The sequence below is a fragment of the Equus caballus genome, chromosome 6 (assembly GCF_041296265.1).
Source record: "Equus caballus isolate H_3958 breed thoroughbred chromosome 6, TB-T2T, whole genome shotgun sequence".
Taxonomy (NCBI): Eukaryota; Metazoa; Chordata; class Mammalia; order Perissodactyla; family Equidae; genus Equus; species Equus caballus.
This window is the reverse complement of record NC_091689.1, coordinates 70767201-70839289: the sequence shown is the minus strand read 5'-3', so window position 1 is coordinate 70839289 and position 72089 is coordinate 70767201. Positions and strand designations below refer to the sequence as shown.

The 72089-nt window shown below is 36.6% G+C and overlaps 1 long non-coding RNA gene across 1 annotated transcript; it reads right to left on the bottom strand.

Annotated features, from left to right (window-relative positions):
- Positions 1-43108: 43108 nt before the first annotated feature.
- Positions 43109-63092, bottom strand: LOC138924674 (uncharacterized). The gene is made up of 2 exons (XR_011439731.1): positions 62630-63092; positions 43109-45951 (listed from the first exon to the last, which is right to left on the bottom strand). It is a non-coding gene; the product is annotated as an uncharacterized lncRNA (long non-coding RNA).
- Between the last annotated feature and the right edge of the window lie 8997 nt (positions 63093-72089).

Here is a 72089-nt window from a genome sequence, read left to right as displayed (position 1 = left end):
TGAGCCAGAGACATCAAACATTTTTCAAAGCTCCCCAGGTACTGTAAAAGACACATTGAACTGGGCCAGTTAAACAGACAAGGAAGACTCACTCAAGACATTTGCAATAGGGAAGAGAGATGTTCACAGTCACGGAGAGAGACTGAACCCAACTCTGCTGAAGCAAAAAGCTGGAGAGTTTTTAAGCACTGGAGTAAGCTAGAAGAAAACCATTAGAGGAGTCAATTAGACTAGGCCATCTATGTTTGCTAATCGTGACTTATTGAAGTTAGGTTCCTACTTTCCCACAGACACTGGGGGATGGGAGCTGTCTTTCTCGATGATGGCATTTCAAAGAGATGGATCCCAGGTCCCTGAGAAGGTTATTACTAAACTGTAGAAGATTGACATCTCAAAGGGACAGAGAAAGAACTTACAGTTGCAAGTTTTTAAAAGTAAATGCTCTAAGAAAAGGGAGGTCAGGGCCTATTGTTGGGAAGAAATCTGTCTAAAGTTTAGTTAAGCTGAAAGGAACATTAAGGTCATCTGGTAAATTCCAGTGTGCAACTATTTCAGAAACACTGCTCTACTCCTTTCCCTTCCTCAATAACCACATGCATTCAGTTGTTGAACCCTCTTAATTTTATCCTCTGTAGGTAAAATTACGTATCTCTGGCCTGATTCCTTCTTGGCTCATGCTGTGCCTGGGCTCCTAAAAGAGACCCCAAACCAATCTTCCTAGCTTGGTTATTTTCTCACTATGATAAAACTATAACTTACCGCAAAAATTGTCTTACTAAAATACAAATCTCTTTATGCCATTTTCCTGTATAAAATCCTTCAGTGCTCTCCATTTTCCTCAAGATAGCATCAGATCCTCCCAACATGGTTCATGAAGATCCTATGAATCAAGCTATGTCTTCCATTTTATTGTTTTTTTCCCCAAATTATTGAAGAGTCAACATTCCCTTGAGGTTTATATCCAATTCCAGCTTCTTTAGGAAGTCTTTCCAAATCCTTTCCAGACTCTCATGACATGTGTCATTATTACAACAATGATCATTATCTGCCTTGTATCATGTTTTCTGTGTAATTGTTTGATTTTTTCCTACATTGTGAGCACCTGTAAGGTCGTCCCCTCACTCCCCACCTTGATCTCCACACTCCCTGCCTCCAAGGCTAATACATGTTTGTTAAAATGAACTAGTAAGTGGTAGAACTGGGATTTGAACCCAAGAAGAAATCCTCCAGAAAATGTATTTGTAATCAAAATCTGTATGCTTTAGGTGTAAAGAAGATTTGGAACAAAGCCTAGGCTGACATATAATGTGAATGGATAATCAACTGGTTTATTTGTTACTAAAGCATAACTTAGACTAAACTCATTGGTACAACTCCCTTTAGTCTTTAGCTTTTGGGTTTTTATTTATTTTTTAGTTTCATGGCTGTTTTGTCTTTTGTATAAGTGATAAATTTGTAGTGCATTGTTATAAAATTGAACTTAACAATTCATTCCATTAATGTATTTATTTTGTAAATAATAAAAAGAGATGTTCTTATAAACTAGCTTTTATTTCTTTTATTCAGAATTAAAAATAAAAGAAAGCAACAAATCGTGGCATGGTTCTGACTATCTTTGTCTGGTTAAAAGTGTCTTTCCACTCCTGAGAAATTTCCAGGGCAGCCTTCTCAGCAAAGTGCCTTCAGCGTTTCATGACCAGCTAGTGGACTCATAGCTATAAATGGTTGACTTGGGGGAAAGCCGTTTTATATCTGTGAGAATTTTAAAGTTATGTCTGAAAGTTCACACCTTTAGTCTTGGATTGGCATTGAACTTAAAATTTTGCCTCCTCCAAACTCAAAGAAAAGCTGACCTGAGTCAGAATGGTAATTGCCATAGAATGTGCTCAAAGAGAATAGCCACTTCAGCTTTTATCTGTGAGTTCACTGGTGCTGACTAATTCTATTCTGCTAATTGCTGTCAAAAAGAAATGCCCGTGTTCTTCTGTAAACCTGGGCAAGACTGACATATTTCTTGGCTCAGGCTCACAAGAGCCTTTGTAACAAAACTTATTGATCCCTCTGGAAATGAATCTGACATAGAAATATGCAATTTGCTGTTAGATGCTTAACACTCATAGACACGGATAGTTCTCAAATTCCATTAACTGCACTGTAGCTAGTCTGTAGCAAAAGTTCTTTTAACATTTGTTGACATGTGAGAGTACCTATGGTATTCTGTTTACTTACTTTGTTGGCTTCTTTCTCTCATTTTGACAATAAATGTTTACTTGGCTGAATTCTTCCTTTCATGAACATCTGGCACTCTCTACTTATTTCTAAATGCTCTTTATTTCTAGCAGACCAGTGCTTTGAAATCAAAACTTTTAACCACTGTCCATGCTCCATAAAATGTTTTTTGGAAGATTATTTTGCTTGGTATTAGTCTGAGTTGGACGTCTCTGCCCTAGCATAATTCAGCAGCTAGAAGGATGGAATAGCCTTTGGGTGCTCACTTCTCCCCAAAGTTTTCATTGTGATATTTTACTCTTTGATTTTATTGGACTTAAAAATGATATGTTTTCACTCAAGATCAAGGATAAAAATACATCTGAAGTCAAATATAAACTGATATTTGGAGTGGCCATCATTGTGTGTTATGAGTATGTCAGCTCCTTATTTGTGGAAGTGATCAAGAAGTAACTATACGGAATATTCTCCCCAGAATTCCCAGCATCAGTCAGTAAATAGGAGCTATACTAGAGAACAACTGCTTTGTATGGGATTGGCATAGGTATATGGGAAGTGGCCACAGTATTATCATCAAAAAGAAGATGCTGCCAGAGAAAATCTTCTATGCAGGAGATTTTGCTTTTTGTTGCTGTTACCAGAAGGAATACCTGGATTATTGAGTAAGTCTTTAAAAGTCATAGAATCAAGTCAAGTTCTCCACTATGCACTCTAGTTGTTTAACCTCAGAACACAAATCTTTCAAAAATTATGTCAAAGCCCTGCCTAACACTCCCAGGTTACTTTAGGAGGAACTTTCCTAGGTCCCACGGCCTCTTTTGCTTAGAACCTTATTGATCCGATGTTAATCATCCATTTGTTAGGCTCTATTAAATTCTATGCTCCTTCAGGGGACTTACCTTATAAACTCTGTCTGTTTATGTTTATGTCTGTTATGTCCAGTGACTAGCTTAGCAAGAGACCAATAGATGCACATGAATCAATTAATAAAAAGACAATTTTAGCTAGGGCCTCAGGACTGCTTGGAAACTTCATTCTCAGTCAATTCCTTCATCAATTCTATCATCTATATACGATAAAAAACAATTCATTGTGCTCATTTCTCCTTTCATGGGGTGTTTTCACAGTCAATATTTATTTAGAGTAACCTTTACTAAGTTCTTGACTCATCATTGCCTCTTGCTGTCCACTGTCTCCTCCTAGATTGACATTTTCTTCTTGTTAGAAGCCATCCACTGAGAGGTGATCTATAGCAGCCACAATTTATGAGTGCTTGTATGTCTGAATATGTCATTAATTATCCCCACGTGTTTGAAGGACAGTTTAACTGAATATAGAATTCTAGACTCCCAATTCATCGAAGATACTGCTCCATAATATTTTTGCCTACCATGTGGCAGATGAAAATCTGATAATAATCCGATTCTTGCTTCTTCACTAGTAGCCTACTCCCACATTTGGTGTGTTTATATATGTATATTTTTATCATCGATATTTTTAAATTTTACTATGCTGTATCTAGAACCTAGATTTGTTTTTATGTTGTTTTGTTTTTGTTTGCTTTTTAATTTATATCCTTAACACTTAATAGGTCTTTCAAATGTAAGTACTCTTATCTTTCTTCACTGTAGGGAAATTATTTGCCATCTTCTTTAAGTATTGATTCTTTTTATTGTCTCCATCTGGAACACCTATTGGATGAAGTCTATAATTTCCATATCTGTCTACAATGTATCTTTTCTTTTTTTTTTTACGTATTTCTTTTATTTCAGCTCAATACTATACTATTCAGCTATGCCAATTTTTCTATTCAACCACGAAAATTTATACATTTAAGTCCCAATATCTAAGGAGTTCATTTTATACGTAATAGTGTTTTTGTCACAAATGGCATATTCTTCCTAATTTTTTCCTAAAAATTATACTGGTTATAAATCCTCTATTTATTGTTTAATTAACTCTCTACCCTCAGGTATAAGTTCTTATACTAGTTGAGTTTAAGTCACTTTTATTCAATATATCAGTACTTTTCATATAGTTGGTGATGTGCTCATCATTTTAGTTGATGTTGTATGTCAGGCTGTCTGTTGCTGTGTTTATGCAGCTTCCTTTGCAAAGAGCAGGAACTCCTGCCTAGCTTGTACTCCACACTATTTCAGGGGTAGTGACCAATCGGCATGAAATGCTGCTGGGTGATTTACTTCTGTGGCTCATCTTCTGATTGTTGGTTCTTTATGTTCTTCCTAGAAATCATCAGCCATCTGGTTCCCTGCCCTTTCATTCATCCCTCAACTACCACATGTATTACTCTTGTGTGTAGACAGCTAACCTATTATTGCCTGGTCCTTTTGGAGTTAGGGATGGAGCATGTGTCAAAGAGAGATGCACAGCATTTGAAAGCCTTCTGTGTTTTCATAACAGAACACCAATGAATCAGCTTTGATTTCCCCAAGGCTTTCTCCTGCTCCTTGTATCCATCACTTCTGTGGAGATATATATATATATATATATATTTTTTTTTTTTTTTTGAGGAAGATTAGCCCTGAGCTAGCATCTGCTGCCAATCCTCTTCTTTTTTGCTGAAGAAGACTGGCCCTGAGCTAACATCCGTGTCCATCTTCCTCTACTTTATAGGTGGGATGGCTGCCACAGCATGGCTTGACAAGCGGTATGTAAGTTCACACCTGGGATCTGAACCGGCGAACCCCAGGCTGCCAAAGCAGAACGCACAAACCTAACTGCTGTGCCAGCGGGCCGGCCCCTGTGGCAAGATATTTTTTTCCTGCACATTCTGGCATTTTTCTCTTTAATCTAAAAACCTCTGCTTTCAGTATTTCAGGAATTCTGTAGGTTCAAGTTCCACCAAATCCCCCTCTCTCTTGTTTTTGAGCTGTGCTGACCTTTTATGTAGAAGGGGAGAGATTACATCATGTGCTCATTTTGCCATCCTACTTTTTTCAGATTTTCATCAAAACGAAACAGAAAATTTCTCATATACAGCTGAGGTCATGTCCTCAGATATACATTTTTTAAAACACTGTCCTTCACCACATAATCTCTGAGTTGAAATAACACATTGCTGCTTCCTTGCCATTGGATTCATTTTGGTACTGTTTTGACAAACAACTCAGAGCAACCTGGAAAGTACTCTTCTTGCTCTTGAGAAATCCGCCTTGTCTGCACACCAGCTTCTGAATCAAAGCAGGTGTGAAAAGCACAAAGCAGGCCAATTTGCCCAGATGGTATGGAGGTCAAGTAAAAACATGTTACATTCCCCTGAGTTGACAGTTGTGGGTAGTGTGAAAACATCAGTTATAAGACCTTGCTAATAATCAGTTCTGTATCATTTATGTGTACTCAGTAGCTCTCTGGTAACACTGTCCTTTAGAAATCTGATAACTGGAAAAGATGCATTACCCAGTATTGGAATTTCTTGTAATGACACAGGGAACACAGCCAGGGACAGATATCTAAAGAGACTATTTAAAAGGGTCAAAATATTAGACCCAGTTCAGTGAGTTCTGGGAAAGCACACTGTACATTTTTCATTACCAAATAGCATTACATCAATTATTATGCCAAGATTTTTAAGGCAGCTGCCAAATTGATGTATTGAGTTGCCAATACAAAAATGAGCCATTTATAATTAATTGTCCCTAAAGCACTCTTTTTAAAAAGCAACACATTTTCTTAGATTTATTAGCTGAGTTTATATAAAGCCTATCAATATTTTCATTTGGTAATAAGCTATGAGAACTGGACACAAAATATATTTTGCTAGAAATGTGACTCAAAAATAACATAGTACCAAAGGATTGAAATTCTAAAAATTTAATTCTCATTCAAGAAATTCCATCAGAGCCTTCCAGCATCATCTACAATTTACATCCTCGTGTTAGACTCTTCCTTCTTTGCTTTATGCGTTTTCGGGTCTCCTGCTCTGAGTAGCACTGCCCTTTTGGTTCAAGATCACATGGGTGCAGTGAAGCATCACAGGATCTCTTCAGTTTCAGGGCTATATTAAGCTCTAAAACCTACTTTTGGAAGCCATCTATGTATATTCTTGTTAGAACAAGCATTTGCCTTCACCATGAATTATTCACCATGGCGGATGGAGGGAAATATATCTCATCAAATTTAAGTGGGACATAAATTAGGATAAAACCATTTGGGGTATGAAAATAATCTTGGATTTCTATATGATATGATAAAGGACAATCACATCATGCAAGTCAAGAACTAGAATTCCCGGAGGAAGCTTGAAGTACAAAATAGTTTTACCATCAAGTATGGAGATACCTGCCAGTTGAAACTGATACTTTTACTGGCTAGTTCATTCATCCATCCATCCTCTTAAAGAAAATCTGTCACTACCACATCATAATCGCTATTCATCCAAATGCATTCAGACCTAGAAATTTTTCAGCATGTTTACAAATCTTAATAAAAAATAAAATACATTAGACATTAAAGTCTTACACAGTGGCATTCCTGGTGTCTGTTACTGCTTACTTAGCCTTTCCCATGGAGGTCTGGAAAGGTTCAAGATGATAATGAAAGGCAAGTACTTTGTCTTTCGTTGAGATGCTCACCAAGTTGTCTATCTGCTCAATTTTAAGCTAGTCTTTATTTCAGTGAGCATATAATCTGTTTATTCAAAAGTGCTTTAATACCAGTTTCCTGAGAGACAGGCATTGCTAACTTCCATAGGATATTTCTTCTTCTTAAGAAGACTGGGGAAAATTTCATGAGCCTACATAGTGTCAGATCCAAAATAATACTCTTAAAGTCAGGATGAACAGCAAACTTCTCAAATTGTTCCAATCACCTGTTATTCTTCTGCATTTAGACAGCCTCTGAGAGCGCAGAAGAGTGGAATTAAAATGAATATTGTGACTAGACAGATTTAAGTTTTCACCTTACCCCACATTTTATAGATGTGTCATTTTCATAAACTGCTTGGTCTCTCTGGGTCAGTTTCTTATTCTGAAAAAATTAAGTCAATACATACTTTTCAGGTTCGCATGTAGGTATGTGTGTGTGGATATAGCAATAGCTGCAAGAATTGTGAGTATTTTACACAAAATCTTGTTTAATATTCATAATAGTCCTGGAGGTAGCTATTATATCCCATTTTACAAAGAAGGAAACCAAATTCGAAGGATAAAGAATTTGTCATAAATCATTGAGCAAGTAATCATTGAAGTTGGGATTTGTATAAGGTTTCCTCACAATTTACCACCATTTTATGGTGTATATTTGGACTGTGTAACTCTTAGTGCAAAGAAATTTAAATGATCTCTGCTTTGAACCAAATAAGGAGATTAGGACTGTTGGATCTAAGTTCTAAGGGCCATAATACATCAAAACTGACAGTCCTTGGAGCCAAGTAACAGGACTATATTTTCCACCAAATGAAACTTTGTAGCAACCTTGGAGGAGCTATGGGACTGAGAATTTCTTATGTCAGGGTATGTCAATTATGTAAGATTGCAATTTCAAAACAAAGGAAAAAGAGACTGAGCGAGGTTCCATAGACCGATGCAGCGATTGCTAATAAAGAACTTGTGCTATCATTGTCTCTTGACCTTTCTCATTCAGGTCTTTCCACAAAGTCTTATTTTATCTTAAAACAACATTAAGATTTAAATAAAATTATTCCATTTCAGATATAAGAAGATCAAGACTTAAAAGTTACCTTTGCTAAGATCAGAGAGTTTTCAGTAATGGAAACAGCTCTTTGTGTTAAGCCCTCAGGTACCAGCTAAGAACTGTGGTTTATTCCAGCCCGCTACTAGATACAGTCTTTTGCAGTAGTACCAGGGGCCAGCTTTTGGAAGAGCCTGACAACTTTCTTGCATTTTCTGAAGCCGTTTTCATTATGTAGCAAGGAAATCTCTACTCACTTTGAACTCATCTTCAATCATCTTTATGGTTCTGGCTATGGGTTTGTCTAACAATTCTTGAACCTAGTTTTACTTACATATTTTCTGAATGGTAGTACATTTCAGAATTTTTATTGCCACTATGAAAAGAAGTGTTTTTATCTTTGATTCTAAAAATTATTTCAAGGTGCTAGTATGGAGGGAGGAATGATAACTAAGACAAGAAGAAAATAACGAAATTCAGGAGATCTGGGTGCTCTCTCCAAGATTTAGTCCTATTATGTATATAAGAAAGTAAAATTCTATTAGACCATTTGTAAATTGGAGTCCATGGAGATCTATTTGTCTATAGAAGGGCTCTCTAAAGTTTGCAAACCTCCTGATATTGTAGGAAAAATTGTTTTCCTATATCTGTATTTACATATCTGTAGTTTTTTTAGGGCGAGAAACCAAACTTATTAAGATTCTCAAAAGGACACAGTCTTTCATTCACTGAATCAACACATTTTTATTAGATGCCTAATATGGGCCAATCACTTTGCTAGTTCTAGCTTTATAGAGGTGACGTTTAAGAACTACAAAGAGTCTCAGATTTTACTCTACTTGCAAGCTCACAAGTTAGCCTGCTACAGATTCATGGATGCTGACAGAAGACATGAAATACTTGGGTCAGAGAAAAGGGGTAGTTTATTACTCACAGCAATAACATTAGCCAACATATGAGCATTTTTATCTGTTCCCCAAGCCCTATTCCCCCTGGGTGCTGTAAAGAGAGCCAGATGGCACCTGCAGACACAGTGGAGTGTGTTACAGGAGAGAAATCCTGGGAATAGGGAACTTAAGATCTTTCATAATAGTCAACAAGCACTCCTGACCTTTGTCTTGATGAAGACTATCTATATCTTCCCGGACAGTAAGAATGCCTACTTTGGAGACACTACCTCTATCTTCCAGGGCTATTTGCTATAAAAACATCCTTGAAAAGATAGTCAAGAACGAAGGCAGTCAGTGTTTCTGCCATCAAGATGTTCAGAAACTTGAGAGACGCATGCAAACTTGTCTCCCGAGAATAACCAAAAAAGACGTGCTCTCTGTCTTCACGGACTTTTTCTGCCTGGTTTTGTAAACAAATCCAAAACCAAATATATAATTACAAGATGTGATAAAAATCGAGAAAGAAAAGGAACAATGTGCTATTATAAATAGAAGATATGAGTTAGATAGAGGAGACTCAGAAAAGACATCTGAGACAGGAACTTTTAACCTGAGATATGAAGCTGAAGTTAGGCGAGTAGAGTTGAGGAGAGAGCATTTTAGAGCAGCATGTTTGAAGGTTTCGACTTCAGAGAATTTGGAGATTATTAAAACAGCCAGGATGGTCAGAATGTGTGAGAGAGGAGATAAAGGTGGGAGATGTGGTTGATGGGTAGATTACTATATTCAAAGAGCAACAAGAAAGCCACTGAAGGGTTTAATTAAGGAATCTTGCCATCTTATTTACATTTTAAATGATAGTTATGCTATATGTGGGACACATAGGAGGAAACAATGATAGAAGAAAAAACAGACAGGAAGCTGCTAGATGATAGTTGTTTGGAAAGGATGATGGCAGTAGAGATGGAGATAAGTTGTGCTCAGGACTGTTCTCTTGCTTTAACCACCTATTTCCAATTTTAAAAAAGAATTGAGTCTATTTTCACTTTTCCATTTTCTTCCAAATTTTGTAGTTTACTGCTGAATAGAAATAGTAAACCATGAGGGAGGCTAAGTCACCCTAACAGGTGGGATCTGCAACGGCACAATTGTTAGAATGTTGTTGTAAACCCCATTGGTGACAAATCTCCCCAAGTTAAATCCAATTTGAATAGATTTTTGGCTTCCTGGTGGCCAACACTAAGTATTTTACATCTTTATAGCCCATTAATTAAATTAATTAATATATGAATAAAGGAAGGATCTATGGCCAGCAAGTTTTACTTTTCTTGTGAACACTCCAGAGTAACAAGATGGAGCCCTCACCCCTAAATTTGGTTCAGTTATTAAGACTGATGATGTTACACTCACATCATGGGGGTTTGAAAAGACATTATTCACATAACGTGGCTTTCTGGGCAGAGCAGGGCTGGCCTCCCAAGCTGGTCCAAAAATGCACTGAGACAACAGGGAGGAGAGACTGGCTTGAGGCTTTTATATGGTTGGGGGTTGGGACTGGACTGAAGCTTCCTGAGCATGGTTGAACTGCCTGCTGGCAACAAAAGAAGAAACACTGGGACTTTATTATCAACTTGCCATCAGTGGAGCAGAAAATGAAGAGGGAAGGGTAAGACTTAAAAGCTATCAGCAGCCAAACATCAAAAAATGGAGTCACACTCTTAATTATGTTTGTTTACTACAACGAAACTTAAAAGAAAGCAGGAAAGTGATATGTGTGTCTTGGTCTCCCTAAACATAAATATCATGTAGTCTTTTTTGTTATTAAACTTCTCATTAACAAAGCTTACATTGAGATCAGATATCTCTTAGTGCCTTCACGATAAATAACCATCCTGCATAGCAGAGTTCATCCTGCTGGCTAGAAATTAATTTATTAATTACAAAATTATGGTCATTAATTTCTAGGACAAAATTATATTTGTGTTCAGTAGGGGGCCCTTATTACACGGTATTATCTTATTGCAGGTACTAAGGAAGATTGGCAGGACTCTCGACATAAACATCAGCACATTGTACTCAGGAAATTTGGATAAAGGTGAAAAAAGCAGCTCTGCTGACACCTCTGCCCCAAAGCTTAATAATCAAAGCAGGTACTTTTAAATTATTCACCTTTTTCTGGGCAGTAAACAGGCTTGGCAGGACTGGAACAAATTGGATGGGCCCATGATAATCAATTTAATAAAAGAAAAGAAATGAGGAAAAATGCTCAGAAAGAAGACAATGTATAAAATCTTGGAGGAAACATAAAAATTTTTTAGAAATGGAACATATGCTCAGTTACAGCCTGAAAATGAACACAAAATAATTGGATGGAGCATTTCCTTCAGCACATTTACATATTTGAAAAACAAGACCTCCATTTCTTTCCAGTGTGGGGATGTAATGGTCATTTATATTCTTATAGCAATGGAACCATTACAACCTGTGATTATTCAGGAATTGATTTTCTAGTTTGGGGGCTATTCATTCCCATTGCTTCTCTCTCTCCTCCTTTTTGCTTCCTGCCTTTTGGCTGCTTCCCTGCTCATTAGTGTTTATTCAGTAGCAAATGTCTGGAAACTGAATAATAAAGGAAATGAAATTCAAATGAGTCTGTTGGTTACCTACTAGCATATCAGCTAATAGGATTAATTAGGATAGAGGTGATTATACCTATCTGCTAAAATGATTTCACTTCTCTACACTATTGTCTCTTAATCACCATGGATAATCAAGAGCTGGTTACATCTAACTGAACAAAGACTGTTGTCTCTGTGTGGCTGTCAGACATTCTATGGAGTCATAGATACTGGTTTCAGTGATTGTGTGATTTTGGATGAAAAGAAAAACATAAGTACATAATTATAAAACCAATAGGTATTAGATAAAGATACGTGTCAAATAGATAGAGTTATCATAGTAAATTATAATCTTTTAATTAGCCTGAGCAGTAAAGAGTACCTGTAAATATTTGTATGAAAAATACTTTTGCAAAGAGAAATAGTATTTCCTCGTTAGTATTTTATGCAAGACAACCAACAGTTGAAAGATAAAATTAAGTACCTGTCACTTATTTCTTAAATATTTAACTTAATAGAATTTACCACCATTGAGTTGCACTGAGAAGTGAAATTGTAAAGGAAGACTAGAAGAAAATCCTAAAAAGGATGGATTCCACAAGATCCAGCCAACATGCTCCTTGGTACTTACCCAAAGGAGTTGAAAATCTACGTCCACATGAAAACCTGCACACAGATGTTTATAGCAACTTTATTCACAATTGCCAACACTTGGAAGCAACTAAGATGTTCCTTAGTGAGTGAATGGATAAATAAAATGTGTTATATCCAGATAACTGAATATTATTTACCACTAAAAAGAAGTTAGCTATCAATCTATAAAAAGACATGGATTAGTCTTAAATATGTATTACTAACAAAAGAAACCAATCTGAAACACCTGCATACTGTTATGATTTCTAGGATACGACAATCCAGAAAAGATGAAACTATGGAGATAGAAAAAAAGATCAGTGGTTACCAGGAGTTGGGGAAAAGTGTAGGGATGAATAGGCAAATCACGGAGGATTTGCAGGGGAGTGAAAATACTCTGTATGATACTGTAATGATGGATACATCTTATATTCATTTGTTCAGATCCATAGAATGTACAACACCAAGAGTGAACCCTAAGGAAACTATGGGTTTCGGGTGATTATGATGTGTTAATGTAGGTTCATCAGTTGTAACAAATGTACTACTCTGGTGGGGGTTGTTGATAACGGGGGAGGCTATGTATGCGTGGGGTCAGGGAATATATGAGAAATCTCTGTACCTTCGTCTCAAATTTGTTGTCACCCTAATATTGCTCTAAAAAAAAAAGGAATTTTAAAGAAGAAAGAAAAAAGATTAATGTTGCCACTTGTTAAAATTTTGTATTTTAAATTGAACAGTTTAATATTTTGACTTTAAAAAAAGATGTATAAAAGAGTAATAGAAATTAAAGACATGTCTTAAAAATTCTTTTTATTTGTCTCCGTCCTCTTCAACTTCATCTACGTATTTGGACGATGACATTCTTCCATCTTTTCCTAAGCCTTGAGCATATGTCTCAGTTCTTTATATATTTCTATGAACAAATAAAATCTTACCTCTTTTCACTCCTCCAATACTTCCTCCAGTGGCAAATCACTTTACTAAAGGTTTTAGACATATCCTTCTTGAATTTAGTTTGTATAGATTTTGAAATTAGTTTACATATAATGTCCAGATTGTTAATCTTATTTTATTTTTAACTCTTTTGGGGTTTAACTAACATCCTTTTGCTTTCATTAGCATACCTAATTGATTTGGATGCTGTAGCTTGTCATCAAGGCTATAAACCAGCAGCACGAAAATAACCCAGGAGTTTATTAGAAATGAAGAGCTTCAGGTACTACACGGATGTAATGAATCAGAATCTGCATTTTTACAAGATCACCAGGGGATTTATTTGCATATTGAATTAATTTATGCTGTACTTCTACCATGCTCCTGAGAACTATAGTATAGTGATAACAAACACAAGATTTGAATCCAAATCAACAATCCCAATCTGGCTTCACCACGTATTTACTCCATGACCCTGGGAAAGTAATTTAATCATTCTATGTGACTCACTGTATTCATCTGTAAAATGGATTAATACTTATGGTTGGTGTAAAGATTGAACAAAATAAAGCATATAGTATACTAAACAGTGCCTGGCACATAGTAAATACATAATAAATAATAACTATTATTATAATGCTTATATTCTTATGAATAATATAACCCTCTATTCCCCCAAACAGCATAAGTCCCTTTTAACCAAAAATAACTTTAAGCAATGGATAGATCACCTAGACAGAAACACAATAGGGAAACATTGGACTTAAACTATACATTAGACCAGATGGACTAAAGAGACATTTACTGAACATTCCATCCAACTGCAGCATTCTTCTCAAGTGCACATGGAACATTCTCCAGGATAAATCATATATTAGGCCACAAAAATGTCTTAATAAATTTGAGAAGTTTGAAATCATATCAAGAATATTTTCTGACCACAATGGAATGAAAAATGAAATCAATTACAAGAAGAAAACTGAAATATTCACATACAGGTAGAAATTAAACAGCATTCCCCTGAACAACCCATGAGTCAAAAAAAGTTGAGAAGAAATTAAAAAAATCTTGACACAAATGAAAATGGAAATACAACATACCATAACTAATGGGATGCAACAAAAGCAGTTCTAAGAGAGAAGTTCATAGCAATAAATATGTACATTAAGAAAAAAGAAAGATTTCAAATAATAAACAATCTAACTTTACAGCTCAAGAAATTAGGACAAAAAGAACATATTAAACTCAAATTTAGTAGGAGGAATGAAATAAAGATCAGAGTGGAAATAAGTGAAATGAAGATAAAAAGGATAATAGAAAAGATCAATGAAACTTAGAGCTGGCTTTTTGAAAAGATAAACAAAATTGACAAACTTTTATCTAGACTTGCCAAGAATAAAACAGATAGGACTCAAGTAAATAAAATTATAAATGAAAGAGGAGACATTACAACTGACAGAACAGAAATATAAATGATCATAAGAGATTACTATGAACAATTATTTCCAACAAATTGGGCAACTTAGAAGAAATGCATAAGTCCCTAGAAACATACAACCTGCTAAGACCAAACCTTGAAGAAGTACGAAATCTGAACAGACCAATTATCAGTAATGAGATTGAATCAGCAATAAAAAAATTTCCCAACAAAGAAAAGCCCAGGACCAGATGGCTTCACTAGTGAATTCTACTTAACATTTAAAAAGAATTAATACTAATCCTTCTCAAATTCTTCCAAAAAATCAAAGAGAATACTTCCAAACTCATTTTGCCAGGTTAGCATTACTTTGATACTAAAATCAGATAAAGACACACAGGAAAAGAAAATTACAGGCCAATCCCCCTGAAGAACATCGATGCAAAAATCCTCAAAAGCATTAGCAAACTGAATTCAATAACATGTTAAAAGGATCACACACCATGATGTAGTGGGACTTATTTTAGGGATGCAAGGATGGTTCAACATCTGCAAATCAATTAATGTGATACACCACATTAATTAAATGAGGGATAAAAATCAAAAGATCCTGTCATAGATGCAGAAAAAACATTTGACAAAATTGAACATCTATTCATGATAAAAACCCTCAACAATGTGAATTTAGAGGAATTGTACTTCAAAATAATAAAGGCCAAATATGACAAGCCCACAACTAATATCATACTCAACAGGGAAAACCTGAAAGCCTTTCTTATAAGATCAGGAATAAGACAGTGATGCTCATTCTCTCACTTTTTATCAACATAGTACTGGAAGTTGTAGCCAGAGTAGTTAGGCACAAAAAAAGAAATAAAATTCATCCAAATCAGAAAGTAAGAAGTCAAATTGTCTTTATTTGCAGAGGACATGATATTCTATATAAAAAACCCTGAAGAATCTAGCAAAAAAATTTTAGAATTAATAAATGACTTCAGTAAAGTTGTAAAATAAAAAATCAATATAAAAAAATCAATTGCCTTTCTATACACTGATAACAAACTATCAGTATAGAATTTTTTTTAAATCCCATTTACAGTTGCATCAAAAAAAATCTAGAAATAAATTTAACCAAGGAGGTGGAAGATCTGTACACTGAAAACTATACACACTGATGAAAGAAATTGAAAAAGACACAAATATTTTTAGTGCTCATAGATTGGAAGAATTAATATTGTTAAAATAGCCATACTACCCAAAGCAATCTACAAATTCAGTGCAATCTCTATCAAAATTCCAGTGGCACTTTACACAGAAATAGAACAAACAATTCTAAAATGTATATGGAACCACAAAAGACCCAGAAGAGCAAAAGCAATCTTGAGAAAGAAGAACAAAGCTGGAGGCATCACACTTCCTGATTTCAGGCTAAATTATAAAGCTGTTATAATCACACAGTATGGTATTGGCTTAAAAACAGACAGATAGGTCAATGGAATAGAATAGAGGGTCCAGAAATAAATCCACATATATATGGTCAATTAATTTATGACAAAGGAGCAAGAATATACAATGGGGAAAGATAGTCTTTTCAATAAATGGTGTTGGGATAACTGGAAAGCCACATGCAAAAGAATGAAATTGTCTCTCACCATACACAAAAATCAACTCAAAATGGATCAAAGACTTGAATATGAGACCTGAAACCATAAAACTACTAGAAGGAAACAGGAGGGAAGCTCCTTGACATCAGTCTTGATAATGATTTTTTGGATTTGACACCAATAGCAAAGGCAACAAAAGCAAAAAAGAAAAAAAAAAAAACAAACACAACACCAAGTATTAAAAAGTTGTGTACAGCAAAGGAAACCATCAACAAAATGAAAAGGAAATGTAAGGAATGGGAGAAAATATTTACAAACCACACATCTGATAAGCGGCTAATAGCCAAAATATATAAAGAACTCATATAATTCAATGGCAAAAAATACCCAAACAACTTGATTAATAAATGGATTGGGGAAGTGAACAGACATTTTTCCAAAGAAGACATGCAAATTGCCAACAGGTGCATGAAAAGGTGCTCAACATCACTAATCATTAGGGGAATGCAAACCAAACCACAATGAGATATCACCTCTCATTGGAGAGAGAGTTTAAAAATAAGGGCCAAGAAAGAGTAGATGGAGAAAGAACCTACAGCAAGGAAGAAGTTGGAGTCCAGAGCACAATTTATAGTGAACAAAAAAGGGGTCAGATTTTCTTCTGACACAGATTCCATCTTTAAGTGTGGGGCTAGGAATTTGAAGAGATCTATATGTGATAGCATTAATTTTCTTTAAGGATCATGAAGTGAAGTCATTTGCTAAGAAAGAGAGAGACAAGGGTGGAATAGGGAGCTTTAAAGGGGTGTTAAAGTTTTGGAATAGCCGTTGCTGAGAATGCAAGAAGGAGGGCATCAGGGTCTACCCAAAAATTGACAAATGGGACTGTGGCCCAGCTGACTCTGGAAAACATATGTTAGTTGTGGCACTGCTCCATATGTTTAAAGAAATGGGTTTGCACTAAAGACAACTAGTAGAAGGTATTTAGAATTTGCAGACGAATGAAATATATGGTATATTATTGTGTCTGCAATGGTTAGAGGGTTGTGGCCATTGTGACCTGGAGGTTTCCTAAATTCTAACAAACTTCTTAACTTCAGACTCAACTCAGGAGAAGCCAAAATGTTCCAGGAAGCTGTGCCCATTCAGTCACCTTATATTCTTATCTGGTCAATAGTCTATTATTTCTTGATTGATTCAGTATTAAACTGAAGTGAATGTGATCTCAAATCAAATCTGAGTTGTCATTTTTGCCAATAGTCAAACCCAAAGGAGACCCCTGTGACATGGTCTAGCTTAGATAGACAGGAATGGAAGTCAAGAAATGAAGAAAAGGTGGACTGAGAAGATAACGGGGTGACTAAGAGTTAGAGAATCCCATGAGGCAGAAGAGTAGGGATGGCCAGAGCAAAGAAAGGAGAAATGCAGGGAAAGAAATTTGGTGGCTGGAATCTGAATTATAGCTTAATATTTTAAAAGTGACATTCCATATAATACTTCATATGTCCATAGAATTAGGTAGCTGAAATGAAAAGGCTATGAAAAATTACTGGAATTCCAGAGGTCAAAAAGCGTAGGGGCCCGCCCCATGGCCTGGTTAAGTTCGCGCGCTCTGCTGCAGGCAGCCCAGTGTTTCGTCAGTTCGAATCCTGGGGGCGGACATGGCACTGCTCATCAAACCACGCTGAGGCGGCATCCCACATGCCACAACTAGAAGGACCCACACCTAGAATATACAACTATGTACCGGGGGGCTTTGGAGAGAAAAAGCAAAAAATAAAATCTTTAAAAAAAAGCATAGAAGCCAGAGTATTTTGGATAAGTCAACCACATGGATATTGACTTGGGGTAGAACGTCCTTTGGTATTTGAATTTGTTTTCAACTGTAGGCCAAATTTATCTTAAAACCTACATAAGTGAATAGCCAAATATTGAAATTTTTTCCCTTCTTCTAGTTTTCTCTATTTTTGTTTCAGGAGTAGAAGGGTAGCAATTGTTGTTTTCCAAGTCAAACACAACAATCCCTTATTCTTGGCCTGTGGAAACAATACAGCACACATCTGGGCCTACTAATCTTTACTCATCTATAAGAAGCTACTTTTCACTCTCTATATCTTTTCTATATCATCGGGTAGTCTCTAGATAGTACTTTTTCTAGTACTCCAAATCATTAATTTAAACCTCAACGGGACATTTTCTAGGCCAGCTTTATGACTACAATGCCTACATAGTTATTTTTTTTTTTTTTACTTTTATTTGAGATTAAGGAGAATTCCACTTTTATTTATGCAAAATATTGCTCTTTGCTTCACTTTTCAGCCGGCAATTGCACCCCCAATTTTTAAAATCTGTAACCTCATGTTACTCTCTCATGCCAAGAATCTGTTTAGACATATTTTTCTCACATTCTCTCTAGAGAGGCTGAGAGCAGTTTTGTCATTGACGTTTTTGTCCTTTTCATTGTGTTTGCCATCTCCCTTGCTGCCATTTCAGCTTCATTAATGGTGAACTATAGCACTCAAAGAGGTCAGGTCCAATACTCACAAATGTTTTGATTGCGTTTCATTTTCATATGGATCTCCACCTGCCAAAAGACTCACGCCTTTTTGCAAGAACTAGATCAAATTCCCCGGACTAAGTTAAGCCTTTGCTCTTTCCCAGCGTCCTACGTATTCTCCCTTTTCTTTGATTTGCTATATTTGGATCTCTCTTAATGATTGGATCATTTATTCAAGAAACGGTGGCCACTTCCTACCTGCCAAACACTTCTTAAGCGCTAGGGGTATAAGAGGAAGATAACACAGACCCTCCTTCAAAAAGATCTTAGTTTATTAGGGAAGACCAATTTGCAAACAAGCTCTTGCAATATATTTTAAATGCAGTTATTAAATACGTTGTTGTATGATAATTACTCATATAACTATGTTATTTCTCCCAAGAGATTGTAAGCTCTGGAGGGCAGGGGTTCTGCCTATTCAGCTGGTATCTGAGAGTGGTTGGTACAGTCTCTGGCCAGTGGTAGATATTCAGCAAGTGTTGAAGATCCACTCCTACCCTTAACTAAACTTAATCCATTAATATTTTTAAACCAAAAACATCTTTCTAAAATATTTAACTACCTTATAAACATATTTTTTCTATCATTATGATTCTGTGACTATACCCCTGGTAGGAATAACTACAGAGTACACAGCCCTATTTCTGCAGCATACTTAGTCTGTATCTCACTACCTGCTGTACTCTGACACAGGCTGCATGTTTCTTTTATGGCTTTACCTTCTTCCAGGCCTCAAAGTGCAGGTAATTTTCAGATCTGATATTCTTGTCTACCCAAATCTGCTACCAATGGATCACTAGACCTCTAGTTCTATGACAGCTCCAATGACGGAAAACACAATTGGGCCCTCTCTGCTTCCATTCTCCCCCAACGATATAATCTATTCAGAGCTGCCAGAGAGCCCTGTGTCGCCGATAACTAAAGTAATTTCTGGCATACAGCAATCAAATGAAAGAATGAATTATAAGGCAGTCTTTTCCATTTCTAGACAGTTCTAATTGTTATTCAAGGTTATAAAATTGCAGAGTAAAAATATCCTTTAAATAATATTCAACTTGCTTTATTATGAAACTAAAATCTGCACATGGTAAAAAATTAAAATGTTACAGAAAGGTATCAAATGACTGCTAGAGAGGACATTTTCCTCACTTTTGGTCTATGTGAGGAGAGATTTCCTCTGTGAGCAAGTTCTGATTCTATTTTCTCCTTTACTCAATCTGTTCCTAAAGAAATGTCATACTGGTAGATTTGGTAATATTGGTAAATTATCATACTGGTAGATTTGACAGGAATGAATAGGTATGTTTGGCTTACTTCTACCCTCCTTTTCCTGTTTGGGATCTTTCCATCTGCAAGGACTAGGTTGTCTGCTGGTTCTCTAGGGTGGTAAGACATTGAGACAGGGAAGATAGTTACCTATGGGTAAAGCAGCCTTTCTGAGATTTGGATAGCAGAACTGTTTGTCTCACACTCTGCAACTTTCTCCAAACTGCCCTAACTCTGTATAAAAGTGAAGGTTTTTCCCTTCATTACTACTACATTTCTTGAATTACTAGTGGCTTTGGTAGGGACGAAGAAATCTGCTATTTATTAGGAATTCTTTGGGGACTCTCAACAATGATAGTAACCCACTCAATCTCTGATATTGGTCCTATTTCTGAGTTAAGGGTTAATACGTACCTTTGTTCCCTTTCCAAAAAAAAAAAAAATTACATATATAAATATATGTATACACATTTATATTTACACCGCTTTTTATACAAGTAGGACTAGTAGAGTTACATTATCTGTTTTATTCATCATTATGATTTACACTGAATATTATATCTTGGAGAGCTTTCCATAGCAGTCTATAGAAATCTACTTTAATTTTTGTATAACCACATAGTATGTTGTTGATGTATAATGGACTCCAATTAATTGACCCATGGGATAAAATCACCCACTTCACTGCTTTCATAATACATTTTGAGTGGTCACAATCTAAATCATAATCTGATATATTCTACCACGTCAATGCCTGACCTTTTTTGTAAATTTATCCATCACAGTGACTGGGGACATGTCATGCTGCAAAACTCTTCTCTATGCTGCTTCTTTTTTCTTATCCTATTGCATGTAGCAATTTTTCTCCCCCAATTATTGAAACTGGCAAACAGCCATTGATGATTAAGTATCTAGGTACTAAAGTTTTTCCCTTTTTGCAATTACTGATTATAGCTTTTAGCTGTTTAACCCACCCATGGTTAGCTGTGCTGCTTAGACAGTATGCTATCTGACTCCCACTAGGATCCTATAGATATCATCTCCCTGGAGCCTGGGTCACCATGGTAATGGGTGTGTGAGCTGTTTTTCAGGAAGTAGAACTCTTTGTCCACTTCAGGCTGGTTGAGACCACCAGCTCATCAACTGGGCTCACGGAGATGTCCAGTAGGGGACCTTTTGATGTCAAGAGGCTAAAAACTCCACCCTCAGATCATGCTAACGCAGCCATTTTGTGAACATGGGTCCCATGAAGAGGCACGAAACCTGACAATGCTTGCACAGATCATCAATGACCTCACCTCTGCTCACCTCCAATCACCTCTCTCCACATTTCAGACTACCTTGCCCCATCCCATAAATATCCCTGAGTCCCTATTTTCAGGGAAGTGTATATTTGAGGCTCATGCTCTCGCTTCCTCACATGACTGCCTTGTGAGTAAACTCTCTCTCTGCTGCAATCTTGTTGTCTCGGTGCTTGGCTTTCTGGGTGGCAAACAAAAACGAACCTGATTCAGTAACATTATCTCTACCAAATAACCTTCTTTAATCTCTCAAACCTTTTCTGAAGCTGTGAAAATATCATTAGACAGATCCCTTCATTAGACTGCTTTAATCCCACTCTTCACAGTATCAGAGTAAATGACAATATTGAAGGGTGAGATCCAGATCTTCTGCATCTTTGTAGTTCTTATCACAGAGAGAACACAATAGATATTCATTTTCTTCAGAAACAACATCCAGGTTTTTTAATCCAGTGTTTCCCCACTTCCTCCTTGTACTTTTAAGATAACTGTTAAAATAGAAAATAGTAAAATTGCTAAAAGCATCAGTGAACCTAGTACAATTGTACTTACTAGTCACAAGATTTATATACATTTGAAAAAAATTATGCTGACATTGGGAGGTATATACAGCCTACCCATCCCATGCTTTATATCCACAGTGCTATTATTTTAGGTCCATGTTATCCCCTAGAGAGTCTTTCATCTAGAATCGGGATTAAGGATTTAATAATGTTATCCTTTAGTCTGTATAACTTTTCAGTAAGGGAATTTCGGTAAGGGGATTTTGAAACTATAAAAAAGAGAGTGTGTACAAATAAGAGCAATAATAGTAACAGACATTTTTGAGTGTCATTTTATAATTTTATTTAATCCTCACTCCCACCTTTAAGTATTTTATATTAGTACCCACTTTATGAAACAGGTTTTATTAGTTTTCTTTTGTTGAAGAGGAAAATAAATCTTAGAGATGTTATTGATGCATCAGTAAGTGGAAAAATCAAGATTTATACCTAGATTCATCTGAGCTCCATATCTAAAAAAGAAAGATAAAATTAAAAGGATTTGTGCAAAATTCCATTTGTTTGGGGCCCAGAAAAGCACTTCACAGGAGTAGGTATTTAGTAGAGGTTTGAGGCCTCTTCTATTCATATCTAAATTGTTTAGCAGCAAAAATTTAAATACTATCAGCATTTTTCCATGAGGAGGTTATCAATCAACAAATTTAAAAAACATTTTTGGAGTACAGCAATGCGTAAGGCACTTTGAAAAACATTCTGCATATGGAAACAGTCCCTTTAGTCAAAGAATTTTACAACTCATTAGAAGGATAAAGCTATACCTTTAAAAGATTTCTGTTTTACAAGTGAGGTGGGATAGAAGCTCAGAAGAGACTGTGTTCATAAGAGATTCTTTCACAGAACAGATGGGTTTCGAATTGAACCTAGAAGGAGGAAGAACATGAGCAAAGGCATGTGATAAGATTAGGAGAAGTTAAGACATGTGTAAAGGACAATTTGAATAAAGCAGAGAGAACATTCTTATTGAGAGTAACAGAAGAAAGGGATAAAGAGGTTGGTGGACATTTTTATCCCAGTTAGGATTCTCTCTGTTGCTCAGCAGACATCTTCAGCTTCTTCCCTCTCAATTGTCCTTGGTCTATAACCAAAAAATTTAAACAATTTTTGTATCAGGATAAGCAAACTACCAGAAAGTTGGCTAGGCTATAAAGAGTATATAACCCATTCCAAAGTTAACCACAAATGATTTTTGTATTTTATACTATACTGCATTGTTCATTCACTTTCTCTTTTCTATTATGTGGATTTTGGAGATGTGCCGACATATTAAAAAGGAAAAGCTTTCCAAAAAAGAAAAGCAAATAGCTCCTTCTCAATAGCACCACTGTATATTTTTGTATCAGTATCAAGCAATTCATTTTTTAGCTTATAGTTTTGTGAAACATTTGCTTGCAGAATAGTTTCTTTATGGCTTCCCATGTTGCAATAATTAGGAACAATGGTCATTTTCAGTTCAGGAGAACCTGAGGTAATCATGGCTTTCTGGAAGCAAATTCAGGTATTATTATTCCTAAAAGATCTCAACACAGGCAGAACAGAACTCAGGAGCCACAGAGGCACAACTCCTGTTTTTGATTTCTCTGTTAATGGGGGCTACAGGCACTGGGTGGTGTGTATGGGGGTGAGAGAAGATTTCACTTATAAAAACAAAACAACTATGGGCCTGGCCCTGTGGCTGAGTGGTTAAAGTTCCATGCACTCTGCTTCAGCAGCCCAGGTTTGTGAGGTTGGATCCTGGACACGGACCTATTCCAATCACCAGGCATGCTGTGGAGGTGTCCCACATACAAAAAAAAAAAATAGAGGAAGATTGGCATAGATGTTAGCTCAGGGCTAATCTTCCTCAAGCAAAAAAAGAGGAAGATTGGCAACAGATGTTAGCTCAGGGCTAATCTTCCTTAGCAAAAAAGAAAAAAAACCCACACAATACCACCACAACAAAACTATTTTTCTTTGTGGAGAAAGTTTTACTTCAGATTTCTGCTTATCTTGGCACAGGAAACCGGGTCATGTTTACCAGGGAATCTTTCACAACATTGGCATTATGTACCCACCTGATCTCACAAAGCGCATTTCAGAAAGCCCAAATAGGTACTCTTAATCACCAGTGTGTAATCAGCAGCATGTTCAGGGGATATGTGGCCCCATGCCTCGCATGTCTTTGTTCTATTGACATTTATTTACTTACGCTGTTGAAATGTCCTCAGTCTCCAGCCCCCAAATCAAAGACTCCTCTTGGTGTCGACGTCAAAGTACATTTTTGAGAATTATGGACTTCTGCCCTTTCTTGCTTCTTTTCTCAACATAAAAAATTTAAAAGTATCACCCTATGGGGCATTCAACATTGTTGCTGTCAAAATAAATGTTGTATAATTCCTTTTTAGGATTATTTATTGAACTGACATTTCACTCTTTTCCTTCCTCTTTCAGAAATGATAAAAGAATGTGGCATGGAGTCTCAGATAATACACAGAACACATTGAAATGTACATTTATTGATCTATCCTATTAAATGCTGAGAGACTGAATACACAGATGAACAATGGCCAGCCGATATGACAACAGAACTCTGACCCAAAAGCTCTGCAGCAGCCAGTCCAGAACAGTTAGGACCTGGTCAATAACTGCCAGCTGTCCTTATTTTTGTGCCTACTTCCAACTCAGAGCCAACCAGAGAAAGCCAATTTTGCTCCCCAGTCAATTCCATAGGATGCCCCACTTCTGGTTATCCGACCACCAGCTTCCCCATGACAATAACCTCCAATTGGGGCATATGTGAAGCCTTCTCTTTTTTTACTATAAAGTTTTCCTACTCCTTGGCCTGCCTTTGAGTCTACACTACATTCAAGTATTGGTGGCTGACTCACTTACTATAGAAAACTCTGAGTAAATAGCATCTGTGTTTTCTCATTTGAATTGTTTTTGTTTATGTCCACAATGTACTCCTCTCAAGGCCCTGATCAGCCAGCATACAGTCAAACAACACTGTAGGGACCTTAAAACATACATTAGGTTTTGAAAATAACTTCTAGGCACCAAACACACACCAGTCTTGTCTGTGAATCCTAGAAAATAATCAGACCAAAGGTAGTGAGCAATAGTTACCAAGATATGTCATTATCACTCTGACTTCTGCCATTGGTTTCTACTTAAATTTTAATATCAGAACTTTAGCTTGAGTCTTACCAAAAAAACCCAACAACAACTGCAACAACAAAACAGAAATTTAGAAATCCACCTTTTAGAAATCAAAGTCAGTATGTGTGTCAAGAGCTGTTGCTCAATGGCAGTGTATGGCTTACTTTTGAATATTTGCAATTCTATGTTGCTGGAATTTCAATTAGACTACAATAAAAATATGTTTCATTAGAGGTTTGCTTATCGTTTGCTTCATGTTATTCCCCTATGTGGTACCTTTAGCCATTAGTATTGCCATACGTGTAAAATAACTGCTTATTTCCCCACAATACAACTCACAAGTTTTATTAACAGATCATATTCATTCTTTCTTCAGCAGGAATTGTACTCAACCAAATTTCGATGTAGCTGGATTTTATGTTCTGACTCTCATGATCTCATCTTCCTGTGTCCTTTAACCCTCTCCTGTCTTCATGCTTTCTCTACTTCCATTTGAAAACTTGCTCTCAAAATGTCTGATAGTCAGCATCAAGAAGGAGTGAGCTCTTCCCTTCGACTCTCCCCTTTAAGACATAATTAAAAAGACATTCTTAAACCAATATGGGACATTCACACAACACAATAGACATCTGAGAGACCCACACAGCCATATGTCTGAAGGTGGAGGTGCTGGAACCCCCAGGAGGAAGTGGAAAGAGGTAAGGGGATCTCGTCTCCCTCCCTGGCAGCAACCTAGGGTGTGAGACTGCGCACAGCCCTGAGAGGAGAGGGGGGAGGGGTGGCTCTCCACAGGAATGCCTTTGATCTCCAAATTGCTTCCCAGCCATAGAAAAGCTCCACACAAAGGAGGCAAAGCTATTGCAGGGGTGTCTTCATCAAGCCAGGACCCCAGGAGAGCAGATAGCGAGGACAGAGTGAGGACGCCCCTGGGATTGCACATGAGAAAGAAAGTGCCCTTCTGCTGCCTGGAGCACCAGCTTAGCCAGCCAGCCAGAGCAAGAAACCCCTACAAGAGCACCTGCACATACGTTAGTAAAGCAGCAGCTGTGAGCGGACAATCACAGATGGGCCCTATCAGCATAGATTACAAAGGACAGCCACAGACACCAGAGAATGCAGTGAGCTCAGAATACAGAACTCCTGCCCCCTCCCTCCAGTGGCAGCAGGTGGAACCTGTGACCAGATACTACCAATATGTGAAGGCACAAATCCTTCCCATCAAATAATATGAGGAGGTATATTAATACTCCAGACCAGAAGGAAAATTATAAGCAGGTACAGAAATTTACAATCTAAATGACAGACAATTCAAAACAGCTATCACAAAAAAACTCAATAAGTTACAAGAAAATCCAGAAAGACAATTCAATGAGATCATGAATAAAATTAACAAACAGAGGGAATTCTTCACAAAAGAGATTGAAACAATAAAGAAAAACCAATCGAAAATGTTGGAGATGAAAAACACAATGAAGTAAAGAAAAATCTGGAGTCCTTGAATAATGGAGCTGATATTATGGAGGACAGAATTAGCAGTTTGGAGGAGAGAAATATAGAAATGCTTCAGATGGAGGAGGAGAGAGTACTAAGACTAAAAAGAAATGAAGGAATTCTCTGAGAAATATCTGACTCTATTAAGAAAGGCAACATAAGGATTATAGGTATTCCAGAGGAAGAAGGGAGGGAGAAAGGAGAAGACAGCTTGTGCAAAGAAATAATAGCTGAGAACTTCCCAAACCTGAGAAAGAAGTTGGAATTACAGGTAAAATAAGCTAATAGAACTCCTAACTACATTAATGTAAAAAGACCTCTCCAAGCATAAGGTAGTAAAACTGGCAAAAGTCAATGACAAAGAAAAAACATTAAGGGCAGCAAGGCAGAAGAAAATATCTTACAAAGGAACTCCTATCAGGATTTCAGCAGATTTCTCAGCAGACCTCACATACTAGGAGAGAGTTGAATGATATATTCAAATCTTTGGAACACAAAAACTTTCAGCCAAGAATACTCTATCCAGCGAAAATATCCTTCAGATATGATGGAGAAATAATATCTTTCCCAGATAAACAAAAGCTGAGGGAGGTCGTTATCACAAGATCTCCCTACACAAACTGATCAAGAAGATCCTCATATCTGAAAAAAAAAAGAAAAGGTTTACAAAGCCTTGAGCAAGGAGATAAATAGGCAGACAAAAATCAGAAAATTGCAGCTCTCTATCAGAACAGGTTAGCAAACAATTAAAACATTAAAGATAAAGGGAAGGAAAACATCAAAAATAACTATAATCTTGTCATTTTAACCACAAACTCACAATACAAAATGGAATACATTGCGACAATAACTTAGAAGGGGAACAGGAGGGGGATAGAAGATGCTTAGACTAGGGAAATACGAGGCTATCAGAAAACGGACTACCTCATCTATGAGATTTTTTATACAAACTTCATGGTAACCACTAAACAAATAATCAGAACAGAGACACAAATGATAAAGAGAAAACTGAGAAAACTGTCATAGAGAACTACTAAAGTGAATTGTCAGTCTGAAATACATTGGCTGAAAAACAAAGGAAACAGAAAACACCTGGAAAACAAGTGATAAAATGTGAGCATTAAGCCCTCATGTATCAATAATCACTCTAAATGTAAATAGATCAGATTCTCTACTCAAAAGACTCAGAGTGGTGGAGTGGATTAAAAAACAAGATGCAACAATATCCTGCCTCCAGGAAACACATCTTACCTCTAAAGAGAAACAGGTTCAGAGTGAAGGGATGGATAATTACAGGCCAATATCTCTGATGAACATAGATGCAAAATCCTCAACAAAATATTGGCAAACTGGATACAGCTATACATTAAAAGGATCATACATCATGTTCAAGTGGGATTTATACCAAGGACTCAGGGATGGTTCAACATCTGCAAATCAATCAATGTGACACACTGTGTTAACAAAATGAGGAATAAAAACCACACATTGATCTCAATAGAAGCAGAGGAAGCATTTGACCAGATCCAACATCCATTTATGATAAAAACTCTCAATAAAATGGGCATAGAAGGAAAGTACCTCAACATAACAAAGGCTATATATGACAAACCAACAGCCAACATCATACTCAATGGGGAAAAACTGAAACTCATCTCTTTGATAAGAGGAACAAGACAAGTGTGCCCATTCTCACCACTCTTCTTCCACATATTACTGGAGGTTTTGGACAGAGCAATTAGGCAAGAAAAAGAAATAAAGGGTATCTAAATTTGCAATGAAGAAGTGAAACTCTTGCTATTTGCAGATGACATGATTTTATATATGGAAAACCCTGAAGAATCCACCAGAAAACTATTAGAAATAATCAACAACTACAGCAAAGTTGCAGGGTACAAAATCAACTTACAAAAACCAGTTGCATTTCTATACTCTAATAACAAATTAACAGAAAGAGAACTCAACAGTACAATCCCATGTACAATCACAACAAAAAGAATAAAATATCTGGGAATAAATTTAACCAAGGAGGTGAAGGACCTACACAATGAAAGCCGTAAGACATTACTGAAAAAATCAACGATGACATAACAAAATGGAAAGATATTCCATTCACATGGATTGGAAGAATAAATGTAGCTAAAGTGTCCATACTACCTAAAGAATTTACAGATTCAATGCAATCCCAATCAGAATCCTAATGACATTCTTCATGGAAATAGAACAAAGAACCCTAAAATTCATATGGGGCAACCAAAGACCCTGAATAGTAAAGAAATCCTGAGAGAAAGAATAAAGCTAGAGGCATCACCAACCCTGATTTCAAAATATCCTACAAAGTTATAGTAATCAAAACAGCATGGTACTGGTACAAAAACAGACACACAGATCAATGGAACAGAATTGAAAACCCAGAAATAAAACTACATATCTACAGACAGCTAATCTTTGACAAAGGAGCAAAGAATACGTAATGGAGAAAGGAAAGTCTCTTCAACAAATGGTGTCGGGAAAACTGGACAGTCATATGCAAAAGAATGAAAGTAGACCATTATCTCATGTCATACACAAAAATAAACTCAAAATGATCAAAAACTTGAAGGTAAGATGTGAAACCATAAAACTCCTAGAAGAAAATATAGGCAGTACACTCTTTGACATTGGTCTTAGAAGAATCTTTTCAAATACCATGTCTATTCAGGCAAGGGAAACAAGGGAAAAAATAAACAAATGGGACTTCATCAGACTAACGAGCTTCTGGAAGGCAAAGGAAACCAGGAACAAAACAAAAAGACAACTCACCAACTGGGGGAAAATATTTGCAAATCATATACCCAACAAGGTGTTAATGTCCAAAATATAAAAAGAACTCACACAACTCAACAACAAAAAAATAACCTGATCAAAAGATGGGCAGAGGATATGAACAGACATTTTTCCAAAGAAGATATACAGATGACCAAGAGGCACATGAAAAAATGTTCAACATCACTAATAATCAGGGAAATGCAAATCAAAATTACACTGAGATATCACCTTACACCTGTTAGAATGGCTATAATCACCAAGACAAAAAATAACAAATGTTGGAGAGATTGTGGAGAAAAGGGAACCGTCATCCACTGCTGGTGGGAATGCAAACTAGTTCAGCCACCATGGAAAACAGTATGGAGATTTCTCAAAAAGTTAAAAATAGAAATACCATATGACCCAGCTATCCCACTGCTGGGTATTTACCCAAAAACTTGAAATCAACAATTCAAAGAGACTTATGCACCCCTATGTTCATTGCAGCATTATTCACAATTGCCAAGATGTGGAAGCAAGCCATGTGCCCCAAAACTGATGATTGGATGAAGAAGATGTGGTATATATATACAGTGGAATACTACTCGGTCAAAAAACCCCACAAAATTGTCCCACTAGCAACAACATGGATGGACCTTATGTTTAGCCAGACAGAGAAAGACAGACATCATATGATTTCACTCATAGGTGGAAGATAAACTAATACATGGACAAAGAGAACAGACTAGAGGGGAAGGGGGCTGGGGGTGGGTTTAAGGGGTAAAGGGACACATTTATATGGTGACTGACAAATAATAATGTACAACTGAAATTTCACAGTGTTATAAACTATTATTACCTCAATAAAAAAATCTAATAACTAAACAACATTGAGGTATGCACAACTGAAAGTATGAGGTATGTGTGATTGTAGTAGACTTCAATATGCCGTTGTATCTGACAGAAAGTAAAATATAAGAAATTTGTTTTTGTATTTAGTAAGCACTTAATAAATATATCTTGGGGCTGGCCCGATGGCTCAGTGGTTAAGTGTGCATGTTCCGCTTTGGTGGTCCAGGGTTTGCCGGTTTGGATCCTGGATGAGGACATGGCATGGCTTGGCAAGCCATGCTGCGGTAGGCGTCCCACATATAAAGTAGAGGAAGATGGGCATGGATGTTAGCTCAGGGCCAGTCTTCCTCAGCAAAAAGGGGAGGATTGGCAGCAGATGTTAGCTCAGGGCTAATCTTCATCAAAAAAAAAATGCATATATCTTGAGTGTGTGTATGAATGAATATCATAACTTACATAAGTATCTAATTATTGAGACTTTCAGGCTTTTATTCAGTAGGAGGAATAAAGTTTCCTAGGGTCTCATAAATCACGTTATGTAATATTCAAATTTACTCAGGAATAAAATCAGAGAAACGCCTTTTCAAAAGTCTCTTCTGTGACTTAGGGCATTTTATTTACTAATGGGTTTGTAAATATTAGAAGTACCCCTCATTCTCTAGATGCTTGTATCTACAGTGTTTGTTGTCTATTTATGTTAATTTAAAGAACCAATGGTTAAAAATAAATACAATGGTAAATGATTTTTAAAATATTTATGTTAGGCTGTCAGGTGTTTGCTAAAATATTTTTCCATGGATTTAAAATCTATCAATCTTAGAACTAATTATTTGAAAAATTTTAACCATACTTTTAAGATTTTGCCGGCTAGGTAAATTGTCTTGACCTTGCCTTGACTACATCCATTATCTTCTTCAAAAATTCACTGTACCACTTCTGAGAAGAGTGTAAAGAACCAGTTATAAAACACACCTGAGCTCTTTTTGTCTTCTTGCCAACTCAGGGAAGTGATTGTACAACCTTGAGAGCAATTTTTATTTAGTCAAGTACTAGATGAAATAGGCTAATTGGCTGTTAGTGAGAAATTGAAAAAACATTTTTCTTCAAGAATAATATACTCAGGAATTATAAAATTATAGAACTCCAGACTTGGAAGCATTTTTAGATCATTTAATAGAGACCCTTCATTTTATGATAAAGGAACTAAAGAATAATTTAGAATTGACTGGACACTGACAACTATCTGAGAAGTAAAACATGGAAGAAGCCATAGGTAAACATCTCTGATCAGCACTTGCTTCGCCCATTGGAAAATTTCTCAATGACCTAGAAATTTCAGAAATTTGGATTCTTTCTTTTGGTGCTAAGTGAATAGTTGAAAGGATTCTCACTTGCCATTTCTTTTAACTGTGTCCAGACTTGTCCCCAGAATAGGAGAGGTAATAGTTTTGCTTTGTGTTGTAACACAAAGATTTTGATGGTAAAGAAATGTGAGGGAATTTGAAATTTTTGGCAACCATATCCCAAGGATATAGAGGAATTGCTTGGAAATAATGCTAATGAAAATATATTAGTATTGACACTTTTTATTTTTTAATTTAGACGTAATTGACATATAACATTATATTAGTTTCAGGTGTACAACGTAATGATTTGATATTTGTATATGTTGTGAAATGATCACCACGATAAATCTAGTTGACATCCATCACCGTACATCGTTACAAAAAAAATTTTTTCTTGTGATGAGAACTTTTAAGATCTACCCTCTTAGCAACTTTCAGAAATGCAGTACAGTATTATTAACTATAGTTGCTATGCTCTCCATTATATCCTCATGATTTATTTATTTTATAACTGAAAGTTTGTACCTTTTGACCCACTTCACCCATTTCATCAGCCCCTAACCCACCCCCTGAGCTCTGGTAACCACCAGTCTGTTCTCTGTATCTATGAACTCAATTTGTTTTTTAGATTCCACATATAAATGAGATAATACAGTATTTGTCTTTCTCTGTCTGAATTATTTCACTTGGAACAATGCCTCAAGTTCCATCCATGTAGTCTCAGAAGGCAAAATTTTCTTCTTTTTTATGGCTAAATAATATTCGTATACACACACACACACACACACACGCACATACACGCACATACATATATAGCACATCTTTATCCATTCATCCATTGGTGGACACTTAGGTTGCTTCCATATCTTGGCTGTTGTAAATAATCCTACAATGAACATAAGGATGCATATATATTTTCGAGTTAGTGTTTTCATTTTCTTCAGATAAATACTCAGAAGTGGAATTTCTGGATCATACGGTAGTTCTATTTTAATTTTTTAAGGAGCCTCCATATTGTTTTCCATAGTGGCTGCAACAATTTATATCCCTACCAATAGCATACAAGGGTTCCCGTTTCTCCACATCCTCATCAACACTTGTTATTTCTTGTCTTTTTGATAATAGCCGTTCTAACAGGTGTAAGGTGATATCTTACTGTGGTTTTGCTCTGCATTTCCCCGATGATTAGTGATGTTGAGCACTTCTTGGTGTACCTGTTAACCGTCGGTCTTCTTTGGAAAAATGTCTATTCAGATTAGCTGCCCATTTTTTAATCAGATTGCTTTTTTACAACACTTTTTATACACTGAGACAAAGCAGTGATCTCTCTTAACCTCATTTTCAATGTAAAAGAGAGATAGTGGATGTGATGAACATTGGAGAGATAATAAGAGAAAGTGTAAGCTCCTGAGAATAATAACTGGGCAAACCGAGGTCCAGTGCCTAGTATCTGGAGGACTGGGCATTTAAAGCTATTTATTGAATGAAATAGGTGATTAGAAAAAATAGTTTTACCATAATAAAAAATATTTGAGCTCCTTCAAAGTTAAGGAAATTTTGGATGGAAATTTCTGTAGAGTGATGTTAGTCTTTCCATGATCAAGTTCTAACTTTTTTGCTATGTTTCCCCAAGAAACCTAAAGTTCTCCCAAGGAAGTTATATCAAATAGCATTGTGAAGAAGGGAGACAAAACAAAGATGGAAAAAAGCATAGACATGGATCATTTTAAAACAAGTAGAAAAAATTTGTAATCTTTAATAGTCTAAAATTAGATAAGTTCCTGAAGGAAGGAGGAGAGTTACAGGATAGGATGGAAGGGGTATATATTTTGTCTTAAAAAGACAAGATAGAATACATGTCGAAAATCTATTTCCTGAAAATTTCTCTTGCCTAATGTGCTATATATTTCTGTATTATTATGTAATTCTCCAAAATACCAAACTCAAATATAATAACTTGTTAGGAGGAGAAGGTACCTAAATGAACATGACTTGGGAGTAAAATTCAGAAGAGAAAAATAATTAATAGGAGCTCGTTGGCAATCACTGGAATTCTGCTCAAAACTTAGCTCCTTTCAGTCCAGATAAATGGTATACTTTACTGGCTATCTAAAAGCAAAAAAATCGACTTCTATGGTTTCTTTCATACTTTTGTGCATGGAATAAACTTTTAAAAAACACTCATTCTTCCATAAAGTAGCTATTTTTCACCTCTCTTTTCTCACTATGGTTTTAGAACATCCACCTTGGAGCAAAAAAAACCCTGTTTTATAATGTCAGTGTTTCAGTGTGCTCAGATTCATCTAAAAAATGTAATTTTTTAGGGTTTACTGCCCAGGACTGAAGTATCTGGAGCAAAAGATTGAGATTGCATTGCCCTGATTTTCAGTTCTTTAGGTGCACAGGATGACCTGAGTGTATCAAAGGGGTCCTGAAGGAACCATGGAGGAGACACATGCATTATGTGAAACCTGTCACTCATAAGGTGAGTGTTGATTGTGAGCATGGCCCACTCTAGGTGCACTGTCTGTGCCAAATGATCCAGCCAGCCTTGGGAGGTGTTGTCACTTTTGATGACAGACTGATTAGATAAATGTCGAAAATCCAAGTTAGTAAATCAGCTACGTGTTTCAGACTTTCACAAAGATTATGACTTCTTAAGAAAGTTTCTTCTCCCTTCTCTAATAAAAGAGAATAATACTACCAAGGTATTTTGACCTACTGAATTGTAAAACTATTAAAATCCTTAGATCTAAAATTTCTCACCATGGTTAAAAAAATGGAAAGAGAAATTATAAATAAAACTACTTCAGAAGATTCTACAGGTAAAAAAAAAAAAATAGAAAGAATGCTTATCTAGATATGCGTGATCTCGTTATTAACCATAACTATATGTATTAGTTCATATGAAGAAGTTCAACAAGGGATAATAGTAGATTATGAAAGCATTCACTTCAAGTTCTATAATAGAAATATTGAATAACAGAACATTTCATGTACTGCTAAATATTCTATGCAGAGAGAGTAGCACATAGGAGAGCATGATAGAGAATAAGTCCATGGTATGGTTAGAAAACTATGAATTACTTGATACAGAGAATGGGTTGCAACAAGAACTCCCAGTAAGAAAAAAAAGCAGTTTGTTCCATCCAGACCTTAATATGTCATGAAAGTCTGAGTGGATTTGGTCCTGGACAGAAAGACACTGTGACTGATAGGAATTTTAGAAAAATTGTTCCAGGTATAGAATAGATGAGAAGGAAATGAGACTGAAAGTGGGAGATTAGTTGAGAGATTTTTGCAATAGATATGGGTGTGGAATTATAAAGCCTTGAACTAGAGAATAGTAGAGAGATAAAGGAAAGGTGATAGATATAAGAGATGATAACGTGTAATCCACAGGACTTTCGGATTAATTGGTTGGAAGAGGTAAAAAGAGAGTCAGAAAACTAGAGTGACTTAAATTTCTTGCTTGAGAAACTAGGCGGATGGTCATACTTGGGAAAGATGTTGAGTTTCATTATGAAAACGTAAAATTCACAGTACCTGTGGATATAGAGAGATCCAGCAGATAGTCAGATATATGAACTAAGGGAAAAAAAATCCGTGCTGGAGATTTAGGGTTGACATTTATTAGCATATTTGGAGCCGGGAAAGTGATGGGCATGAATAAAACTGTGTAGCAAAAAGGAGCCGTATTCACAGAGGAAGAGGAAGTAATGAAATAAATTGGATGCAATAAAGAAAAACTGGGAGAAAGTCATATGTCAAATGCTACATATAGGCCAAATAAGACAAAGTTGAAATTTGTCCATTGTTTTCAAGAAGTGAAAGTTGGCAAGAGCAGTTTCACCAGAGATTGCAGAGGGCTGAAGTATGAATGAGGATATTGACGTAGTGAGTGTAATGTTCTCTACCCAAAATGAAATCCGGGAGTTGAAAGCATGGGCTCTGGAGGCAGCTGCTTTGATTGGCTCTGTGACTTTGAGCAAGTTATATAAGTATGCTGTGCCTCAGTTTCCTCATCTGTAAAAAGCAACATTATGAGTACCTCATTAAGAGAATTAAAGGGACTAATACATATAGAATATTCAGATGCCTGGCACATAGTAACTAGCAAATTTGCATTAGAGATGTTATTATTATTAAGTGACTTGCCTGAAAAGTGTAGAAGAGTTTAAGGTGACTGAAGGAATAAAGTGGAAGAGAAAGGTTTTGGCTTTTTGGCTGTTTTTCAGGGTTTTTGTTGTTGTTGTTGTTACTGTTTAAATTAGGAGGGAGTCGTGAAAGAAAATATTTAGTAGAGAGGAAGGGGGTGGAAATAGAGGAATGTTATAAGTAAGAAGGAAATTTAAGTTGGTGCAAAGAGATGGGATTCAGAGCTAAGCTGAAATGATTATCTCGAAAAAAACATCTTTGCATTGAGATGGGGAAGAGGGGGAGATGGATGAAATAGAAGGAAATATTTTTGAATGTAGCTGTCTAGGAAACCAAAGGTGCTCTCACATGGCAGCCTCTATTCTCTACGTAGTGTAATGAGTCAAAGCAGGACAGAGAAGGAGCCGCGGTAGCTAGAAGACTTTTAAATTCACTCGCAAATGTTGAAGAATATAAATTTTCAGAGTATCTTTGCCAGAAGAAAAGGATGGCTTAGCTAAGTACCTTGGTCTTCTTTCCTCCCTCTGAGAGAAGGCGAGAAAGAGGGAGGGAGGGAGAGAGAGAAATTGCTTGTATAATCATTAGGGCAACTTCACACATCAAACGTACTGACCCATATACATATGACAGCTGTTTTCTCCTTGATGAAAGGCTCTCACTAAATGCTTCTCTGCCTTCATTTCAGATTTTGCGTGTGTTCTCTAAGCTTTATTTAATCATTGTTTTCATACTCCCTCCCAAAGCCATCTAGTTTTTGCTCTTTTTTGCTCCTGATTATCTTTTCTAGCAAAAGTCTTTAAATCTTGTTTTTATTTTCCTAGTGGCTTATAGAATATCTGTCCTTTTTTTTTTGCTTCCAGATATTCTTCTGCAGTCCACAGTAGATATTTTACAGCTGTGTTGGAGAGAGACTCTGGTCTCCATCTGTTATTCTGCATAAGCTTTGCTCTCTTCAGGGCAAGCATACGTATTTATTCTGAGGTTAAATACACCTAGATGCTATTTCTAGAAAAAGAGAAAGCTTGAGGCAGTACAAAAGAGATTCTTATTTTGTCAGATGTGTTAACAACGCATAAAAATGCTTAATTTACTCGGGTCATATCTTACTGAATTGTACTGTCCACTGCTAACTCAGTAAACTCTTTGACATAGAGAATATCATTTTTTGGCTGCTGATATACCTTGAAAAGATTCCTTGGGCAATTATTGTTTGAAGGCCAGAAAAGCCCTGGGAAGAGTTGTGCATTCAAGCCAGGAAACCACTTTTTAGCAACATATATTGATGATTAACTTCATAAAGGGAGCTAAGGAAGATATAAAAGAAATGTAAGATTATAACTCTTGTCTTTATATAACAATCTAAAGGGAAAACAGGATGGACTTTGAAAACTAGCTTATTTATACAAGGACATATATGTATTACATATGTATGTACATAGGTATATGTACATACATAAATGACATTTTAGAGGCTATGTAAGCAAGTTCTTGGCGTGTCCCCAAAGTAGAGGTTAGAATTTTTTCCTGAGGAGATGAAGTTTGAAGAGAAGGTAGCAACCGAAGAAGAGAGGAGTATGAACTGACAGGGTAAGTAACAAAGAAAGACAAAGAAGCGAGAATAATGAGTAAAAGAGAGAGACAAGAGATTTGCTTTATTGGGTGCTATAGCAGGTGATATGATAACTCAATAAAGTAAGCCTGGTGGTTAAGAAGCTCAAGTGTCTGTACCAGACAGACTGGGCAATGGAAATCCACTGTTATTTTCCACTATATGGATATGAGTGATCAAAATAGAATTGGAGGGAAATGATTTTACTCGAAGAACGAATAGATTGAGAGGACAAAAAGTTAGAAGTTAAGAAAGTGAAATACTATGTGGTGGATATCAAATGGCTTTCACAAATGTAAGGCAATCATTAGGACTGAGCTTGCAAAATGACAGAAAAAGAATCGAGAGCATTATACCTGATATTTGCAGAAGAAGGATAGACAGGACTGGAAGATGAATAAGGTGATATAAAATATGGTGATAAAAGTTAGAGAAGCTCATTCAATCATTTCTTCCTTCCTTCCTTCAATCATTTATTTCTTCGTGTATCCAACCACTAATGAAGTAAGCAATTTAGATTACTACAATGAGCAAAGGATTAGAGTAAGAAGACAGACTGAGTACTCACTCCTGACTACTCAAAGTCTCTTTAAAATAGCTTAATCTGAAACTTGGTTTCTTCATCTGTGCCATGTTAAAAGTAAAATGTTTCCACTCATGAGGATCAAATTAGATATTTGTAGTAATCAGAGCCCTTGCACATGTAACTGAAATGTACTCTTTGACATGTGTAAACCCCAGTTTCTGTGTAGATAAGGTTTGTGAAAATATTATGAAAAGCATAAAGTCCCAAATGAAGTTAGTGTATATTATTATTGCATTACATACTCTGGGCCCAGCATGACAGTAAGTGCTAAAGGGGAAGTAGAGTTAAGGTAAAATGTGCTCCCTGCCCTCAAGGGACCAGGACAAATGTACATAAAATAATTGAATAACAGTGCAAATTAGTGTCTGATAAGGGCAGGAAAGAGGCCTAAAGTTTTGAGGTCTGAGGTTCTTGGAAAGGCCATATGGAGGAGTCAAGACTTGAATTAGGGTTTAGGTACAGATAGAATTTAGTTAGGCAAATACATTGTAACATATGATGACCTTGAAGATCTTTCTTAAATCCTTCAGGGATACGGCTTGTTTACCTTTTTAAAAACATTTCATTTCCAAACCTCACCAAATACTGTATATTTACACCATCCTGGAAAGTGTAACAAAAACTATCATTAGATGGGACTCAGACCAAATATATTTGTAGCTGTGGAAGGCAAATCAAAAGAGGGCAAAGTCTGCTGGTCACCCAAGTTAAAGTCATTAACTGATATCATCTTATTCTAGCTTTGCCAGAATCATAAAGAGACTTCATTTGACATAGAATGCTAAATTCCCAATAGAAATGTCCTAATGAATTTTTCTAGAATGAGGTAAAGTGCACTTTAAATCACAGAACATTGGTAGAGACATGGTGTCATCACAAAAGTTTCACCATAAGAAAATTAGTGTTCAACTTTTAATTAAGAATGATTTCAAAACTGCTTACTGACTCAGTTGAAACAAGTTCGCTACTCACATGAATAGCATTGTTATCCAACATACCGTTTCGAAATTATGTAAGAACTCATCCTGGGAGCTCGGTCTTATTGTGTCGCTGAGCAACAACCTCCCCTGTCGTTCATCTGACAACTTGGCAGGAAAACTTTGTTTAAGATTGAACTTCACTGTTTTTCGTTTAAAAAGAAGTTGGGAGACTAGTAAATTGTTCTCTGTTCTCTACTGAGTTATTATTATAGTACGTAGCTAACTATTTTCTCTCTGTTGATACTGCAACGAGACTATTCCTTCTTATGAAATCATGACTAGAATTTAATGTTTTAAAGTAACAGTACGTTTTGTTTGTTTAAAAATGCATAAAAATTTTCTTCCAAAATACTTCTATTGTGATACAGTTCAAGTGTACAGTGAATAACAAGATCCTTCTTAGCTAATAATAAGTACGAATGCTTATTTGGTACTTAACTACATGCTGTGTACTATGTTAGGCACATTATTTTCATTATTTCAGGTTTCTGCCTAAATATCACCTTATCAGAGAGTTCTACCCTATCGGCCTTAACTCCCCCACTCACAACTCTTGATTCCCTTACCTGTCTTATTTTACTCATAAGACTTTTTTAGCCAAGTAATATAATATATGTTTATTTGTTAAATTACTTATCATCTGTCTACGCCCTCTAGAACTACCCTGTCCCTTAGGAAACCACTGGCAACATATGGCTATTTCATTTTTTCCCATAGATTCTTTGTAATAATAAAAACAATTAAGTAGATCACACAGCACAATATTAGCTGAATGGACGCATGGTAGAGAAAAGCAAGTTGCATTACATGAGCATGGTTAATTATAATCAAGTTCGTGGTTTCAGTGTCTGGGTAGGCCAATTAGTTTTATAATTCATAACAAAGTGTATTCTTAGCCCTAAAGTTATATAATAAAATTGTACCATTGACAAAAAAACAAGAAACATCAGCCAAATAAGTTTTATAAGAGAAAACACAGATCCCTTTTTACTACATGAAAAACTTCTAAAATTAACATTTTTGCCAACAATGTAAGAATAGCCTATTTATTGTATTCATAAGAATAATACAATGATGAATTATCATGGGAGTGTAGCTTCTATTTTCTTCATAAATTCCCCTGCACTGTGTCTTATTTGGGGGACATTTACCTTTAGTAAGAATCCCTTGAAGTAGTAATCATGAACTGACTCCCAAAGAACTCCACAAACACTACCTCATTTGTTTGTAGATAAGAAAAACAGATATGTGTTGTCAATTTGTTTTGATCTGCAAGAGCTACACATTTTATACTTAAACCATTTCTTCTGTTCTTTTCAAACTTTATTTTCAATTTTATTTACACACGTTCTCTTGAAAGGAATGCCATATATGCTCCTTATCTGCTAAGATTTGGAATGTGAAAAGAGAACAGAGATCACTTGAAACTCGCAAACGCTCCCTGACAGCCTATTCTGCTCTTGCTCTCTCCTCCTCACCACTGTAGACATGGTCCCTTAGTCAGAACGAGCAGCTAAAGTCTCGTGAGCAGTGACTCTCAAACACTGAGATGAGCAAAGAGAGAAGATGTCACCAAGTATTTAGGTCTCAGGAAAAGAAACTAGCCAACCAAAGAGCTAATATGGGAGAAAGAATAGAACAAACAAAAAAACAAGTTAAATCTAACAGACCTCCTAGTGAGGTTTTGAGTAGATGTCAAATTCATGAAAAAGAAACAGCTAAAGATAAAGAAATTAAAAATATAATTTTAAAAGTCTCATTAGTTGCCCTTAATCACAAATATGGCTATAGTCAAAGAAAGAAGTAGTTAGCTGGAAATGAAGATGAAGATTTTCTGCAGGATAAGTGCAAATGCATAGATTGATAGCATAAAACAAAATGTTATAAACATAGAAAACAAAATCAGAAGTTCAAAAATCCACCTGAAAGTATATACAGAGCTCAAAACAGAGAATGAAAGAGAGTAGACGATAAAATAGAAAAAAAATCAATCCGTAATGGCTATGCAGCTATTCACACAGAAATTTCTTTAAACTGTATGAGCTGGGGTTTAAAAAAAAGACAGATACTTCTACTTATTTAGGTTAAGTCACAGAGCACCAGGAATAAAAATGAAATTTTAAAAGCTGCTTTGGAGAGATAAAAATATATAAATAAATATAAACATAAGATAATAAATGACAAAATGTAGTAAAACAAAAATATTAAAAAAATAAAATATAATAGTGGCTGGCCCAGTGGCATAGTGGTTAAGTTTGTGTGCTCTGTTTCGGTGGCCCAGGTTTCGCGGGTTCAGATCCCGGGTGTGGAACTACACACTGCTCATCAAGACATGCTGTGGTGGTGTCCCACATACAGAACAGAGGAAGATTGGCACAGATATTAGCTCAACAACAGTCTTCCTCGAGCAAAAAGAGGAAGATTGGCAACAGATATTAGCCCAGGGCCAATCTTTCTTACCAAAAAATAAATAAATAAAAATAAGTAAAAAGAAAATAATAATAAATAAAATATACCCACCAGAGTGGCATCACTATTCCCATTGATAACATTTGGTGACAGAAAGCAATGGAGCAGTAACTTCAAGTTCCCAGGGGAACTTACTCTGTTTTGTTTTGTTTTGTTTTTTGAGGAAGACTGTGCCCATCTTTCTCTACTTTATATGTGGGACACCCACCACAGCATGGCTTGTAGGTCCACACCTGGGATCCGTACTGGCGAACTCCCAGCCACTGGGGCAAAACATATGAACTTAACTGCTGCACCACCAGGCCAACCCCCTGAGGGTAACTTATTCTGACTGCAAAATCTATATCCAACTAATTAGTGTGGTGACAAAATAAGGAAATTTCTAAATATGTGAGGATATAGAAATTTTGCACAAACTTTTTTGAAGAAATTAATAGAACATATACTGTAGAAGAATAAATAATAAATCCAAGAAGAAGGAAGATATGATAGACAACAAATAATTGTAAAGAAATAATCCAATCCAACATGTGTTAAACTTAAATACTAAATTTTTTAAAAATCTGATTTTTAACTCTCAGATGCTCTAAAAGGAGACTGAAGAGATGAAGAAAATAGAATTATTCTAACAAATTTTTGTCAGGGGAGAATATAAATTCTAATTATCATTGGAGTTTGAGTTTGTTGAGGTTGCCATGACGAAATACCACAGTCCAGGTGGCTTAAAGAACAGAAGTTAATTTTCTCACAGTCCTAGAGGCTAAACTTTCTAAATCATGGTGTCGGCGGCATAATTTCTTCTGAGGCCTCTCTTTGACTTGTAGATGGCCATCCTCTCCTTGTGTCTTCACAGTCTTTCCTGTGATAGGATCTGTGTCTTAATCTCCTCTTCTTACAACGTCAGCAGTCATAATAGATCAGGGCCCATCTTAATGATCTCATTTAGACTTATTTCCTCTTTAAGACCCTAGCTCCAAATGCATTCACATTCTGAGGTATGAATGCTGGTGGATTATTGTTAACTTAATCAGGCAGTGACTCAATTACAGCCACTATTCCAGATGCAGTTCCATTGCTTCAGCAAAGTAACATTCTCTCATACTCGGTATATAGGGACTGATCTGACAAGTACTTTTTCTCAGTTTCTGTTGGTAAAGACTGCCAGAAGCAGTTTTCTTCAGCTGGCAAGGCCAGCAATGTACCTTTCCTGTTCTGCTTCACGGTTATATCAACTCTCCAGCTCTATGTCATCGTTTAATATGCAGTGATCTTGATCACCTTTTCCCTACACAAGTTATCACACTGGTCCGTTACTGTGATGATATTATGCTCACTGACCTGACCTGATGAACTAGAAGTAGCTACTACTCTAGACATATTGGTGAGTCATTTGTGCATCAAAAGGTAGGCAATACATCCCACAAAAATACAGAGACTTTCCACTTCAGAAAGGGAGATCATTTAGATAATCTGGGTAGACCTGATTCAATCCATTGAATGGTCCTAAGAACAGAGCTGAGGCTTCCTAGAAGAAGAAGAAATTCCACCTGTGGACAGCAGCTTCAGCCCACCTCCAGAGTTCCAGCCTGCCCTATGGACTTGCCTAGCCAGCCTGAGCAATTGCATAGGCTAATTCCTTGCAGTAAATCTCTTAATCTCTATCTCCCACTGTTTCTGTCCCCTGGATGAACACTGACTGATATGGATTTTGGCACCAAGAGTACTTGTAAGAAAGCAGACGGTGGTAGACTGAATAATCACATTCACCCTTCCCTAGGATGTCCATGTCCTAATTTCTGTATTGATACAGAAGAGACTAAAAAAAATTATGGCACTCTTTTGTGCACCTTTATGCAAGTAAATTTGAAAGCCTAAGTGAAATGCATAATTTCTTAGGAAAATACAGGTTACCAAAATTGAAAGCTTGAAAAAGACCAACTCCCACAGATAAAGTAGGCAATTTTATCAAGGATCCAGCTAACAGAAAAGCACAGGCCCAGATGTATTCAAGGTGAATTCTAACCACCAGATATTTCAACTGCTAGAGAAATTTATTTGGATCATGGAAAAAGAGAAAACTTTCCAACCATTTTTATGTAGCAAGTACAATGTTGACATTTAAATCTAACAAAGATAGCACAAAAAAGAAAATTGCAGACTAACATTGCTTATGAATACTGAAAGAAAAATCCTAAGTAAGATATTAACTATTTGACTTCAATACACATTAAGTAAACAAGACCAAGGAGAATTTATATGATGAATCTAAGGGTATAGATTAAGAGAAAATATTTACAACACATATAACAAACAATTAATATCCAGAATATATGAAGGATTCATTCAATCAATAAGAAAACCAAACAGAAAAAATGAGCAAAGGTTACAAATAAGCCATTCAAAGGAAAAGCAATAAAAAACATAAAATTCATATTGATGAAGTATAGGGAAAAATGCATAGCCATGTTCTATTGGTGGGACTATGGAAATCAAAGCCCTGTTGTAATAATTTCAGCAAAATTTAAATGTGCATCTTTCCATCTTGAGTTCCAATTCTTATTATCTAAAAGAAATTCATTATTTCTATACACAAAGATCCACGTACATCCAAATGTTTACTCTAGTATTTCTGCAACTGAAAAAAACTTGAAATAATCCAAAGATTGAATAATAGGAAAATGGTTAAGTTCTAGACATGCATACTACAAAATACACAGCAGCTATTTAAAATATAAGCATTAAATCTGTACCAGTGATATGAAACTATCTCCAATATATTGTGAAAAGTGAAGAAAGCAAGTCATAAAACAAGTAAAATAGTATGATACCACCTATGGAGTAAAAGAACAATTATATATAAATTACTACCTCCACATATGCCAATGTATTTAAAACAATTTTAAGGATGCACAACAAACGATTCACAGTAGCTACTTCAGGAAACCGCAGCACCTTGGGATTCTGGGTTAGAAGCTGAAGAAGGACGTTAACATTCAACTCTACTTACATCTGCATTTTTAGTGTTTTAGGATGATGATATATCATAAAGTTTAAAAAGTCCTGTATTATAATAGAGATTTCTTGAAACTATATCGTGCCCTGGTAGAGGTTAAGTTAGCCAATTCATCCTTCTCCCAGGACAGAATCACAGCCTGTGACTTGTTTTCTATTGTTTGATTCAATTTCTTTTGAAAGGTCGCCACTTGCATCCCTTGTCACATTTCCCAAGCGGTACGACTAACATTTCTGTGACCGGTTAGCTCAGTTAGCTTGAGTACAATGCTAAAAACATTGGAATTAATATTTGCATAGAGTTTTATTTTAGCTCTGTTCTCAGAAAATGGACTATATTGTTAAGTTCTACATCCTTCAAATATGGAATCAACCCAGACCCATCATATGCCAACCCAATACCATCATATGCCACTGGTCTCCAGAAAAAACTACTTGTGAAGGCCCTGGCTCATTATTAGATTTATCTCTTGATGGATTTAATTGACATTAGACAGCAGGTACTGGATTCTGGGTAAACAAAGGAGAGCAAAAAGGACATGGCTCTTTCCCTCAGAGTTTATAGTTTAGAGTCAAGAGAAAATCATGTGAAGAATTACAGTGAAGTGTGAAACATACAATGACATGAAAAACACAGTATAATCTAGGAGTACAAAAAGTCTAGCAAGTCAGGGAAGGCTTCCCAGGGGAAGTCACATTTAAGGTGAGACACAAAGAATGAGTGAGAGTTAGGTAAAGAGTTGAGGAACGCTCTATGCATCTCACAGAGTTACCGTTTCCTACCAAAAGTCAATAAAGACACAAGTACTTAGATCTTTTCAATATGGCCCTAGATATCCACCTGTCTTAGTCCGTTCAGGCTGCTAGAAAAAAATACCACAGACTAGGTGGCTTATAAACAACAGAAATTTAACTCTCACAGTTCTGGAGACTGGGAAGTCCAAGATCAAGGCACAAGCAGATTCCATGTCTGGGGATGTCACCTTTCCTGGTTCATAGACCAAATCCTTTTTGCTGTAATCTCACATGGCAGAAGGGGTGAGGGATCTCTCTGGGGTCTCTTTCATAATGGCACTAATCCTATTTATGAGGGATACACCCTCGTAACTTAATCACCTCCCAAAGGTCCCTCCTTCAAATACCATCACACTGGGGATTAAGTTTCAGCATATGAATTTGGGGAGGACACAAATACTCAGTCTATAGTGCTAACCAAATGTTATGCTACCAGCAAAATTGCTATAGTATGGATAATTTAGTGATAATTTACAATATAAACTTTGTAAAAAGTCTGCAAATTGTAAGTAAATTGTAATTGTTGAAATATGAGGAACTTTCAGGAATTGTTCTAATATAAAAATTTGACATAGCTTTTCAGAAGGAGGAAGAGATCCTTGAACCCTGGCTTCTCACCGAATATTTGCACTTACTGGAGGGGAATGTGGGCAGTGGGAGAGGAGATTGTCAAAGACAGACTGTCAGGTGGTTTTGTTTTGTTTTTTTTTCAAATTTCTTTCATTTTGTTGTATTTCACTTCCAGAGTACAAAAATGTCTGTCCTGTTACCAAACCCATCATAACACTGTCTTGCTTTTGTCCACATCATCCCGCTTCTGAGAAATGCCCATCCTTTACTTTACTAACTGATAACTCCCATTGATTTTTTCAAGACTGAGCTCTTGTTCTGTGAAGCTTTCACTCAAGGCAATACTGTTCTCCTACAGTGCTGTGTGGTGCCTCCACACTTGTTCGATGTTTACATGTCCACATCTTCTGCTACATTATGAGCTCTATGACATCAAGGTCTATGCCTTATTTACACTTCAATCCTCAGAGTCAGTATGGCACCTGGCAAGTAGTCAACCTATAAAAAAGAAAAGTAATTATATTTCAAGTTTATATTACTTGGGAATTAGCTTAATCACTCATATCTAGAAGCTATAAAACCAGGCTGGATATCTTGCCCTTGCCCTTGGGACTTCTGCAGTCACCCAAGGCAGTCTAACTGAGGTATCTGCTTTGTATATTCTAAGAAATGAGTCACAATAGCCTTTTAACCTTAAAAATATCAGTTCCTGCTCTGTGAGATGTGACTTAGTCCAATATTGAAGGCCTCTGCTATTCCTTTGAAACTCTAACATCCAATTCAAAAAGTTATATTAAATACATTCTATGCATTCCTCTGCCTATCTGATTCACCAGTTCATCTCTGAAGACAGGAAATGCCCTTGAGAAGAGCCTGCTATGGTATCTAAAAGGCTATTAAAACATTCATGTTTTATGGCCTATTGTTTCTTTTCCAGGCACCCCTGCTGCCAAAAATAAAGAAGAAAGTGCTTAAGTTGTTGTATCCCACTTCATCCTATACTTTTCCAGAGGGAAATGATGGATGTTAGTGGTTTGGAGATAGAAGGCAGTTGGGGGTTTGACCAAGCACATCTTAACAGTAGTGCCAGCTTCCCAATCAATGACATGCAAAAGAACAGCCGCTCTAGTAGTATTCTTAGTCTTTGAGGTTTAAACCATAAGCCACACGCTTCAACTGTAAGCAACTGAATAATTCGTTAGTCATCAATTTTATAACCATTAATTTACAAGAAATGCTTTTCTAGCCAATAATTTATTATTACAAAATATACTGAGAATAACACAAATGTTCAACTGTAGAAGATTAATTAAAATATAATATGGCATGTAAACAAATACTGTTCACTCATTTAAAAATGAGTTTATGGATTCTGATTTGTGCTGGGAATATGCATCATAAAAATGACATAAATATTAAATGGTGAGAGAGAATTCTTGTATGTCACATTTCATTTTAAATTTTTTCTAATACAAATAGTACATTTGTGTATTTTAAAAGTAAAATGATACAAAAAAGAATAAAGAAAAAACCTCAGAAGATGAAATTTGGGAGATATATATGAATTTTATAAGCATAAAAGTACTAGTATCAATAAGATCTAACGTTTATGGTGTTTTATTATATATCACTAATCTTTGTAAACAATTTGCATGTATGAAGCTAATCCTCACAACCAACCTGAGACAGATACTATTATGTTTCCTCTTATACAGAAGAGGAAGCTGAGGCATGGAGAGATTAAGCAAATTGCTTACAGTTGGGATTTGATACCAGAAAAATCTTGTTCCAGAGTCTGAACTCTTAACCAGCACAACTATGCAGTCTCAGTTGTAACCAAAATGATGAGTTAATGAAATCACTCAAGGAGCTTAGGCAGTGGACCAAAGACATGGCTTTGGGAAACATCACTAAAAGATACGCAGACATGATGTAACCCAAAAAATAACCAATAACACCAAAAAAACTGTTATAGAAATATGAAGAAAACTAGATGACGTGAAGCCAACTAATCCAGGGCAGAAAGAGATTTTTCAATAAGACAAGAATCAACCTGCCCGAGGCTGCTGAAAAGGCAAGATAGGGATGGAGTTGCTCATTGATTATGTTTTGATTGGTAGAGTTTTTTGTTCATTTTTGATGGAGAGAAATCAGGTAGCTTTAGTTTGAATGAAAACATTATTATTAAAAATGAAAACATTCAATATGCTGATATTATGCTAAGTTAAAATTAAGAAAATGTTAATAATAATAGATCGGGGACAGATAAAATGGTGCCAACAATGAACTTGCTCAGGGCCATTTTTCTTCCTTTTCTTTCTTTTCTTTCGGTAAGAAGGTTTAACATAAGATCTATTCTCTTAACAAATCTTTAAGTGCACAATACTTTTTAACTATAGACAACGTTTTATAGCAGATCTCTGGAATTTATTTATCTTGCACAACTGAAACTTTATACCTGTTGAATAAAAACTGCCCATTTTCCCCTCTCTTGAGCCTCTGACAACCACCACTCTATTGTATGCTTCTACCACTTTGACTATTTTAAGTACCTCATGTAGGTGGAATCGCGCAGTATTAGTCCTTCTATGACTGGCTTATTTCACTTAGCATAATGTCCTCAAAGTTCATCCATGTTGTCACATATTACAGGATTTTTTTCTTTTTTAAGGCTGAACAATATCCTACTGTAAGAATAGACCACATTTTCTTTATCTATTTACCCATCAATGGACATTTAAGTTGTTTCCACATCTTGGCTATAGAGAATAGTGCTGCAATGAACATGGGAATGCTAATATCACGTTAAGATACTGCTTTCAGATTTTATTTTTGATAAATACCCAGAAGTGGGATTGTTGGATCATATAGTAGTTCTATTTTTAAATTTTTGAGGAATCGCCATACTGTTTTCTATAGTGGCTGTACTATTTTGCATTCCCACCAATAGTATACAAAGATCACAATGTCTCCATATCTTTACCAACACTGGTTTTTTGCTTTTTGATAATGGCCATCCTAACAGGTATGAGGGGAGACCTCAGTGTGGTTTTGATTTGCATTTCCCTAATGATCTATGACATGGACCCACTTTTCATATACCTGTTGGATATTTGTGTGTCTTCTTTAGAGAAATGTCTATTCTAATCCATTGCCTATTTTTGAATTTGGTCATTATTATCGCTATTAAGTTGTAGGAATTCCTTATATATTTTGTAGATTAACCCCTTATCAGATACATGGTTTGCAAATATTTTCTCCCATCCCATAAGTTATCTTTTCACTTTGTTGACTGTTCCCTTTCCTGAGCAGAGCCATTTAGTTTGGTGTAGCCCCACTTGTCTCTTTTTGGTTTTGTTGCCTGTGCTTTTGGTGTCATATCCAAGAAATCATTGCCAAATCAATGTCATAAAATTTTTCCCAAGTTTTCTATTAGGAGTTTTAAAGTTTCACATCTTATGCTTAAGTCTTTAATGCATTTTGAGTTAATTTTTGCCTATGGTGTAAGATAAGGGCCCACTTTCATTCTTTTGCATGTGGATATCCAGTTTTTCCAGCACCATTTGTTGAAGAGACTATCCTTTCACTATTGTATATCTTGGTGGTCTCATCAAAAATCAGTTGTCCATATATGTGTAGATGTGTTTATGGGCTCTCTATACTGTTCCAGTGGTCTATATGCCTGTCTTTATGTCAGTACCATACTCTTTTAATTACAGTAACTTTTTAATATATTTGAAATTGGGAAGTGTGAATCCAGATTTCTTCTCCTTTTTCAAGACTGTTTTGGCTATTCAGGGTCGTTTGTGGTTCTGTAAGATTTTAGAATTGTTTTTTCTATTTCTGTGAAAAATGCAATTGGAATTTTAATAGAGATTGCATTGAATCTATAGAGTGTTTTGAATAATGTGGACATTCAAACAATGTTAATTCTTCCAATTTGTGAACATGGGATGTCTATTTATATTCTTTAATTTCTTTCATCAATGTTTTGTAGTTTTTCAGAGTACCAGTGTTTCACCTCCTTATTTAGATTTAATCCTAAATATTGTATTCTTTTTGATGCTACTGTAAATGGAATATTTTCCTAATTTCCTTTTAGGATATTTCATTGTTACTGTTCTTCGTGTTCCTTGTTAGTGATTTTTGTGTGTGTGTGTGTGTGTGAGGAAGATTGGTCCTGAGCTAACATCTGTTGCTAATCTTCCTCCTTTTGCTTGTGGGATGCTGCCACAGCATGGCTTGACTAGTGGTCCTAGGTCTGTGCTGGGGATCCGAACCTGTGAACCCAAGACCACCAAAGCAGAGCACGCAAATTTAACTACTATGTCACTAGGCCAGCTCCCTGTTAGTGATTTTTTATGTTGATTTTGCATCCTAGAACTCTACTGAATTGTTTATTGGTTCTAACACATTTTTGTGACACCTTTAAGGTTTTCTGCATATAAGATCATGTCATCTGAAAAAGAGACAATTTTACTTCTTCCTTTTCTGTCAGGATGCTTTTTTTTCTTTTTGTTGCTTAATTGCTCTGGCTAAGACTTCCAGTACTGTATTGAATAGAAGTGGCAAAAGTAGGCGGCCTTGTCTTTTTCCTGATCTTAGAGGAAAACTTTCAGGTTTTTTTTACATATTTTTTTTTTTGAGGAATATTAGCCCTGAGCTAACGCCTGCCGCCAATCCTCCTCTTTTTTTTTTTTTTTTTTTTGCTGAGGAAGATTGGCCCTGAGCTAACATCCGTGCCCATCTTCCTCTGTTTTGCATCTGGGACACCTGCCACAGCATGGCTTGACAAGTCAGCACCCAGGACCCAAATCGGTGTACCCCAGGCCACCGAAGCAGAATGTGCGAATTTAACTGCTTCACCACTGGGCCAGCCTGAAAGTTTTCATCAATGAGCATGATGTTAGCTGTGGGCTTGTCATATACGGCCTTTATTATGTCAAAGTAATTTCTTTCTATTCTTAGTTTGTTGAAGATTTTTATCATGAAAGGGTGTTGAATTTTGTCAAATACTTTTCCTGCATCTATTGAGATGATCATATGATTTTTATCCTTTATTCTGTTAATGTGGTATATCACATTGATTGATTTTTATATGTTAAATCATTTGTGCATGCCAAGGAAAATCCTACTTTGTCACAGTGAATGATTATTTTAATGTTCTGTTGAATTCAGTTTGCTGTTATTTTGTTGAGGATTTTACCTCTATATTCTTCGGGAATATTGTCCTGTATTTTTCTTTTCTTGTGTGTCTTTGACTTTGGTATCAAGATAATGCTGGCCTCCTAAAATGAGTTTAGAAGTGTTCCTTCTCCCTCAATTTTTTGGAAGAGTTAAAGATATAGATCTTGCTTGATATAGAGCTGTTCAGATTTTCTATTTCCTCATGATTCAGTCTTAGCAAGTGGTATGATCCTAGGAATTATGCATTTATCTTAATTTATCTGATTTGTTGGCATATAATTGTTCATAGTTCTCTCTTATGTTCCTTTTTACTTCTGCAGCATCAGTTGTAATGTCTCCTCTTTCTTTCCGATTTTGTTTATTTGAAGCTTTTTTCATTTTTTTTAGTCTAGTTAAAAGTTTATCAATTTTGTTTATCTTTTAAAAAAACCAACTCTTAGTTTTGTTGATTTTTTTCTATTCTCTATTTCATTTATTACTACTCTAATTTTTATTATTTCTTTCCTTCTGTTGACTTGAGTTTAGTTTATTCTTCTAGTTCCTTGAGGTGTAAAGTTAGGTTGTCTATTTCAGATCTTTTTTTATGTTGGTGTTTATTGCCATAAACTTCCCTCTTGGTACTGCTTTGCTGCATCCAATGAGTTTTGTTATGCTGTGTTTTATTTTTGTTTGTGTCAAGATGTTTTTTAATTTCCCTTTTGATTTTTTTCCAGATATAATATTCTTGGTTGGCAGATTTTTTCTTTCAGCAGTATGAATATATCTTCCAACTCGCTTCTGTCTTACAAGGTTTCTGCTGAGAAGTCCACTGATAGTCTTATAGGCAAGTTGCTTTATTCTTGCAGCTTTCTAAATTCTCTCTGTCTTTGAATTTTGACAATTCGACTATAATGTGTCTCAGTGTGGATTTCTTTGGGGTTCATCTTATTTGAGACTTTTGGGCTTCCTGAATCTGGAAGTCCATTTCCTTCCCTAGATTTGGGAAATTTTGTGCCATTATTCTTTTACATAAGCCTTCTAGTCCTTTCTCTCTTCTTCTGGGACTCGTGTAACGCCTATATTGGTCTCCTTGATGGTGTCCCATAAGTCCCTTAAGCTCTCTTTACTCTTTTCATTATTTTTTCTTCTTACTCCCCTGACTGGATAATTTCAAATGACCTGTCTTAAAGTTTGCTGATTCTTTTTCTGCTGGATCTAGGCTGGTATTGAACCACTGTACTGAATTTTTCAATTTAGTTATTGTATTCTTCAGCTCCAACATTTCTGCTGTTGTTTTTTTAACTTTCTGTCCCTTTGTTGAAATTCCCACTTTGTTTGTAAATTATTCTCCTGAGCTCACTGAGCATTTTTATGGTGATTATTTTCAAATCTCTGTTGGGTAATTAATATATCTCTGTTTCCTTATAGTTAGTTTCTGGGATTTTATCTTGTTCCTTTGTTTGGATCATATTTCTTTATTTGTTCATTGATCTTGACTCTTTGTGTTGGTATCTACCCATTAGAAAAATTGCTACCTCTCCTCGTCTTCATGGGTTGGCTTTGTACAGGAGAAGACCCTCACCAATCAGCCTTCCCAGATAGTCTGTGGATCTCTTAAGTCTTTGTGCTAGTCCAAACCACTATCCTTGATCTTAGCAGCTGTTAGGCATTTAGAGAATGCTAAGTTAGATTATGCTTAGCATTCTGAGACAGGCAAGACAGAAGCCAGTCCCTCAGTCAGTAGCCAGAAAAGTTGGAACATTGGATGTGATGTCCAACTCTTTCCCTATCCAGAATGGGAGAGAGAAACTAGGAGCTGAGTTTTTCACTTGCTTGTTCTGCATTGAGCCAGGAGGAGCTGTGGTGAGAGCCTGTGCTTCCTTGGACAACAATTTTTTGTTTTCTGGAGCCCAAGGGTCTAGTGTATCTTGGGTCCTGTCAGTTCTCTGATACAGGCAAGACAGAAGCCAGTCCCTCAGGTAGCCCTGAGAAAAGTTAGACTGTTGAACGTGCAGTCCAACTCTTTCTCACCCCAGGGAAAAGCTGGGAGCTGAGTTTTCTTTACTCACTTGCTCACTCTGCACTTAGCCAGGAGAAGGAGCTGTGGAAAGTGCTCATGCACTAGTTCCAAACACAATCTTTGTTCTCAATAGCCCCCAGAGGTCTAATTTCTGATGGGTCCTATCAGTGCTTTGCGACAGGTGAGACAGAAGCCAGTTCCTTGGGTAGCCCTAAGATAAATTGGAACTTTAATGTGTAATCCAGCTCTTTCCCTTTCCAGGGAGAAGCTGGGAGCTGGGGATTTATTCCCAATAATATGTGCTGTGGTGGCAGTGGGGATTATGATAAGGTGGTATCTCAAATTTTCCTACTGGTTTCCATGTGGCTGGTTTTATGATTGCCTGGGATGTAGGAGCCCCTCAAATAGTTTTTGGTTTTCTCATAAAGAGAAATTATCCATGTACTATTATTGAATAGGTGTATTCATGAGGAGAAGGAGTGGTCAGGGCTCCCTATTCCACCATCTTGCTGATGTCAATTATTTACTTTCTTTTTTAATGCTCTTTAAGTAGCCAATGATCATAGGCTCCAACTGAGAAAACAATCTAAATTAACCCATTAATATTTTGTATTAGAAAATAGATCTGCCTCAGTTAACAAAAAAGTTCAATGGCCAAAAGAAAAAAACCTCCAACAAAACTACAAATATATGTTAAATAAAGATATTTTAAAAATACAAAAAAGACTCAGGGATGATAAATGATGGCAAACTGAATATAAGTTAAAAATGTAATATTAGTGTTAAAAAATCTAATATGATAACCTGGATATGATAAAAGGTATATCAACGTGCAAAAGTCAGAAAGTAATAATTATATTACTTTCAGCATTAATCAGATTCTTACAGTATCTATCACACTTCTTAAAAGGATTCAAGGGGCCAGCCCCATGGCCGAGTGGTTGAGTTCGTGTGCTCCACTTTGGCGGCTCAGGGTTTCACCAGTTTGGATCCTGGGTGTGGACATGGCACCACTAATTAGTCCATGTTGAGGCGGCATCCCACATGCCATAACTGGAAGGAACCACAACTAAAATGTACAACTGTGTACTGGGGGAGCTGGGGGTGTGGGGAGAAAAAGCAGAAGAAAAAAAGAAGATTGGCAACAGTTCTTAGCTCAGGTGCCAATCTTTAAAAAAAAAAAAGGATTCAGAAATAAATCTAAATGCGACAGAGTGGATTAAAATTAGGATCAATGTAGAAATGTTTAATAGAATTAAAATTGAAATCTAGAGTAAAGAATGGAGGGTTCTCATTTCATTACCAAATTTGATTTTGCGAGTTAAAAGGCTGCTGAGAAGTATTACCTAGCCATGGAAGTGAAAATAAACGTAAGCCAAGGAGCAGAGCTTCTGTTTACAATAATATATTAGACATTATTGAATTGTGTTCCTAGCTCACAGTCCTTCTCTCAGTCCCTATGTTTCCTTGGATTAATTCCTGAAAATTATTTTTCAACTTGAAACCGTCCTCCTGTGAAATTTGATTAGTCCAGGATGGGCTGTGACAATAATTAGAACTAATGGAGTATAAGGTAACTCAATTCTTCCTGGACAATTTATATGTAAACTCAGGCTTATCAAAGGCACGTGCTTTTTCACGGTGTTACCCTTTTGTTAGAAAAAGAAAGCAAGCTGTTCCATAGAGAGAGAAATAGAGAATAAAGCACACTTATGGAAATGCATAAATGCAAGAAATTTTGGAGTTGGGGTATCATGGTGTTCTAGATTTAGGGTTCCGCTCATTATTACATCACTGGCCTTGGAATATATGGGACTGTGTCCGTAGGTAATAAATTTCTTTTTAGTTGATGTTAGTTCAAATGAATGTCGTTGCTTGTAATTAAGAAAATTATTACTAATCCAATGGAGAAGAATCTTTTAATTATGAGCGACAGAATGTTCTGTAAAATACTATTAACGTGAGAATAGAAGCATCTTTGGGTGTTCTTGTTCACAATCATCTTCACTCTCCACTTAGGCTTTTCCACTGTGCCCTTCCCCCACCTTACATTGCCTGCCTGGAGTATCACGAGGGCTTCAGAATAATCAAAATGCTACTAATCACTCTCCATACCCACACATTCAGCAGGCAATGGCCATGTTAATTGTCTTTAGCTGAGATTCATATAATGTCATTTTCCTGTTCCAGTTAGGCTTCCTAAGCCCTGTGCAAAGTGCTCCTATTCACATTTCCTTTGCATCACAAAAACTGGACTATTTAATATTTTCAGAATATGCTTATAATTTGTCTAATTTCATGCTTTCGTTTATGCCTTTCCCTGCACTAAAATTATCCCTCAATCATCCCTGCCAAATTTCAGCAAATTATTTAAAACTTATTTTAAACATCACCTCCTCCATGACTCTACTTGATCACTCCATCAGTAATTAAAACCTTGTTGCAGTTCTCCATAGCAATTATTTTTCTGTTTACATAAGCAATGCATGTTACTGTAGATTTGGAATTTACATTTAAGAGCACTTAGCTGAATGAGAGAAGATTTGCTAGCCTAGGGATCAGGTAATGGACCCTGTGTACTTCTGGACACAGACAAACCTCATAACTTCTCTAGAAAGTACAGGGACCATCTTTTTTTTTTGTTTTATTGAGTTCATAATAGTCTACAACATTGTGAAATTTCAGTTGTACATTATTATTTGTCAGTCACCATATAAGTGCTCCCCTTCACACCCTGTGCCCACCCCCTAGACCCCTTCCCCAGTAACCACTGAACTGTTCTCTTTGTCCATGTGTTTGTTTATCTTCTACATATGAGTGAAATCATATGCTGTTTCTCTTTACCGTCTGGCTTATTTCACTTAACATAATACTCTCCAGGTCCATCTAAGTTGTTGAGAATGGGATGATTTTATCTTTTTTTTATGGCTGAGTAGTGTTCCATTGTATCTGTATGCTATATCTTTTTTATCCAATCATTAGTCGATGGGCACTTGGGTTGTTTCCATGTCTTGGCTACTATGAGTAATGCTGTAATGAACACAGGGGTGCATAAGTCTCTTTGGATTGTTGATTTCAGGTTCTTTGGATAGATACCCAGTCCTGGGATGGCTGGGTCATATGGGATTTCTATTTTTAGTTTTTTGAGAAATCTCCATACTGTTTTCAATAGTGGCTGAACCAGTTTGCATTCCCACCAGCAGTGTCTGAGGGTTCCCTTTTCTCCACAACCTCTCCAACATTTGTTATTTTTTGTCTTAGTGATTATAGCCATTTTAATAGGTGTAAGATGATATCTCAATGTAGTTTTGATTTGCATTTCATTATTAGTTATATTGAACATCTTTTCATCTGCCTATTGGCAATCTGTATATCTTCTTTGGAGAAATGTCTGTTGACATCCTCTGTCCATTTTTTGATCGAGTTGTTAGTTTTTTTGTTGTTGAGATATATGAGTTCTTTATATATTTTGGGTATTAATTCCTTATCAGATATGTAGTTTACAAATATCTTCTCCCAACTGTTAGGTTGTATTTTCGTTTTGTTGACGGTTTCCTTTGCTATGCAGAAGCTTTTTAATTTGATGTAGTCCCATTTGTTTATTGTTTCTATTGCTTCCCTTGTCCAGTCAGACATGGTACTTGAAAATATGCTCCTAAGACCCATGTTGAAGAATGTACTGCCTATGTTTTCTTCTAGAATTTTCATGGGTTCAGGTCTTACATTCAAGTCTTTGATTAATTTTGAGTTAGTTTTTGTGTGTGGTGTAAGATACTGGTCTGCTTTCATTCTTTTGCAGGTGGCTGTCCAGTTTTCCCAACACCATTTATTGAAGAGACTTTCCTTTCTCCATTGGATGTTCTTGGCTCCCTTGTTGAAAATTAGCTGTCCACAGATATGTGGGTTTATTTCTGGACTCTTGATTTTGTTCCATTGATCTGTGTGTCTGATTTTATGCCTGTGTCATGATGTTTTAGTTACTATAGCTTTGTAGTATATTTTGAAATCAGGGAGTGTGATGCCTCCAGCTTTGTTCTTTTTTCTAAGGACTCCTTTGGCTACTCAGGAGCTCTTTTTGCTCCATACAGATTTTAGGATTCTTTGTTCTATTTCTGTGAAAAATGTTGGAACTTTGATAGGGATTGCATTGAATCTGTGGATTGCTTTAGGAAGTATGGACAATGTAACTAGGTTAATTCTTCCAATCCAAGAGAATGGAATATCTTTCCATTCGTTTGTGTCTTCTTCAATTTCTTCCAACAATGTTTCACAGTTTTCAGTGTACAGGTCTGTCACCTCTTTGGTTAAGTTTATTCCTAGTATTTTATTCTTTTTGTTGCAGTTTTAAATGGGATTGTATTCTTCATTTCTCTTTCTGCTACTTCATTGTTAGTGTATAGAAATGCAATTGATTTTTGTATGTTGATTTTGGGTCCTGCAACTCTGCTATATTCATTTATTATTTCTAAAAGTTTTTTGGTGGAGTCTTAAGGATTTCCTCTGTATAAAACCATGTTATCTGCAAATAGTGACAGTTTCCCTTCTTCCTTTCCAATTTAGATCCCTTTTATTTCTTTCTCTTGCCTGATTACTCTCACTAGGACTTCCAATACTATGTTAAATAAGAATGGTGAGGGGATGGTCCTTTGGCTGAGTGGATAAGTTTGTGTGCTCCGCTTCGGTGGCCCAGGGTCTTGCCGGTTCAGATCCTGGGCACGGACATGGCACTGTTCACCAGACCATGTTGAGGCGGTGTCCCATATACCACAACCAGAAGAACCACAACTAGAATATACAACTATGTTCTGGGGGGCGTTGGGGAGAAGAAAAAAAAAAGATTGGCAACAGATGTTAGCTCAGGTGCCAATCTTTAAAAAAAATTTAAAAAAGAGTGGTGAATGTTGGCATCCTTGTCTGGTTCCTGTTCTTAGAGGGAGCTTTCAGTTTTTCTCCATTGAAGATGATATTAGCTGTAGGTTTGTCATATATGACCTTTATTATGTTGAGGTACTTTCCTTCTATATTCATTTTATTCAGAGTTTTTATCATAAGTGGATGCTGTATCCTGTCAAATCCTTTCTCTGCATCTATTGAGATGATCATGTGATTTTTATTCTTCATTTTGTTAATGTGGTGTATCACGTTGACTGATTTGCAGATCTTGACCATGACTACATCCCTGGAATAAATCCCACTTGATCATGGTGTATGATCTTTTTAATGTATTGTTGTATTCGATGTGCTAGTATTTTGTTGAAGATTTTTGCATCGATGTTCATTGGTGATATTGGCCTGTAATTTTCTTTTTTTGTATTGTCCTTGTCTGGTTTTGGTATCAGGGTAAGGTTGGCTTCATAGAATGAGTTAGGAAGCTTCCCTTCCTCTTTAATTTTTTGGAGGAATTTGAGAAGGATAGGTATTAAGCCTTCTTTGAATGCTTGGTAGAATTGGTGAGGGAAACTGTCTGGTCATGGACCATCTTAACTGACATAGACTATTTATAGACGTTACAAGTTGGAAAGAAACATTGCTTGTTTTGCAAAGGTCCCAGACACCTAGTGGAACTGGATTTTTACCCATTGGATCATAAACTACGTAGGAGTGGAACATGGCTTTACTCTATCTGCAGTTCTACAGTGCCTAGAACAGTTCTTGGCACACACACGCCCTTAAGAAAATTATGTATAGATATATAGAGATCATGTTTACATGCCATGTATACACACACATGCGATTATACATGCTTTATGTATATATTATATATATCGTATATTATAAATAATATAAAACACATTATATTATAACATTATATAATATTAATTACTTGACGTGTGAGGTTAGATTATTAATCTGAGATTTTTAGTCTTTTAAAAATATGAATATTTATAGTTATAAATTTCCCTATAAGCATTGCTTTACCTGTATCCAATGTTTTGGAATGTTGCATTTTCCTTTTAATTCATCCCAAAGTATTTTCTAGTTTCCCTTGTGATTTCCCTTTTGATCCATTTGTTATTTAATAGTGTATTGTTTAATATCCACATATTTGTGAATATCCAAAATATCCTTCTGTTGTTGATTTCTAATTTAATTTCATCAGATCAGAAACATTCTTTATATGATTTTATTCTTTATAAAGCATTGAAGTTTGTTTTGTGGCTTAGCGTATGTTCTACCCTGGGTAATACCCCATGCATGCCTAAGAAAAATGTGTATTCTATTATCTCCGGGTGGAGTGTTCTATAGATTTGTATTAGGTCTAATTGGCTTATAATGTTATCCAAATCTTTGATTTATTGTAGATCTTCTGCCTAATGGTTCCATACATTATTAAAAGTAAAGTATTGAAGTCTCCAATTAATATTACATTGTCTTTTTCTCCCTTAAATTTTGTCCTCTTTTCCTTCATGTATTTTGGGCTCCGTTGTTAGGTGCATATATGTTAATAGCTATTGTATCTTCTTGATATATTGACACTTTTACCATCCTTTGTTTCTATTAATATTTTATCTTAAAGTCTGTCTTGTATTACATTAGAATTGCCACTCTTGCTCTCTTTTAGTGAGTGTTTTGTTTCTATCTTTTACTTTCAACCTATTTGTGTATTTGAATCTAAAAATGTCTGGCACACAGGATGCAGTTGGATCACGGGTTTTTAAAACATATTCTGCCAGTATCTACCTTTTTATTGGAATGTTTTATCCATTTACTTTAAATGTAATTAACAATAAGAATTTCTGCCATTTTACTATTTTTTCTGTATGTCTTATGTTTTTCGTCCTCTCTTCCTCCACCACTGCCTTCTTTTGTGTTAAGTAGATATTTCCTATTTTTAATTTCCATTTTACCTTCTTTTTGTTTCCTTTACTATATGTAGTTTGAGTTTTTTCATAGTAGTTGCCTTGGATATTATAATTAGCTTCTTAATTTAAACCAATCTAGTTAGGATTAATACTAATTTCTTTCAAATATGAAACTTTGATCCAATATAGCTTCATTTCTCCACTCTTCTTTGTGAGTGTATTGTCATATAAATTATATCTTTATACATTATAAGTCCATGAAAATAGTTTTAGAATTATTGCTTTATGAAGTTGTCTTTTAAATCAGGTAGAAGAGTTAAAAAGAAAATATACGTTTATAATGTCTTCATATTATATTAACTTTATCATTACTATTACTGGTGCTCTTTATTTCTTTGTGTGGACTCAAATTACCTTAATTTCAGCCCAAAGGACTCCTTTTTACTATTTCTTATAGGACAGATATGCTAGTGATAAATTCTCTTGGTTTTTATTTATCTTAGAAATCTTGATTCGTCCTTTTTGAAGGACAGTTTTGCAGAATATAGAATTCTTGGTTACCAGTCTTGTTCTTTCAGCACTTTTAATGTCATCTCACTGCCTTCTGATCTCTGTGGTTTCTGATGAGAAATCAACTGTTAATCTTACTGAGAATCCCTTATACATGATAAACTCTTTTCATCTAGCTGCATTAAAGTTCTCTCTTTGTCTTTGTCTCTAGACAATTTGACTATGGTGATGAAATCTGTTCAGTTAGCTTGTTGATCAGCTAATAATTGGTAAGTGATTTCCTTAAGTACTTTGAATCAATTGGTCTTCTGCCCTTTGCCGAAGAACTCTGTGTTTGTGTTGCAGCATACCTTCAAGGCTCAGGACGTTTACAACGTTAGTCTTCACTTCCTGCTTACACAGGAACTCAAGTTTAACCAGAGGTAAGAGATTAAGGCCCTTTTAGGTCTTTCTTTGCAAGTGCATATGTGTGCAACCTTTTAGATCCCCAGGAATGCTATGCTATAAAAATATGCTTCCCATTTATTTTAAGTGTTTAAAGTAAGCAACCTGGAAAAAGGGACAATCCTTAAATGAAGGAAGTCATCATGAGAAAGGACATCTATCAGCCTTGGCCAGACTAAGAGATGTGATTATAATGGTGTTATGAATGTGATTTCAGGTATTTGTGAAGTTATGTTTGATTTCTCTGACCTTTCCCATCTCATCCCTAGGGCCTAAGCTCACTGAAAAGAAAAGGGGGAGAGCACTCAGAACATGTGGCATGTTTTGACAAGTCCCTATTTGGGGGACTTTAGATTGGCTCAAATAATTTGACATTATAGATAATGCTGAATGAATTCTTCTGTGTACATATATTACTCAATTTTCTTATTATCTTTCAAAGGTATATTTTCAGATATAGAATCATTTAATCAAAGCATAAGCTTTTGACAGATATTACAAGAACTCTAAAGAATAGTTATACCAATAGCAGTGTCTGAAATTATGTTTTCCAGAATTTATTGCCATGTTTAGAATTATTTATTATTATTTTTAATCTTTAAAAATATGATAGGTAAAGCATAGTATCATATTTTAAACTTCATTTCTCTGATTACTATGGTGGTTACACATCTTTTCAAATAATTTATTATTTTTGTTTCTTTTTTTCCAAATGTCCTAGGCTTATTTGTTCATCTTGTACTAGATGTGGTTTTCATTCTTTCACTTCTATGAACCCTTTATATGTAAAGGAGAATAAGACATTACAATAAAGTATAGTGATAACACACTATTAAATGTCACACATATTTTAGATATTTTTCCTAATTTGTAATTTGTCTTTTAATTCTTTCTGTAATTACTTCTGTTTGTTATTTTTATTTAAAATTAATGCATGATGCCAGGTAGATCCTTACAGAAACTCCCACAGGGGGACTAAAATTTTCTTTATGCTGAAACATGAAAACTTTTCCCTATTTATGAGAACAGAGAACATTATATTACAATAATTTTTGCTAAGTAAGGTTTGCCAAAGAGCTTTGTTCCCTATGTTAACTTAGCTGCATGTTTGCATTGAGAAGCACAAGTAGAATATGCAAATTCCATACCTTTGTTTAGATCTGTTTAGAGAGAGGATTTGTTTAGAGAGAGGATTTGTTTACTTTCTAATAGGATTTCCTAGATAGGAACTTTGCATAATATATTGGGATTAATCCCTGTGAAAGCTATGTGTGAATTTTATTATTAGTCACAGCCTCTGCCCTCCCACTCTGTGAAATGTCTAAGAAAAGGATAGAGACAAACTCTCCAGTTGCATGAGAAACAGCTTAGTTATAGGCTACTGCCCGCACCCACATATACACTCACGTAACACAGACCCACACAACATACAAAGTCTCCCTTGAGCTGTCAGTCATTCCAAATATGAGTAAGAAATAGGGACCCAGAAAATTAAAATTTTCTGTGTTCAAGCAAACAGCAAAGGCAATATAGGAATCTAAGAATTTAGGTTTTAAAATGAATTGTGATCGATAGGGTATGCTAAACACTGACCAGTTGATGTCTCTAATAATTATGAAATATCTAATTCACTTTAATTAAAATGTGATTAAACCCAAATAGTGAAGACATCTTTATTTAGGACAGAGACAAAGTTCCATACTTACAGGGAAAAAACTCTACACAGGAGAGAGATGTATATGGTAAGTTTTTGTAGATACTAGTCTTCCATTTTTTATTTGTTGAATAATAAAAAGAACTTCAATTAACATAGCACTTACTGTGTACCAAGTATTTTTCTAAGTGCATTATATATCACCTCATTTAATATTCAAACCACTCTGTAAGGTCGGTAATATTGTTGTCCTTATCTTAAAGATATGGAAAATGAAGCACAGATTTAAGTTCCTGCTCAAGGTCACAGAGCAGTAATTTTATCAATGTTTTCCATAATGGCTTCTTTTTATGCTCTATTTTAGAAAAGATTCTCTCACTACCAGATTATATACATACTCACCCGTTTGCTCTAACTTTTTTATGCATTAATCGTTACATTTAACTCTTATTTCACCTAGAATATATTCTCAGATGGCATGAGGAAAGTATCAACTGTATTTCATTCATTCTAAGACACAAATTTTTCATTTTAACATCTCTGAAAGCAGAATTCCTCTTAGAACCAAAGAAGTCTTACCATCACTGTCCGTCAGGCCATAGTCCTCACTTGATCCTGTCTGGTGTGATCAAAACAGTGTCAACAGGTTCTCATCAAGATGGCGCTGTGAGCAGACGTTGAACTCACCTCCTCCCACAAGCACAACCAGGTTACAACAATTTTAGGAAGAATCACCCTGGATTGAAAACTGAAAACTGGATAAAGAGAACCCCCACAACAAGGGACAGTCCTGACGAAAGCAGAAGAGGCAGTAACTCCGGGCAGAGAGGAAAAAAGCCACCTTTGGGAGCAGCGGAGCTTCTCAGCTGGCCAGGCGGGAGCCAACCTAAGGTACGAGCCCTCCCTGGAGGAGTGAGGTTCGTAGCGGGGGCAATACTGCTATAACCATCCTTCGGACTCAGCCCAACTGAGAGGGCGGTCTTACTGTCTGTCTTTGCTGCCTATCAACTGCAGCGAGGACACCCCAGAAAAGCTATTGGCCGAAAGCCGAAAAGATCCGGGTCTTAAAGGGCCCACGCACAAACTCACTCATTGCAGCAACCTAAAGTCACCAGAGAGAAGGCTGACTGTCGTTTGGTGAAACAAGACTCACCTGGTGGGCTCTGGGGGCATCTTGGTGAGCGGAAGATCCTCTCGGGAGACCGAGACATTGGTGGGGGCCGTTGTTATGAGCTGGTCCAGGCGTGCTGATACGGACACAGGTGGGGGCCATTGAGGTGCGATCCTTGGGCTGTTAGCCCGGGGGGGGGGGGTCTGCCACACCCACTAGAGCACAGATTTAATCCAGTTCAGCCAGGGCAGGCAACCCGCCCTAGGGACTGGCCCCACCTAACAGCAAGCCCTCAGGCTACTTTTCAGCCTGCATTGACTGGGTGTCTTGATCCTCTACAGGCAGGCAAAGGTGTCTGCCTCTGTGGGGCAGGGCTTGTGTGAGGACCAGGTGAACTGTGGGGGGCATTGGGGCAGAGGTGGAGGCCTCTGCAGTGTGGTGTTGGGGTACGCTCCACGGGGTTGAGAAGTGTGCATGGACCAGGACTGTGCTGACAGTGTATGTGGTCCAGAGGAGGGTGAGGCTTATCAGCGGCAGAAGACTTGTGTTTCACAAATAGCCATAAAAAGGATCAGCCCACCTTCCAAAGCCTGAAACAACTGAGTGCCTCCATGCCAAGGCCTAGCTCTACTCAGCTGCACTCGTAAGAGAACTGACATCAGCCTTGTTGGCCTCAGACCTATCACAACTGTACACCCCAAGCCTAGCAACCAGCTACACTGGGTACCAATCCAATTAAGAGGACAGTTGCAATAAGAGTGTGCTAATAGGCAGGACCAAGATAGCGGAGTGATTGGTCTTCTTTGTCCCCCCCCCATTGAATCTACAACTAATTGGACATTCACCGATTAACAAAGGATATCCAGATAGTATCTCAAGACGCCTAAGAGTCTCGTGCTTCTATACATTGGAAGGCGGATGGACTTCCCCCCCAGGAGGAGGTGGAAATAATTGAAAACTCTCTGACACCCGACCCCTGGTTGGCCTAGCTCCTGCAGGAGGCTCTCTTCCAGCAGACTCCCCCATAGCATCGCCACACACCAAGGGCAGGAGTGTGCACTCACCAGCAGAGTGACAGTGGAAACAGGTGACAACAGCCCTACACAAGCCCCCCGTGATTACACCTAAGCCCAGGGGGAATCCCGAGGGTCCTGCACCCACCAGCAGGGAAGGCCTCTGCTCACCATTAGCAGGGAGGCCCCGCCCAGAATCCAGGACAAAGGGAAGCTCCTGGTGGGCAGATTCCCCGGCCCAGCACCAGACCGGAAGCTGATGCTGGGCCCATGGTCTCTGGCGCATGGGTCGGTGCAGGGGGTGCCTGGACTTCCCGTGGATGTGCTTGGGGACTGGGTGGAGCTCCAACACTGGCTCTGCGGCCCGGGGGGACACTCCAGGGTCCCGCACCCCCCCAGCAGGGAGGGCCTCTGCTCGCCACTGGCAGGGAGGCCCCGCCCAGCATTTGGAACACCAGGAAGCTTCCTAGAGCAGAATTCCCCACAAGGCAGCAGCTTACAAGCCACCGCCAGGCCCACAGACTCTGACCATGTCCCAGACGAGGCAAGGGGCTCCCAGAGATCCCGTGAGAGTGGAATGGGGCAGAGTGGAGCTCCAGTGAAATGGCTATGTAGCCCGGGGGGAACTCCAGGTTCCTACAGCAGCCTCAGCAAAAGCTTCTGCACAGCACTAGTGGAGAGGTCCCAACTGGCAATTGCAAGGCGGGAAGGCCCTGGGGCAAAAGTAGCACAGCTAGGTGAGCTAACGACAGACTGCAGAAGATACCTATAGCTCTGCTGGGACCTATAGTGGACAAGTGTGATCTTGTGGGCTCTGTTAGGGACAAAGCGGTGATTATAGGTGATCCTGCTCCTGGCTGCTGGGAAAGCCCACAACACTGCTGCAGACCAAAAGAAGGGAGCGCGTCTAAGGGGGCTGCAACAGTAGGCACCAGCAGCCTGAGGCCCCCTTGCGATTGCCCCCACAACCAACGAGGGACCCCACAGGACCACTGTGACTATGAGGAGGGGTCCAGGTCCAGTCAGTAACAGCTGACAGGGTTCCTGGTTGGTGCGGTCTAAACAGCTGTCCCCCCCACACCAGTTGCAACAAGTGGAAGCAGCGACTAAACTTTATCTGTATGCGGAGGCACAAATCCATGCCATAAAGCAGTATGAACAAATATATTAAAGATCCAGAACAGAAGGAAAATGATAAGCACCCAGAAAACAATCCCAAAGACAATGAAATCTATAACCTAAATGATGATGATTTCAAAACTGCCATTATTAAAAAACTCAACGAGTTAAAAGAGAATTCCGATAGACAACTCAATGAGTTCAGGAGCTATGTCACAAAAGAGCTTGATACTATAAAGAAGAACCAATTAGAAATACTGGAGATGAAGAACACAATGGAGGAGATTAAGAAAAATCTGGACTCTCTGAACAGTAGGGTCGATAATATGGAGGACAGAATTAGCAATTTGGAGGATAGGAATATAGAAATGCTGCAGACAGAGGAGGAGAGAGAACCAAGACTAAAAAGAAATGAAGAAACTCTCTGAGAATTATCAGACTCAATTAGGAGATGCAACATAAGGATTATAGGTATACCAGAGGGAGAAGAGGAGAAGGGGGCAGAAGGCCTGTTCAAAGAAATAATAGCTGAGAACTTTCCAAACTTGGGAAGAGAGATGGAACTTCATGTGACAGAAGCCAATAGATCTCCAAACTTTATTAATGCAAGAAGACCAACCCCAAGGCATATAGTAGTGAAACTAGCAAAAGTCAATGACAAAGAGAAAATACTAAGGGCAGCCAGGCAGAAGAAAATAACTTACAAAGGAAACCCCATAAGGCTATCAGCAGATTTCTCAGGAGAGACCTTACAGGCTAGAAGAGATTGGAATGAAATATTCAAAACTCTGAAGGACAAAAACTTGCAGCCAAGAATACTCTACCCAGTTAAAATATCCTTCAAATACGATGGAGAAATAAAAACTTTCCCAGATAAACAAAAGTTAAGGGAGTTCATCACCAGGAAACCTCCTCTTCAGGAAATGCTCAGGAAGAACCTCATTCCTGAAAAATCAAAAAAAGGAAAGGGGTTACAAAATCCAGAACAAAGGAGATAAGCAGAAGGACAATAACGCAAAGTAACAGCTCTCCATCAGGACAAAATGCAAAAGAACCAGAAAACAAGTGATAAAATGGCAATGGTAGGCCCCCACGTTTCAATAATCACTCTAAACGTGAATGGATTGAACTCTCCAATCAAAAGGCACAGAGTGGCAGGATGGATCAAAGAACAAGATCCAACAATATGCTGCCTTCAGGAAACACACCTCAGCCCCAAAGACAAACACAGACTCAAAGTGAAGGGATGGAAGACCATACTCCAAGCTAATAATGAACAAAAGAAAGCAGGTGTTGCCATACTTATATCAGACAAAGTAGACTTCAAAGCAAAACAGATAAAGAAAGACAAAGAGGGGCAGTATATAATGATAAAAGGGACGCTCCACCAAGATGACATAACACTTATAAATATATATGCACCTAACACAGGAGCACCAAAATTCGTAAAGAAACTATTAACAAAACTAAAAGGAGACATCAACAGCAATACAATAATAGTAGGGGACCTCAACACCCCATTAACACCAATGGACAGATCATCCAGACAGAAAATCAACAAGGAAATTATAAAATTAAATGAAAAATTACATCAGATGGACCTAGTAGATATATATATAGGACACTTCATCCAAAAACAGCAGGTTACACATTCTTCTCAAGCGTGCATGGAACATTCTCAAGGATAGACCATATCTTGGGCAACAAAGCAAGCATCAATAAGTTCAAGAGAGTTGAAATAATATCGAGCATCTTTTCTGATCTTAATGCTATGAAACTAGAAATCAACTACAAGAATAAAGCTGGGAAAGGGCCAAAAATGTGGAGACTAAACAACATGCTATTGAACAAACAATGGATTATTGAAGAAATTAAAGAAGAAATCAAATATTATCTGGAGACAAATGAAAATGAAAACACACTGTACCAAATGATTTGGGACGCAGCAAAGGCAGTCTCAAGAGGGAAATTCATTGCAATACAGGCTCACCTCAATAAGCAAGAAAAATCTTACATAAACAACCTCAAACGACACCTAACAGAATTAGAAAAAGAAGAACAAACAAAGCCCAAAGTCAGCAGAAGGAGGGAAATAATAAAAATTAGAGCAGAAATAAATGATATTGAAACAAAAAAGTAGAAAGGATCAATGAAAGAAAGAGTTGGTTCTTCGAAAAAATTAACAAAATTGACAAACCCTTAGCCAGACCCACTAAAAAAAAAAGAGAGAGGAGAAATCACAACAGATACCGAAGAAATACTAAAGATCATAAGAGAATACTATGAAAAACGATATGCCAACAAATTGAACAACCTAGAAGAAATGGATAAATTCCTAGACTCATACAACCTACCCAAACTGAATCAGGAAGAAATAGAGAATCTGAATAGACCAATCACAAGTAAAGAAATAGAAACCCTAATCAAAAACCTCCCCAAAAATAAGAGTCCAGGACCAAACGGCTTCTCTGGAGAATTCTACCAAACATTCAAAGAAGATTTAATACCTATCCTTCTCAAACTATTCCAGAAAATAGAGGAAGATGGAGCACTCCCTAATACATTCTGTGAAGCCAACACCACCCTGATCCCCAAACCTGACAAGGACAACACAAAGAAGGAAAACTACAGGTCAATATCACTGATGAACATAGTTGCAAAAATCCTCAACAAAATTTTGGCAAACCGAATACAGCAATATATCAAAAAGATTACACACCATGATCAAGTGGGATTTATACCAGGGACACAGGGATGGTTCAACATCCGCAAGTCAATCAACGTGATTCACTACATTAACAAAATGAGAAACAAAAACCACATGATCATCTCAATAGATGCAGAGAAAGCATTCAACAAGATCCAACATCCATTTATGATAAAAACCCTCAATAAAATAGGTATAGAAGGAAAGTACCTCAACATAATAAAGGCCATATATGACAAACCCACAGCCAACATCATACTCAATGGACAAAAACGGAAACCCATCCATCTCAGAACAGTAACAAGACGAGGGTGCCCACTTTCACCACTGTTATTCAACATAGTACTGGAGGTGTTGGCCAGAGCTATGCATCAGGAAAAAGAAATAAAAGGAATCCAAATAGGCAACGAAGAAGTAAAACTCTCGCTGTTTGCAGACAACATGATCTTATGTATAGAAAACCCCAAAGAATCCATAGAAAAACTATTAGAAACAATCAACAACTACAGCAAAGTTGCAGGGTATAAAATCAACATACATAAATCAGTAGCATTTCTATATGCTAACAATGAACTAACAGAGAAAGATCTCAAGAACTCAATCCCATTAACGATCGCAACAAAAAGAATAAAATACCTTGGGATAAATTTAACCAAGGAAGTGAAAGATCTATACAATGAAAACTGCAAGACCTTCTTGAAAGAAATCGACGACGACATAAAGAGATGGAAAGACATTCCATGTACATGGATTGGAAGAATAAACATAGTTAAAATGTCCATACTACCTAAAGGAATCTACAGATTCAACGCTATCCCAATCAGAATTCCAATGTCATTCTTTACAGAAATTGAACAAAGAATCCTAAAATTCATATGGGGCAACAAAAGATCCCGAATTGCTAAAGCAATCCTGAGAAAGAAGAACAAAGCTGGAGGCATCACAATCCCTGACTTTAAAACATACTACAAAGCTACAGTAATCAAAACAGCATGGTACTGGTACAAAAACAGATGCACAGATCAATGGAACAGAATTAAAAGCCCAGAAATAAAACCATACATCTATGGACAGCTAATCTTTGACAAAGGAGCTGAGGGCCTACAATGGAGGAAAGAAAGGTTTTTCAACAAATGGTGCTGGGAAAACTGGACAGCCACATGTAAAAGAATGAAAATCAACCATTCTTTTTCACCATTTACTAAAATAAACTCAAAATGGATCAAAGACCTAAAGATTAGGCCTGAAACAATAAGTCTGCTAGAAGAGAATATCGGCAGTACACTCTTTGACATCAGCTTCAAAAGAATCTTTTCGGATACCATAACCCCTCACATGAGGGAAACAATAGAAAGAATAAACAAATGGGACTTCATCAGACTAAAGAGCTTCTTCAAGGCAAGGGAAAACAGGATTGAAACAAAATAACAGCCCACTAATTGGGAGAAAATATTCACAAGTTATTTATCCGACAAAGGGTTAATCTCCATAATATACAAAGAACTCACACAACTCAACAATAAAAAATCAAACAACCCACTTACAAAATGGGCAGGGGACATGAACAGACATTTCTCCAAAGAAGATATATGGTTGGCCAATAGACACATGAAAAGATGCTCATCATCACTAATCATCAGGGAAATGCAAATCAAAACTACACTAAGATATCACCTTACACCTGTTAGAATGGCAAAAATATCCAAAACCAAGAGTGACAAATGTTGGAGAGGCTGTGGAGAAAAGGGAACCCTCATACACTGTTGGTGGGAATGTAAACTGGTGCAGCCACTATGGAAAACAGTATGGAGATTCCTCGAAAAGTTAAGAATAGAAATACCTTATGACCCAACCATCCCACTACTGGGTATCTATCCTCAGAACCTGAAATCAGCAATTCCAAAAGTTCCATGCACCCCTATGTTCATTGCAGCATTATTCACAATAGCCAAGTCATGGAACCAACCTAAGTGCCCAGCATCTGATGATTGGATAAAGAAGTTGTGTTATATGTATACAATGGAATACTACTCAGCCATAAAAAAGAACAAAGTCGTCCCATTCACAACAACATGGATAGACCTTGAGGGTATTATGTTGAGTGAAATAAGCCAGACAGAGAAAGACAAACTCTGTATGACTCCACTCATAGGTGGTAGTTAACATATGGACAAAGAGAACTGATTGGTGGTTGCCAGGGGAAAGGGGGGTCAGGTGAGGGCACTAGGGGTGAAGTGGTGTACCTACAACATGACTAATAATGAACTTTAATAGGAAAACCTAAAATGTCTTATTGTTTCATATGAAGTTGACTGTTGAGATTTATAATAATAAATATTTTAGTAATAAAGTATTTTTTTATATTTCTATTTTCATGAGAATTCTTTATTCCTAGAAATAGATGTTGAATTTCAGTAAATATTTTTTGAGAGATCTATGAAGATGACCATATTTTTCTTCTTTTACCTATTTTTGGGAAGTACTGTGGCAATGCATTTTCTAATTCTGAAACATTCTTTCAGCTATTCCGCTGCTGGGTATTTATCCAAAGAACTTGAAAACGCAAAGGCATAAAGATACTTGCACCCCTATGTTCATTGCAGCATTATACACAATAGCCAAGACTTGGAAGCAACCTAGGTGCCCATCAAGGGACGAATGGATAAAGAAGATGTGATATTCATACACAATGGACTACTACTCAGCCATAAGAAATGACGAAATCCGGCCATTTGTGATAACATGGATGGAAATAAGTCAGAGGGAGAAAGTCAAATACGATATGATCTCACTCATAAGTAGAAGATAAAAATGTCAAAAAAAAAAAAAACACATAGCATTGGAGATTGGACTGGTGGTTACCATTGGGGAAGGGGGGAGAGGGGAGGGCAAAAGGGGTGATTAGGCACATGTGAGGGGGTGCACTATAACTAGTGTTCGGGTGGTGAACATGATGTAATGTATCCAGAATTTGAAATGTGATGTACATCCTAAAAAAATAAAAATTTAAAAAGAAAAAAAAAGAAAGCCAAAGTCAGAAAAAAAAAAAAGAAGAAATTGTATGACTTCAAAATGAAATGGAAGAGTTTCATCTTTTTCTGTGCATGTTGGTAGCACTGGAATTATACATTTCTTAAAAGTTAAAATTATTTTATTCATATTTTTTATATTATCTTTATTGACATATAATTTCTACATTTAACCATTCAAAGTGTACAATTTAATGGTTTCTAGAATATTCACAAAGTTGGACAATTTTAGACCATTTCATCACCCTATAAGAAACCCCATACCCATTAGTAGTGACTCTCCATTTATACCTAATCCCCAATTAGTGGCTGAGTACATCCTAGGCAAACACTAATATACTCTTTGTGTCTATGGATTTGCCTGTTCTGGACATTTCACATAAATGGAATCATACAATTGTGTTGTTTTCTCTGGACTTTTGACTTAACATAATATTTTAAAAGTTCATCTGTGTTTTAGCATGTATCAGTACTTTTTATTATAATAATGTATAATTATATATAAATATATGTAATATATATAAATGTTATTATTTATTATTTTTTATTGCCAAATAAGATTCCATGGTATAGATATACTATATGTTAATGTATCCATTCCTTTCATCACTTGATAGACATTTGGGTTTTTTAACTTTTGGGCTATTATGAATAACATTGCCATGAACATTAACGTACAAATTTTTGCATGCACATGTTTTCGTTTCTCCTGGGCAGATACCTGGAAGTAGAATTGCTGAGTCCTGGGAGAATCATATGTTTAACCTGTTGATGAACTGCCATACTGTTTTCCAAAGTGGCTGCACCGTTTTATATTCCCACCAGCAGTGTATAAGTCTTCGCATTGCTGCACATCTTCACTGACTCTTGTTGTCAGTCTTTTTGATTGTAACCATCATAACGTGCATGAAATGCTACCTCATTGTACTTTTGATTTGTGCTTCCCTGATGACTAATAAACATCTGAACAGCTCTGAGCATCCTTTTCTGTGTTCATTGGCCCTTAGTACAATTTTTTGGAACATGCTTAATCAGATCCTTTGTCCTTTAAAAATTTGAG